We start from the raw sequence: 72089 nt of genomic DNA on the forward strand, positions 1-72089 counted from the left end.
TTTTTCTTTAGTTTTTCTACATGTAGGTAGATGTATGTGCACAGTGGAAGTGTGCCATTGCTTCAAAGGTAGTGAGAACCTGGTCAGACATTAATATTATTGTTATTACTGTTTTTATTATATTTTTAGTTTTATTATGAATATGAGCCGCTGCGGTGGCTCAGTGGCTATGGCACTCGACTGCTGACCCGAGACGTGGGTTCGATCCCGGCCGCGGCGGTCGAATTTCGATGGTGGCGAAATTCTAGAAATCGGTGTACTGTGCGATGTCAGTGCACGTCAAAGAGCCCCAGGTGGTCGAAATCTCCGGAGCCTTTCACTACGCTGTCCCTCATGTCCTCAGTTGCTTTGGAACATTAAACCTCATGAACCATAGCATTATTATTATATTTTATTATTACTATAATTCCTCTTATTAGTAGTAGCAATACAATTCACCAATGGTGTCATAGAGCAACATTTTTAGAGTTTGGTTTTCCATCTTTTCACCCCCTTTTCACCCACACAGTGGTACTATACGGCATTTCTGGTGCTCCGATTTTAAAACTGAGCATGTTCCTCAGCACCCGCTTTGTTAAGTCTCCCGTTTTTGGTTCCCTCGATCAAAGACCAGATATGGCGAGGCTAGACGCTATGTAAAGTTTTCAATGACTTGCCGGATGAATTTTTTTGCTACTTTTATAAATGTGCTAAAAAATCTACTTCATTTGATTTGAATACTGCACGCTTGTATTTCATTTACGTGTGTGTCTGTACATTCTGTTCACCTGTCAGGAACATGTGAACTTTTTGTCGTTAAATTGTTTGATGTATTCTGAGTGCAAAAAAATTTGTTGCCGCTCCAACTTGCCGGGCCAAGTTCCACAAGCCGCTACTGGCGTATAAGAGCCATGATGAATATTGTAATTACCTGCGGCGGCAATGAAAATATTACATTTTTTTGCAGTTTCATACCGTAGGACAATCCTCGCCATTCGAAATATGGGGCTTTGTAGTATACTGCGTAGTTTTGCTCAAAAAAATGGCACGCCACAGCAAAACCCTTATAAACACGTTTTATTGACAGTCTACAGATCTACAGACTTCTTATAGACTCTAGTGCTTTCCTATAGATATTTCTTTTTGTATATTAATAGTCTACAGACTGTGTAAGACAAAATTCTATTAAAGTGTATGGCCATACATCTATAGATTATCTATAGACTGTCTATAGGGTTTGTATTGCCTACAGACTGCTCTCTAAGGTTTGTCAATAGAGACTCTATAGACTTTATAGACCGAAGTCTATGGACAGTCTGTAGACTGTCTAAAGAAGTTTTTGTTAGGGAAGCGTGCTTTCATTACGGGAGGGTGAGAAATTGCACGTTTTGACAGCCAAAATGGGGGGGAGGCGAGAGAGGGCTAGACGCTGGAGAAGCCCTGTGTAAGAGCATCACCCAGAGGTCACGTTCAGGGGCACACAAGAAGTGAATATTGTTTTCTTATTTCGCCTAGTAGGTGCGGCGGGGCGTCTCGACGCGCGAAGGCAGTCTGCTCAGGCCTCCGCTGAGGTAGTTGTGTGGCCGCACACCCGTGATGAGGATCTGGCGCCGCGCCAGCCCCACGAAGATGTGCTCGAGCGTGATGTCGCAGACCGAGAACTCCGGCAGCTCCTGGTTGCTCTTGAAGGCGACCATCTTGGTGAAGAGCTCACTCCAGCTCGTGTACGTTTTGCCCACGCGGAAACTCATCATCCCCTGGGGGAAAAAATTGCCGAACGTTCATCATCATCATCACCAGCAGCAGCAGCCTGACCACGCCCACTGCAGGAGAATGGCTTCTTTCTTACGCCTTTCCAATTAACGGTGCTCTTTGCCAGCTGCCACCACCGTATACCCCCCCCACCTAAATTTCTGCCGCCACTGCTACGCTTGCCTTCTCTTGGACTACAATCTGTTACTCTTAAGGCCCAGCGGTTACCTTGGTTTTGCATTACATGCACTGCCCAAGCCAATTTCTTCCTCTTTATTTCGACTAGGACGTTAACCCTTCAGGTAATGCGAATTTCATTCAGGGACCCAGTAGGCATCGAAACTCTCTTGGACGTCCTGTGGACGTTCAGAATGTCTCTAGGGCGTTTGCAGGACGTCCAGGGAAGGTTCAGTGCTTATTGGGGAGCGCTGGGGTAGTGCGGAATGGTGGGGCCAGTCGGAGTGCTAGTAACTCTGGGTATGATGGCACACGGTCGCTTATCCATTCATACATATTCACGGACCCATCTACATGAAACAGGATAAAGTCATCAGTAACTACATGGTGTTTGGACCAATCAGTGACTGGAACTCTAGCCCAATTGCGTGTCGTGTTGTCACGATGCCATGCGTGACTTCGCTCCATTCTCACCAATCATACTAACTTTTACACGAAGCCATGCGTAACCTAACTCGAATGTGGCCAATCAGCCACACTGTACCAAGACTGCATGGGTGACTTCACACTGTTGCGACGAAGCAGCGTGACGCTTTGCACCTGCTGCGTTATACGCCGACACCGACGTAGCATAAAATTCACCTAACGATTATGGTCCTCGGTAATGCGTTAGCGCAGCGCAGCTGTTATGTGTGAAATGAAATCACTACTTTGCGCAGGGACGGTATTTTCCCGCATAACCATTTTAAGTTATTAATGGTCATTCTTATGTCAGTGCCAACGTTCTTGCTTTTTTCGGATATCGACGTTTAAATCACCGATAAGTAGCATGGAGAGAACACGGCCCCTTATGCAGCCTTGATGATGACGTACCAAATCTGAGAAGTAATAAGAGGCACCTGAGAGATCACGTGAGCGTTGACGTCAGGTTCCTCAGAACTAATGAGAAGCGTCGAAGAGGCCACTGAGTGATGATGTGAAAGGTGTATAATCACGTGATCGGCCCGTGATCACGAAATGCGAGTGACAATGATGTCTTACTCAAACGACGCCGCTCACGCCTTGAGTGAGCCATCAGCAGCTGCGCTGCGGTACGAGAAACGTGGTGTTAACAGCTGTCGCTGTAAAATTCGGCGGACTTTTACCCTCGAGGTAATACGAATTTCAGTGACATCTGGGGTTTTGCGAAAGGCATGATATCAGTCCGAGTGTCTGTTAACTATGTGTATGGGTGTGGGATGCGTGCTGGGCTTATGTCGCTATGTACACGTAGAAGCAGTATTAAAGGGAACGTGGGAGCCCGCGGCGATGCGGGCCGATCTAGTACCAGTGGCTGTTATAAGAACTTCAGGTAAGCCCCTTCGCAGGCAGGACAATGCGTGCGTGCAGTGTTTAGGGCAGTAAGAATTTTAAAAAGTATCTCTGATTTCAAAAGCGGAACGCCCACTGAGAGAGTCATGGCTGTCACGGATAACGGCGGTAGTTGTGGAGTGGGAGGGGGGCGGGGGGCGACTACAGCAACGATGATAATGCCGAATGAGGCACAGACAGCTATTGCTGTAATAGTTCGCAACAGATCACCGCGCGAGCTGCCCAGGTCAGGCTTCCTTTCGCATACGTAGGCCCTTTGTTTTCGGGTTGAGGCCAATTTTCTCAACCAGAACTTATTGGATAAACGTTGGGCCCGATTTTTATTTAAAAAACACTTTCCCGAGCATGTAGTTTCAGTATGCAATTAATCGCTCTAACTGGCATTATAGAAGTTTGTGTATAACTATTAACTTGTGTACAATTCAGTATGCTTGCCTTATTAAACTGCTGGCGGTTATGAACATGTACTCTTGTTCCTGTTTTTTGAAAACACCATTTGTACCTGAATTTCAAGTCGAAAAGAACAGACAAACTTCACTTCTGAATCATGAAAAAAAGCTAAAAAGAGAAGGTATATGAATAATATGCTTTCTGTTTAAAAGTTAATTGCGACCACGAGATATTGTGCTAGGCCGCCGCACAGTGGAGTGCTATACTGTCTTCCTTGGGAGGAGGGCTACAGCATAGCGAAGATGCGCGAAGAAGATTCTTGCCACCAAGATGTTTGGAGAGCAGGTTTGCTCTATGACCGAAATGCAAAGCCCAGGAGTGAATCCTGCGGCCTGCCCAATTTTGAACAAGACCGTATATTCAATAGCGCTCCCTCGACCGACCTGAAAACTATTCTTCGCCATCGAAAGACGTGCCGAGATAAATATGGTGTACGGAGCGCAGGCAGGGCCCAGCAACAAACCCCGTGTCCTGGAAACATTTGAAAAATATACGACACGATCAATAAAGTAGCACTAAGAAGGATATGATAGCCTGCATACGCTTCCTTCCCTCGACAAAGTTGGAGGCCTACGTGCGTTTAATTGGGCACCATTTCGGACCCAATTCTCGCTTGCATAGGCACACAGGTCATTTACTGCTCGCAGGTTGTGTGGTATAGATATAGGTAATTACAAGACATTCGGGTGAACTGGTTGCTTAGGCTGCGCGGTCAGTGTGCAGTAGCTTTGCACCTCAACTCTTTCCCGTTATAAGAGCAGGTGTTGAATGGTGTCTCTGCCACAGCCAGGTATTGAATATGGTTACGGCCTCCGATCTCTGTGGATTGATCACAGGATAGCAAGCTTGAGCTTTGCGGAATCAAATTTTTCTCGGATAGAAATTTATCCCATCGAAGCCTGGATGTAGAAGCCTGATTCTCGTAGGAAGGATAGAGGCAAAGCCTGTCGGAGATCTGAAGGCGAACCACGCAGGTGTCGAGGGAGTCATTCTCGAAGGCGAAGCAGAAACACTCGGAGAGAAGTTCTGAACAGCGTAAAAGGCAATAGTAGGAAGTGCGGCAGCAAGGCACCAGAAATATCGACAGGTTGGCTGTCGCGTATCCTCTCAAGTAAATACCATGAAATGAAGATCCAGCGCATTTCCATTCCGTGAACGATACAGTGCGTCAACTGCAGGTCTTGTCTCGTGGCTGGTGTGAAAGCTTTTTAAGCGCAAAGCTTCACTATACGCTAGGTAAAGCAGTCGTCGCGTAGGCCGGAGAATGACCTTGAACGACCTTCAGCCCAACCACCTTAGCCGTGTATGACAATATGTGGCACAGTTGTGATGTCGAGCCCCTGAAATTGACCCATGACCTTTATTTGACCTCTGACCTTTGACACTGGGGGACGTTTGGGTCACGTTTGACCTTAAGAACATCCAATGGGGTGATGTGAATCCACGTGATGACATCCGACGGGGGTGTCGTAAGACCATGTGATACACGTCACAGCCACGCGGTGGTGTGGGTATAATAGAACGGCTGTCGCGAGCGTGTAGAGGAGATGCCATGGATGAGCCTCAAACGCTTAGCAAGCGTGCTTGCTTTTTGCTGAATTCCAGGAATTCCAGGGTTGGCCAAGTTAAGCCACTGCCAATTTTTTTAACTGGCGATCTTTGCTTCACAGCTCCTCATAATGCAATCTATATACAGGGTAACACTCACCGCGAGCGGAAATAGTAAATTATTTGCAGGGTGCGGTAACTGCTTGTTCAAACAAAGAAAAGTAAAGTACAATTGGCTTGTATTGAGTGGCTTAAACAGCGATTTTCGCTCCCATCTCTGAAAGCAACCCAAAAGCCAACACACCCCAGGAGAAAATGACAAACGGTTTACGTGGCGTAAATATTGAAAAAAAAAATGACTGAAGATGTTCAATTAAAAATGGAATATGTTATCTTACGCGTTCAAAAGCAGTGCTATAATGCATTGCGCCGCACAGAATCGGGGAGATTTTGATTCTTCCTGTAAACAAAAGTGACATGAAATGGCTGATAGGATACTGTACTATACAACGTTACTACATAACACCCATTATCAACTGGAACTGTTCACGTCATAATTGTTCATTACGCTGCTGATGTATACTGTACCGGCCAGTGTTTCTCTGCCTTTTGTTTTCGTGCATTGTTTCTAGATTACCTGAGGGTATTGTACGTGCCAGGCCGTCGTCTTGCTGTTTTCTCCATATGAAAGGAGTCGGGACTTTGTCGAGCTGTTTCACGCCAGTCCCGCACTTCTGCTTTCAAGAGGAAACAACAGCTGCTTGATTAGTATAAGCGCACTTAGCGAGGAGAACCTCGCTATAACGAAACGCTTTGTAATGAAATAATGGATATAACGAAGGAATGACGATTCCCCTTGGAAGGTCGGTCAACACGAGCGATAACGAGGCTACGGCTATAGCGAATAATCACCAGGCCCCCTATAACTTCATTATAAGGTTCAACTCCATAGTTATGAAGCCAGAAGGAAAGAAGGGAGAAGAATATATCACAATGGGTGGAGGTACGCGGGGTGCACCTTGTAATTGTAACCGAAGCTGCACTGGTGGAACTCCTCCTGCATCATGTCTACGAGGATGCGCTGGAACTGGTAGTCGAAGCGCCTCTCCGGCGGCAGGCGCAGAGTGACGATGTAGCTGCGGCCGTACTTCTGGTTCATCTGGAGCGCGTCGCCCAGCGCCTCGATCTTCCCGGCTTCCATGACGGCCACGCGATCGCACAGAACTTCGCAGTGGGACATGCTGCACATACAAGCGACGCGACGGTTCCAGGTGCGTTCCGGCACATCGCCTCTTTTCAAATGGGACGGATTCACAAGGGTTCGTCGTGGTCAGTGTAGAGTCATATTGTGGCCCTTGCAGTCAGGCCCTGCCTGTTGTATTTCCCGTACTCAATGCCCTTATCTGTGCTCTCGTTTAGCAGACAAGGTTGAACCACCGCGGTGTTTAGGACTCACGGCGTTCGTCCACTGAGGCTAAGGCTGGAAAATGGAATCCTGACCTCGGCGGCTAGATTTTGATGGAGGCACAATTCGAGAACAGGAATATACAGGTTCAAAAACGGCAAGGCGGTCAAGATTAATCCGGAGCCCTCCAATAGCCATGTAGGCCCTCGGGACAATAATCCCGTGGGCCTACATGCAATAAAAGACGGTAAAAAGGGAATGAAGTGTACAGAGTCGATCACACTTGTCTAGAGCGCTCGGGCAGTGTGCAGCAGAGCAAATGAAGTGAAATCTTTTCGCACCTGCTTTGCTAGCGGTAAAGCGCTGGTGCCTGTGAGGTTCACGTGTCTATTCTGCTGCTCTCCAGCGCAATCATTATCAGTGAAAGTCAATACCTGCTTTAGAATTCTGCTTTATTTTCCCCGGATGGAACCTATCGAGCACTCTAGACAAGTGTGATCGACTCTGTACTCTATAGCACTCCCTTTTATAAAAGGAAGTATTGTACAGGTCAGCTTACTCCTTTTTAATCGAATATAGACGTATTAATGTTTAGAGTGCACATATCCTATCATACCGTGCCGTAAATCTCCCGTGAAGGAAACTTTGCGGTGGTAACCATGCGTCGACGGACGCGGGCCTTACCGGTGCGAGGTCATGATGATGGACATGGCCTGCGCTCCCTTGAGCACCTGCACCATGCGGATGATCTCGTTGCGGTAGAGCGGCTCGACGTCCGAGTACGGCTCGTCCAACAGCACAACGGGCGGCACGCCCATCACCGCCGCTACTATGAGCAGCATCTTCATTTCGCCGTGGCTGCAGCACCATAGTTTTCAAGCGTTGAAGCCTTTGAGGCGAAGTGTGTGACATATGAAATTACAGAATCCTTATGTCGGCCCTGTATATACAGGGTGCTTCAACTAAGACTACACAATTCTCAACGATAGGCTTTTGAGTTATAACAGTGCTTTTTTCGGCATAGCATTGTCAACGGTGTAGTACATCAGCATACAACTAAGACGTGCTAACTAGTAGGTGGTTAATATTGAATAGTTAACTTTTAACTATTACTGTTAGGCTTATTAATTATTGAGAGGCGTGTATCCCACTGTAAGTAATATCCATATCAGATTTTAAAAATTCCAAGACGCGGTTATTCTCGGCGCTGTGGCCCAACAAATCATGGCTACATCGCGCCAAAATGCATGAGCTTTCGTGAAGCTTGCAGGCAAAGCAACCTCTCCAGTGCACATAACTCGTCGAAATAGTCCAGATTTGTTGGACCACGGCGCCGGTCGAGGGTAACTTGCGCTTTCGAAATTCTAAAATCTGATATCCATATTACTCACGGTGGGCTACACGCCTCATAATTAAGAAGCCTAACGGTAATAGTTAAAATGTTAACTATTTAATATTAGTAAAACAGCAGCTAGTTAGCACGTCCTAGCTGTATTCTGATGCACCACACTGCTGACTATGCTTTGCCGAGAAAAGCACTCTTCTGCCGCAAAAAGCCTCTTTTTGAAAATTGTGCAAAGTCTTAGGTGAAGCACCTTGTATATCCAAACGTCTGCTGTCACTCGACTTCCGCGTTAACCCATTTGTTTACATGGTCGGCAGTTTCAGTTGCATCGCTAGCTTCATGCCTCTTTCTCTGAGTCTAGAATATGAATTCTCTATCGTAAGTTATTTGCGAGACATCAGTCACAAGTGTGGTTATATTTTACATGACCTTGTCTGGCGGTAGAGAACGAAACGAGTGGAATGTGCAGCATACTTTGTAGCCGTGCAAAGACATGCAACCTACTACACTAGAAAACGCCTTCCAGAAAACCCGCAGAGAAAAAAACAGGCACTATTAGGATAGGCCGAAAACATTTAAAAGATCTCTAATCCAAAAGGTCTCGAATAATTTATCTACGAAAACAGTTTTATTGAGGTGTCAAACCGTGGGCATAAACAGCGACTGCACAGCTGATAAGATCAAAGTTTCAAGGTACAGAGCTGCAGCCAGAGGCTAGAAAAGTATTATATAATCTCATGAATAAGCAGCCTTAGTAACCACCCGAGGCCCACTGTACAGTCTTCGAACCACTTTGAAGAACTGCAGACAGTACTGCGGTCACCTCGGCCATTGCTCGGCCATACTTGCAATGTCCTATACCCTGATACTGTAACAACTGACAAAGTCGCGAAAACTTGCCTCTGCCTGCATCATGAGTCCGGGCTTGTAAGCACTGGATTCAAGGTCACGAATTATGCTAAAGATACGCTAGGGTTGCCGAGAAAGTCCATTGTTCATCATTTTCATCATCCTTCATCGTTTTCTTTCTGGAATAGCTTCCCAGTGGAATTTAAAAACACAAGTCCGATATATATGGATACAAAAAGGACCTGAAAAGTCTAATTGTTGATAACAATTATTAAGCTGGTTTGCAAACCTTACAATTAACTGCACAGGGTAAGAATAGCGCTTTTGTGAACTGTGCATTACATGTTCCAATCGCAACTTTACCGATTACTTTTTTCTTGATTGTTTCTTGTTTTGTATTGCATAACTTCTTTAACTATATACTACTTGTATAGGCCTATGATTGTTTGCACATACCTTCTCTTTATTAACTGTACCGCCGCCTATAGCAATAAATGAACAAATCTTCATTGTGTTTTATTATCGTTTCTGTGTATCATTATTTACTACAGTTTCACTTGATATAGGAGGTGCCAATACAGTCGATCACTACGGGACCTCCTTCTGTATAAATTTGTCGATGTTATTTCTTTTCTGTACCAACAAATTAATTTTAATTCTGATTGTCAAGACGACCCAAAGGGGCACTTTTGTGGTGTTGCGCGAAGCCAACAAAGGAGCCGCTGCCATTATAGGACTACTGTTCTCATATATATATATATATATTTTGCCACTGCATGGTAAAGGCTGCAAAAGCGCGAGTGACTCCTACACCTATCGAGTGACATCGTTACTTCAAGATCAAGAGAGATGCATCACATACAGGGCTTTGTATGCGGAATATACTGGGCGTCTATTAGAAATATCATTGACGAGTTTGCGCGGCGCACCTGCATTTATTAATCATCTGGTCTTCTTTGAGCCTCCCGACGAGGGACAGTGCGCCCAGCACAGCCTGGCGTCTCCACAAGACACCGCGCAGCCTGGCCATCAGATCCAGCAACTCGCCCACCGTGAGTGCCGGCATGTTCGCCTCGCTGATGCCGTCCGGGGCGTAGCCGATGCACTGCTGCCAGGCGCGCAGGTCCACGCCCAGGGAGAGGGCCGCCGTGTGGGCTCCACCTCCCGTGGGCACCTGGAGCCCCACCAGCACCTCCAGGAGCGTGCTCTTGCCCGAGTTGTTGATGCCCACCAGGCCGAGGCACTCGCCGCGATTGAGCAGGATGCTCACGCCATCCAGGACCTTGGCCTAAGAGCGCAGTGCACGGGCGTTGCCACAAGTGACGCTGAATACGATAGCGCTGGATGCAGTGGCGGTTACGAGGAGGAATAGTGAAATTGAAAAGTCCAAGAATTCTTATCAGCGCTGTACAGTGGTTGCTACAAAGACCATGCAAGTTGCCGTCTACTGCGCGGAACGCAACGTGAGACAATCCAGGCATTCAGAAACGCATGCTGACATTGTTAGCACGTGCCCCATGGCAACAAAAATGCGCACGAAATGCTGTGGCAATTTTTTGTATAAGTTTTTTCCGGTTATATTTAAGCCTGATGCTCTGACTTAATCTGAAGCTGTTTTGTCTTTGTTGCCTACCCTCCATCCGCCGCAGTGGCTCAGTGGTTAGGGCGCTCGGCTACTGATCCGGAGTTCCCGGCTTCGAACCCGACCGCGACGGCTGCGTTTTTATGGAGGCAAAACGCTAAGGCGCCCGTGTTCCGTGCGATGTCAGTGCACGTTAAAGATCCCCAGGTGTTCGAAATTATTCCGGAGCCCTCCACTACAGCACCTCTTTCTTCCTTCTTTCACTCCCTCCTTTATCCGTTCCCTTACGGCGCGGTTCAGGTGTCCAACGATATGAGACAGATATTGCGCCGTTTCTTTTCCCCCAAAACCAATCATTGTTATTGTTATTATTATTATTATTATTGCCTAGCCTCCTCTTGTCAAGTAGATACCAGTGAACTCTCGCCACCAGCATTGTGCGCTCACCGGGGTGATAAAGCCTACGGCCTTCTGCATGTTGCGGATAACCATGGCAACGTCCTTGAAAGCCTTGGTTCGGCAGACCTGGTTGACTAGGTTCCCTTCCCTCTCGACTTCGGGGTCCATGCTGACCGCGACGAGCCGGGGGCCCCTCTGCTGCTCGGGTGCCTCGTCGGACTCCTCGCCACCATGAAAGCGGCGGGCCAAGTACCTGCCCGCCGACCAACACGGGTTAGGCAGCCACAACTTTTCCATGCCCACGTTGGTTATCCATCGAAATCACGTATTATGCGACAGCACAAGATCCCCATGTCCCCTGTCCACTGCCGGTGTCACACTTTGCCACCTGCCTGCAAGGTTGGCAAGTGGGTGAAAGGGAGAGAGGGAAATCCCCCTCCTCACTTGTATGGTGTGTGTTGTCGTGCATGGCAGCTCACAACTAGGTTCTTGCACGTGCTATTGCAATCTCACAGCTAATCGTAATTAGGCATTCTGAATTTGTTTTTTAGACGCAGAACGACAGCACAGGAAAAAAAAACTTTGCAGTACAGAGCGCTAACAACTCGGGTTTTTATTGACAGACCATTTGATTTTATACAGCAGCTCTTATCAACAAAGGGAAAGAAAAGAAATCGCACAAAAGACACATCAAATTAACTGAGATCCCTCGAGGTGGTTTGCATAGTTCCAATGCTGTTGCTGCGCAAGATATTTGAGTTCTTTTTTTAAAAAATAAAACTGAGAGATTGCTGACATACGTGTTGCCAGCTTTTTTAATCTGACCAGCTTCTGTTACCCCTCTGCCTAGTTGCGTCTTGGACCTGCGCAACACTGCGGTGTTGCTCAGGTGCCAGAGCAGAGCGCAGCACTGCGGCGTTGCGCTCTATTCTGTCAGGTTCGTTTTTTCCTGTGCTGTCTTTCTGCGCTTCAAAAAAAAAAAAACAAGTCCAGTAATGCGCCAACAAGCCTGTAAAAACGTCCTCGTAATTAAGCATCCTGCAAGTGTTTCTTGCATCGTCCAAGGACATGTGTCCTAATGTTTCAGCTGTTATGCTGTGTGTGAGGCACTTTACAGGGCTCCACTAGTTTGTGGAGTTTAGTGCTGTGAGAATACTTAGGGAATTGGTTCAGATGAAACTGTTTTCTATTCCCTTGTTATCAATCCAAGAAATTGATGTGCACTGCCGTATTCTTATTTTGTTCCAATTAATTTTATTACCGCCATTTTGCTGCAAAATGACGTGCACCAAGAAAACTGAACACTGACTGTAGTAGAAAGTCGACGCCGACTAAACAGGAGGTTTCTACAAAATGACGTGCACCAAGAAAACTGAACACTGACTGTAGTAGAAAGTCGACGCCGACTAAACAGGAGGTTTCTACACCAATAAAACGGGTTAATTATTCATTGTTTGGTGGCATACGGAGTGTGCTGAACAGGCTTAAGAATTTTTTTTGTCAGGAATTCAATGATATATAAAGCAGCGTTACATTTCACGAAAGTTATTACTGACAGTGAAGCTGTTAGGGGAAAAGACGGAGAATGTTTTTTCAGCACCAGTTACAGTAGTGTAAATAATTTTTCAGGACTCTAGGACTTCGCGTACTGCTATGGCGTGCTATATACTTTCGAATGAACTGTGCTCTTATGATTTCAAAAACAAATAAAATTAGACTTACGCACTCCGCGTCCAGTGCGGTTCTGAGCAAGGCTGTAGTAGTTACGAGTTTGTCAAAGCATCAAACTCAGTTGTCGGCTTCCTGCGCATCGTTTCTTGCGTACCATTAGTGGCTGCGCGCTCAGGTGCGTATAGTAAAAAGCCTTATAAAACCGTCGCCTAGCCAGAATTATATCCGCATACTGCACCTTTGTTGTATTACGTTATCATTAGAGGGCTCTGTGCAGCGGAAAGGGCGAGCTTTCAGTGGCAGGTGTACCAGGCGGCAACCTGCCCACCAGGCTACGAACGAGCTTAGCTACTACTTATACGAGCTTAGTATACCACCACGGATATAATGAACCTTAGTATCCCACCTCGGATAAACCGAACTTTCGTGTCTGTACCTCGGATGTAATGAACTTAGTGTGTTGACATCGGATACAGCGAAACTAAATGTACCACCTCGGATATAATGAACTTTAATGTGTCAACATATAGGATATAACGAAAGTTGGCTGCTAATGCATTGAAACGATCCACTGCGGATCACCCGTCTGTGTGGATCGCCTCAGAATATTTTATTTCTGCATGAAGCTGCCGATATGATCGTTCACAATCATTTGTAAGTTTTCTATTAGACGCCGCAATCCGATACCACATAGATTAACTTTCCATGCTTACTGTCTGAGAGCTATTTGTATATTTCCAGAGGTCTCCAAATAGCAAGTTCCTGCGCGGCCGTCGAGTTATTAAGCCTATTTTGTCACGTGCCGTTCAAAAAGAGTTCCATAAGAGAAAACACGTCTAAAACCTTAAGAACTATCTTGCTCGCAAGGGTTGGCCATCCAGTTTGAGGGCTCCTTGCTTTTAACATAAGCTCGTCTCAACTATCCGACGTCCGGTGCTCACCAACGCAAGTTGTAGAAGGCCTGCGCATCCGCCAGCGAGAGTATGGCCAGGTAGAGCGTGCCCTGGATGACCATGCTTACGGCCTCGTAGAAGCCGGTCTCGTGGAACGGCTGCAGCGGGTACAGAAGGCGGGCTGTCTTGTTTTCAGCTTTTGCTGCGATGTACACGGGCATCATTATGGTCGCTAATAGGACATCATGCGGGAGCGCTATCGATACTGCTTCAGGCTACTGCGCCTGTAGATGTGGCGTTGTAACGTGCACAATGTACGCCGCTGCATGGTTAGCAAAACAGGATGTATGACTATGTTTCTCATTACTGCGTTCCTCAGCACCTCTTTTTGCATCAAGCGTGGCTAAATTCTAAAAGTGAGTTCGCAGTTCAAACAGAGGCGTCGAGTAGTCACGTGATCTTTTTTTAAATTTTTTTTGAGTAGTCACGTGATCTTCGAATGATAAGCTGACTTGGACGGCTGCATCCTCGCGTTGACGCCATGGAGCAGGGTCACGTGTCCTGCGCTGGTCACGAACATCCACGGATACAGCGGATATGATCTTCTAACAGACCCGCTGTAAAGAGTTCTGTGCAAAACGAAAATACACTCCGCATTTTTTTAAACAAAATGTGACGCCCTCTAGAGAGTGGCGAAAATCCGTCTGCTACTGGTTCAAAAGAAACGAACGAGGGATATGCAGGCGCAGACTGGTTACTCGGGAAGCCAGCTGCGTCTGAGTGACAAGTGTGTGACTGACAGCTACCGCCATCTGTCGCATGCGCCTGTCACTAACATGAACTACGCATGCGCAGTAAGAGCAGGCGGTTTCATTTTCAAGCAGTAAAGCTGAGAAGAGGCGCGCATATGCGCAGAGCGGCCTTGTGAACAAAGGAGGAATAGGGCGTGGGATGTTGGTAACCAGTACTGCCATATATATATATATATATATATATATATATATATATATATATAAATAAACGTATTTGGTTGCTTGAGGTAAAATGCAAAGTTGAGAAACGCTTCATTTATCTATAGATTTATTTTGAGCCGAACAAGTCATGAGAAAGGAAAGGCTGTGTCCGAAACGTCGACTCAAAATAAATCGATGGTTAACTGAAGCGTTTCTCAACTTTGCACATATATAACGAAAAGCGTTCAGCTTAAGTTAGGGACAAGACAGCGAGCCATGGAAAGGAAAATGATAGGTGTAACGTTAGGAGACCAGAAGCGGGCCGAGTGGGTGAGGGAACAAACGCGTGTTAATGACATCTTAGTCGAAATCAAGAGGAAGTAATGGGCTTGGGCAGGACATGTAATGCGAAGGCAAGATAACCGCTGGTCCTTGAGGGCAACGGAGTGGACTCCAAGAGAAGGCAAGCGTAGCAGGGGGCGGCAGAAAGTTAGGCGGGCGGAGATGAGATTAGGAAGTTTGCGGGCATAGGGTGGGCGCAGCTGGCAAAGGACAGGGTTAATTGGAGAGAAATGGGAGAGGCCTTTGCCCTGCAGTGGGTGTAGTCAGGCTGATGATGATGATGATATAAAGGTATTACCAAGTATTTACACTGCACTGGCTGCAGATCGTTGTAGTAGGCGAAAAATTAAAGCGCGTGCAATTTGCAGCCATGTACACTAACACGTTCGACATCTGGCTTTCGATATGATAAAGCTGCGAATGAATTAATCCCGAGTGAACATAGGAGCAACTCGGCTAATCTCCCGTTAGTTCAGAGGAGCGTCGCTCAAGCTGCAGCCAATGGGAGGGTGAACTTGGCCAAACCTAGCACAGCAACAGCACATGCAGAAAAAAAAATATTGCCGCGACTGGGTTTCAAGCCCGCAGCGACGCGAACAGATCACTTTACTGGCCACTGCAATAGGAAAGGTGGGGGACAAAAACTAGAAGCACAAATACTGGGTGTGTTCAGTATAGGAGAACCCGTTGGTCGCCATCATAATCCGGCCCCCCTCAACCAACGATATGTGGTTGAGGAGACTGCGGCTATGAAGGGTTGCCTCCCTGCGCTCATAATGTCGCATCGGGATTGCTGTCCAAGTCTGGGTTTTCTTGACAATCCCAAACTGCATGAAAGTGTGTGCCAACTGCTCCACAGAACAGGCAGGACGAATCGTATGTGTCTATCAAGTAGGGATTGGGCAGAGAATTAGTTTGTTGTCGCCTAATTATGCGCTGTTGAAATTTGCTAAGGGTTTTGTGAAAAAAAGGATATTTCCTACTTATGATCGTATAGTAGTCCGTAATTTCTTCGTAGCTTAGTAAGGGTGAGGGGTTGTTAGGCACTACGCTATCGCCGCAGCCAGTCGCACCTCGCGGCATACTGCAACACTCTTCTTCTTCTTCTCCTCAAGTAATATGGCACATACCCACGTGGGGGGGATTGGACAAGGTATAGAGTAGAATGCCAATGAAGCATTTGCGCGGGGAAGGAAACTTCAGAAGACTGAATCAAGATAAAAAAATTGGAAAAATAAAATGAAATCAAGAGGTATGAGTCATCCGGAATAGAATCAATGTAACCTTTTTTGGACATGCGAAAGAATTTTGTATATAGCTAACAAGATAATCGATTTGTTGCACTTATGTAATCGTGAAGTTAGCCGCATACACTGCTTAACGGGAATCCCTTGGCACTCGCACCGAACGATAGAAGAACTGTAAGAGACAGAGGCAGTCCTAGTCTCGAAAGAGGAACCTCCAGATATTGCTTTCTCTGAACCGCGAACCGCCGGCAAGAGAGGAGAAAATGATCGATCGATTCAACTTGCCCACATGATACAAAAAGGTTTGTCGCAGCGAACCCGCACCTGCATAAATACAAGTTTAAGTGAGGGATTCTACATCGCAGGAGCGTCATGGACACTTCACAAAGCCTTGACTTACACCACCGGATATTCCATGGGTACTTTAGGTGTTGAAAGTCCACGGTATTGAGCAACGGATCACTCAAAGTGGCTGAAATATGTTGGAACCGCTGGAAACGTGAAGCTGCTAACAGAATGAGGTGAGGGACGGGATATATTACAGGTGCGCTGAGAGCTGACCTTGCCAATAAATCAGCCACCTCGTTAAAATAGACGCCTGAATGCCCAGGTACCCAGACCAAACGGATCTCGCGCACTGTGCTCGGAACAAAAAACCTAAGTGAACGAGTCAAGAAAGATTTTTCCGAATTTTGGAGAGAGACAATAACTGAAAGGCAGTCTGTGAGAATAAGAACCCGTGCGACTTGTCTGGGAATTTTGAGAAGAGCCAAACCAATGGCCAAAAACTCTGCGAAGAATATAGGAGTATAATCAGGGATACGAACGGAGTAGCTCCAAGCTAGATCCTGCGAATATATGCCAATCGCCGCCTTCTCACGGCTGCCGGAGGCATCAGTGGAGAGAACAGTATGATGTGGAAAATTCTGTAGGTGTTCAGAAAGAAGACCATTTAGGGTATGTGCGGGCATATGCTTCGCATGGGACGAGAAAATAAAGTCGTAATAGAAGACGGGATCAGCCTGCGTGTCAGCAACTCGTTGCAAGGAGATCAGATCAACCTGAAGCGGAGCTAACAGATTCTGCGTGAACCTAACTTGCGGAAGCTGATAACGTGGCCAGTGATTAGTCAAAAAAAGGTGTGGTTGGGATACAAAAATTGGAATACTAACACCTGGGGCCGGGTCAAAAGACTTGAGGAAAGTACGCACTGTTAGAAGTTGGAAGCGGGAATAGAGGTTGGGGATACGGGCTTCCAGATAAAGGACAGCGTTGGAAGCTGATTTTGGGAGCCCGAGGCATAGCCGTAGGGCACGCCTTTCCAGTAAGGCTAATGGCTGCAGCTTGTAGTTCGCGCTACCAGAGAACAAAGAGCAACCAAATTCCAGAATCGGTCTCATATAAGCCTTATAGAGCAACAGTAGCGTGTCACGACGCATGCCAAACTTTTTATTTCCAACTCGGGTCAAACGACCCAGTGCACGTTCCCCTTTAATAACATTATTCTTAATATGGTGTCGCCAGTCCAAATTTTGGTCATAAGTAACACCTAGGTATTTAACCGACTCCACCTGCGGAATTGGAGTGGAGCGGTAGGCTAGCGAGATGTACATAGGAGAGTCGGGTGGAAATACCAGCACGCCACATTTGCTGACATTAAGTGATAAATTGATGTGGTCCAACCAGACTTCAACAGCATTCAGATATGCCTGCAAATACCCGTAGAGCACATGAATATCCTTTGCTGATGCGAAAAAAGCTATATCATCTGCGTATACATAAACTGTAACGTTAGGATGAATGGGGATGTCCCGAACTAATATGTTGAAAAGCAGCGGAGAAAGAACAGAGCCTTGCGGCACACCTCTTGATTGACCATAGGTATTAGAACAAAAAGATCCGTCTGTACAGAAGAAAAATCTATCTTTTAGAAATTCACAAATCCAGGCGTAGAGGTAATGCGGTGGTTGTAGTTGAGCAAGCTTGTTAATGAGGACTGTGTGCTCCACGCTGTCATAGGCCTTCGCAACGTCAAGCGTCACCAAGGCCGAAACTTCTCTCTGGCACATTGAGAGTCGTATTCGGCTCTCGAGATCCACATGCGCGGACCATATGGAACAACCGCGACGAAAGCCAATCTGTGCGGGGCTGAGGCCGTTAATATAATGAACATGCTTTGTGAGGCGACTGTGTACTACTCTTTCTATTAGCTTTACTAAATTTGAGGTTAAAGCAATCGGCCGAATATTGTCTAATTGAAATCCATTGTCTGCATTTTTTAAAAGTAAAATTATTTTCGCAATTTTCCAACTGTGAGAAATCCAAGAGGTTTCCAATCACGCATTTACAATATCTAGAAGGTGAGTTGGAAAGTCGTGCGCTAAAATCTTTAACATGCCCACAGTAATCCCGTCAGATCCTGGAGCAGCAGAGTGCATCGAGGAAACAATTTGCAGGAGCTCCGACACGTCGACCTCAGGATAGTCCGAGCTGGGGGTGAGAGTGTGCAAAGGTTCTGCTTTCTGTACCTGGAAACGTAAGGCCAGCCCCTGCGCGATGCGTTCAAGGTTTAGCTTAGCCTCCTGCGGAGACATTACCATTGACCTTATGCGATTGGAGGCCGGAGAGCTGTTATTCTGCGCCATGAATCTCGCGCTGCGCACTGCTCATCGTCGTCTTCTTCAACTTCCTACCAGTTCCCACTGGTCTAAACTCATGCTTTTGCACATCTACTCTGTTTAACTACGTTAAAACCCTACCACGTTTTTGAAATCTTGGCACAATTTACCTAAAACACCCTGTAAGTACACTGCATACGTGCACTCCAGAAAAGTCGTTGAAACTCTATCGTCGAAAAGCGCCAGGACATTCTTAGATAGCGCATTAACAGTGATTTCTAGCTTTGAGCATTGGTTCCCCGTTGGTTTTCGCTCTGTTGGCCAACACGCTGCATGATGACCACATTCAGATGTCCCTCACCTTCGCAGCAGCGCGATATGCGCTCGTCGAGAGCGAAATGGGGCTCCTGGCACGCCTCTTCGAGCAGTTCCCCTCCGGTGAGACAGATGGCGTTCCACCTGAACAGCAGGATGACCTTGATGACGCCTCGCACGAGGGAGTACGTGGGGAACCAGCGGAACACGAAGCCCCAGAGGACGAGTCCTGGTGAGCTCGTTGTCGACGGGTCCTCCTGCACAAGCACCTGAAGGATCTCCACGCCTATGGATCCCACCATGCCTGTGGGAAAGAACGGATAATGTGGCCGCGTGGAGGAGGACTGTCTGCTTGACACGTGCGTGGCATCCCACATTGTGAATATAATAATGACACCGGAAAATCAACGTCTATTCGCGCATGCAGAGAGGACTAAATTAAGCGGACGCTGAGGACCAGTGCGTAAAAAGCGATTACTTGACATTTTGTCACGGTTGACATTTGTTCGGCAGCGAAAGACGACTTGGTTGCTGATAAGATTAGAGTTAAAAATTAAACACTGTTTTCCTGCCACTCGATTCCAACTCGTGACGTCATCAATGAAGAGAACTATGTGATGAGAAGTGTTAAGTCTCAGAGATCGTCGGTTCAAAAAAAATGGGCGTAGACGTAACCGCAATTCAAGAAAACAGCGTGTCGTAGCGATGCGTGTATTTCATTTTAGACTCTTTTCTAGCCTATTCAAGCTTTTTTGGTAATACTAACTTTCGTCATTAGAACGCGGCATTCAGTCTGCATCAGACAAGTTTAGTTTGTCTTGTGCCACTTCAATGAAACGACTTATTTTGCACACACACCACCTCAACTAACATACCCACTGCACTCTGCTGCTAGGTCAATCACACCTAGCATCAATCACGCCTAGGTCAACCACACCTAGGTCAATCACACCTAGCAATCACACACCTTTCAGTCTTATCCGCTGTTGCCCATCGCTTGTAGTTCGTAACTTTTTTTTGTCGCTGCCACCTGATGATGACAGCGGCAAACGGTGTAAACTGGTGGTAAACTGGCGCTGGGATCACTGACGGATATAATGGTCTTCCATTTTAGTCAGCATTGCAGGTGCCACGATTCCTGTTATCAGTCCAGCGGCATAATCTTCTCATTACGTCTCTTATTGGGTACGACGCCTTTAAAACACCAGACGGTTTACACATGAATGATTATAAATCCAAACCGTAAAACATATTCAAAATCCGCTTACATCACGCCGCATTCATTTCCTGGAAACATTCAGGAATTTTCTATATCTGGTACATATATCTTCTTTTTATTACCCCTATCTGCCATTGGAACTGCGGTCGTTGGTATCCTTGAAATGAGTAGTATTGCGTGAAAGCGGTCTATATGGCATCGATGGCGCCATGTTTTCCAAGTCAAATGAAATGCGCCAGTGATCCCCACAAATGGGACTACCCGCACAGTCCTCAAACCAGAGCGTAAAAATAATTCTTCATCGAAATTCCTTGCTTTGGAACACATAAAAGCCACTGTGTTACAGAATAGCGAGCAAGGGGCTTCCTTGATATTCTACACACAACTTCATGCTTAGGTTCGGTGCAGCTTGGCGTACCTACAGCTGCTTTTTATTACTAAGTTCTTCGCGAAAACTCACCTGCGAGAAACAGACCCAGAGCCAAGAAGGAGAAAGCCCAGGTAGGGTCCCGGAAGAGTCCCGAGAACAGGTACGTAAGCGGCATACTCGAAAACGCGTTGGCCACGAACAGAGCCAGGATGGCCACTGCGTACGGTCAACAAATTGAACGCTCCCCCTACAGTTACTGTTTGTGGGCTTATGCAACAGTTCGAAGCTACAGAGCACGAACCACATTTCATTACCGCCAGAATTAGATACTGCATCCGGCTTTGAGAATGATAGCAAGCAGCGAAGACAGCGTGTAAACTTGAGATCCGAGGAGAGACACGTCTATAAGTACAACATGGACATTGCATCACAGCCAAACCGCCCTTCGAGAATTTTCCTTCGTGTTGTGCCCATATAACACTCGCACAATGGTCCGTTATTTAGAGCACACTGTTTGTGAGGCAAGTGGTTAGGCAACGCATCTTAAGCGCCCGTTCATGGATTGAGCGGCGTTCCACACCGTCGGCGTAACCGGGCGCCGAGGATAAAAACGCAAACATGAGCGTGACTGAAGAAAAAGGAACGCCGACCAAAAGGTTGTTGTTTAAAACGAAGATGTTTCGGCTTCCATACGGAAGCCTTGATCACTCTCAAGGCTTCTGTATGGAAGCCGAAACGTCTTCGTTTTAAACAACAACCTTTTGGTCGGCTTTCCTTTTTCTTCAGTCATGAATCTTCTACCCGACCAGACGAGTTTTCGTCAGACTTTAGATTTCATTTAAACATGAGCGTGCCACGCGGGCGCATAGTGATCCGCCGCTTGCTCGCAGGTGGCGCTAGAGTCGCATGCGCTGTAGCGTGCCGAAAGCCGGCGCGGCGCTAAATAATTTAAACCTCAACTCGATGGACGCTTCCGAGGCGTACACGCGAAGCGCCTACGCGCACGAACGTAAGGAAAACCGGTCTGCGCATGCGCGAGCAGGGCGCAGATATCTGACAAGTCAGATATTTGCGCCCCGGCGCGTGCCCGCGGGCATGCGCGCCGGAAGGGGCTCGCCGGTTTTTGACCGACGTGCACCAATGAGAGCGCAGCTCTCCCAACATCCGGTACGGACTTTTTCGTGCCGTTTCTTGGAGGCTTGGAGAAGTAACCCTTGTATTCCATGACGCGTAACTTTGTGCGTGTTGTGATGCTTATTCAACGCTCTGAACTCTCAATTTCGTTCGCGAGCGGCGGCGCCGGGTCGGAGAGAAGAAACTGGAAACCTCACTTCTCGCCTGACCAATTCGTGGCGAAGCGAGCCTCCGCTGTATAGCGCGGAAGGTCGAGAGAGCGTTTGTAATGGTACAATATGTGTGTGAGCGTGCCTGCTTTGGCGACGAATAGACGCAGCGCGCCCTGTATATGAAGGACGTTAAGCGTCATTGGTCAGCTCGTGCCATAGTTCTAGCTTTGAAGAAGCGTGCGCAAAATCATAACATCTGAAGAGCGGTGTTCAAATTTCGCATTTCGCGGCGCCTACCGTACCATGGGCCAGTGGCGACACCCAAAAGATGGCGTCCACATGCAACCAAGAAGGTGGCTGTTAAATTAATGATCGGTCGCTCGAGGTCGCTCGGGAAGAGCAACCTGGGCCGCACAAATTCCACCGGTGGCAGCACCTGTCATCCCAGGGCAGTGGTGCACTTAAGCGACGCACCACGACGTCTGGAGTGGTATGAGTACTCCCAGGGATTTATGAATGTTAATACAGAAAGACCAATAAAAAAAGACCAAGACCCACTAGTCGCGACGGCGACTGCGTAGAGACATGCAGAGGTAAAACTGCCAGCTTCGTGGAATCGGGTTACATCACGCCGCAGCGCGCGGCGACTGCGTTCACTAAGTGAGCGGGTGGGATTACATCTTCTCACACTTAACTAGTCTTAAGTGTCTCTGCCGACTTTTGTTTTCAGAATCACCTTTAATGACATGCCTCGTCCAATGTAATCACACTATCGCCGGTTTTTAACTGACATACTTGCGATGTATTCAAACTTCGTGATATTGCGATGTTTACTGATGTTACGCGTGATTAGCAGGAGAATATCGTGTGGCCTCTTTCTAGAGTCCATAGAGAAGATAAAGCAAGAAAGAAGGTTATGAAGTCAGCGCTACAGGCGTATGCTCTAAAAGATCAGTCCGAAGAAGGCAGCCAATGCTGATCTTCTGTCAGTTTTCAAATGATGGACATTGTTCACTTTAGAAGTCAGGATAAAGCAGATTACAACGAGTTGTTAGATTGCATGATCTTTTATAGCAATTGGAAAGCAAAAGTACACTCCCCTAAAAACAAACAAACAAAAACAAACAAACAAGCAAAGCGGGATTAAAATATGGAGTTCCGGAGCTTATATGGATTCACGGGCTAACACTCGTTCCCTGCGCACAATGTACCGGGTGTGGACTGTATTGCGGAAGTCACCTTAAGTCTAGCAATGACCTAGGCCACCCATGGAGCTGAGGTATACGTACAGTGGTAGCCGACCGTGATCTGCATGTGGCTGAGGAATATTATGAACGTGAGCAGGAAGCTGTTGCACAGCGCCATGATCATGTCGAAGAGAAAGTGGCCCATCCAGTAGAGGCAGCCCGACATGCCGGTCATGAGCTGCATGTGCTTCAGCCCGCTGCTCCACTCCACCATGGGGGCGAACACGTGGCTCGCCGCGTACGAACTCAACGCCAGGGACACGAAGAACGAGTAGAGCAGGCGCGTGATCAGGTTACGCGTCGTGAACAGCTCCATCTCGTGGCCAAGGCGGTTGTGACCTGCACGCCACGGGCACTGAACTTGTCTCACCATAGGCAAACTGTGTACTGTGGGTGGGCCACGGGTTGGCAACATGTTAAACCCCTAACGGGTGCATTTTTTGTAGGAAATGGCACCAAAATAGTCATTTAGTGCCCGTGCTGCCATCTGTCGGCAAAGCAAAAAAATGCTTTGGACGAGCCCCACTTGCCTTCTACTGGAAGAAGAGCGACAGAAAACACATGACAGGCTGGACTCGTCATGAGCAAGAAACGACAGTCGTCTTATGGCGATCCTGACTCGTCCAAGTCTTCTAGGCGTTTAATGCAGCCAATGTGGTGATTCTTTTTAGTTTTTTTTCGATTTGAATTTCTCCTCTGTGGCACCAGCGTGTGTGTCTGTTTAAGTGTCGTTGTAGTTGGTCCACAGCAGCCACCTGTATCTTTCTTCAACTAATCTGGCGATATTAATCTAGGGCCATGCTACAAGCAGCAGAAGAAAAACGATGCCACGAGCACTTGCGTTCGTGCGATAAAAATTAAAGCAAATTTAATAGTTTAGTTTATGGGGGTTTAACGTCCCAAAGCGACTCAGACCACGAGGGACACCGTAGTAAAGGGCTCCGGAAATTTCGACCGCCTGGGCGTTCTTTACCGTGCACTGATATCACACAGTACACGGGCCTCTAGAACTTCGCCTCCATCGAAATTCGACCGCCGTGGCCTGGATCGAATCCGCGTCTTTCGGGTCAGCAGCCGAGCACTATGACCATTGAGCCACCGCGGAGGCAAAGCAAATATAATGACAAAAGATGTTCTAAGGAGACTAAAACATCTTCCTAGATAACAGGTGAAAAGCACCTGGCTAAAGTTATCAATATCAGTAGGAAATATCTTCTAAAAAGACGCCATTCGATTTCGTGCTCACAAGGAGACGGCGTACGCCCACTTACCAGGTTCAAGCATGAGCTTTCCATAATTCCTCTCGAACTCCATCTTATGTATGCGGTTCTTGTCGACGAAAGGGGAGTTCACCAGAGTGATGAGGGATCCCTTCTGGCCCGTGAGGTTCCTCAACAGCGCCGTGTGAAGCATGTTCAAGGATAGCATGGCACTGTACGGGCACTGGCCGTTGAACCAGGCGTAAGCTCTGCACAACATAAAGAATACGTGCATTATTCTTCGAATCGGGAGAAGTTCAGGGGATGCTATAGGCACATGTGACTCTGCCTAAACTTATGTGCCACGTGGGATAATAAAGCTGGATTTGAAATCCCAAGTGTCATGGCTGAAATCCTGCGAGAACTGGAAGCAACTGGTTTGAAATACTGGATGAGGTCTACTGCAGTGAAAAGAGGGCGGCAAACTACGCAGAGGATGGCGTATACAACCGCAGCTGAACTCTCTGCCGTTTGATGTGTATCTACACCCTTTTATTTCTCTTTACTTTGCCTCACCTCTTCCAAGCACTGTTACTGCACAATCTAATTTCTGTCGCATGCTGCCTCCGTATTCGTTTGCTTTTCGAAACTGCCCATTTTTGTGCTCTTTCTAACGAAACACGCCAAGCACTCTCGGTTCTTGAAAGCAAACTGCGCCATGAAAGAAAGCGAAGGGCAAACACAAAGAAAAAAGGAAGAAAAAGAAAGCGAAAGAAGGAAAGAAAGGAGAAAAAAGGTAGAAAGGAAGCTTTACACGCAGTGAACAAAGAATTCATTTTGTATTTCATCCCGCTAAGCAATATTTGTGGCACGAAATCATCTCAGCCTTGAGGCTGGTTCACATGCAAGAGACTGAGCGATTGAGCGGCGCGTCGCATCGAAAATTGCCAACTTGTTGGAACCTCGACGCTCATCGCCGCGACGACTCAAAACAGGTTTTTGTGCCGCTGCGGCAGGATTCGCTAGCGTTTTTACTTGTGTGTGAAAAAGGCTAAAAGGACGCCTCCTCTGCCCTTTACTCTTTCTTTGGGGAGGACGCCACAAAGGCTCCGTGCTGCAGCTTGTGGGGGCTGCGCCTCCTGAGCCACCCGATCGAGTGCACGGCCGCTGCTGCCCCTTTGCTCATTGGAGACCTGCCGTGTGATGCGATCGGAATGCGGGCGGCGCGCTTCTTGGCTTCTTGCACTACTCCGAACGGGGAGCTCTTCTGAGCACCGATGTCAATCACCGATCCTTTCCGTCCTCCCTGCTTCGGCCTGGCGTGCCCTTGTGGGGACCTGCCCTGCAGCCCCCTGAGTTTGCTTTCCCGCGAGGCACCGTGCAGCAGCAGTCGTACCCCGAGGATGAGCGCGTTCCCTTGCCAGTTACATTAACTGGCAAGAGAGGGCGCCAGCGTCGCTGCGGGGGAGACTGCTGAAGCCTGCCCGCGGGAGATGGGCTCTCTTGGGCCGGGATAATCAGCCGGGGCGGACGCGTCGCTCGGCGGCTCCGCTCTTCGCCGGCGGGGCGAAGAAGCAACGGGGAGACAGGCTCCCGTACTCGTCCCGTCCGGCCTGCGGAGTTTATATCCCTTGCCCTAGCGCGGGCGAACATTCGCTCGGAACCTTGCTGGTGAGTCGGACGCCCTCGATTCATTAGCGTACCTTGTTGCTAGCTGGCGTTATTGTTTCTGTAGCAATAAATGCCTGTTTGTGTCAGCCAATGTGTCGTTCCTTTGTTCCCCCAGAGCAAGGCCCGCCGTGGTCGGCGTGCGCTCGGTAGCGTACGCGATCACGGGGTGGGGTCCGGGCGGCTTTGAACCGTGTCAGCCGCGGTAGAGTGGGGAGAAAGTACTTATCTCCCCAATTCAACCCCACATCTGGCAGCCCAACGTGGGGCCTGCTCTTGGAACATTGGACGACTGTCGGTTCGGTTCGAGGAACGCTCTTTGTCCGGACTTGACAAGTGCTAGGCCTAGAGTGAATTTTGATCGCTAGGACCTGCGGCATGCTTTCTTGAGTGCGAGGTGTATTGCGCTGCAGCATGTTTGAACTTTTCGACATGCTCAGCACATTTTTTTTTCCCTGGAGTTTCTTCGTGAGAATGACTTGGTCCGCATCGAGGGAGTTCGAGGCCTAGCGCCCGCGGAGTCGCCGAGCCCGAAGCGAGTGAGTACGGAAGCCGCGTGGGTGGTCCGAGTTTCTGTATATATTTTCTCTACTATCTCTTTTTCGACTCTGGGAGTCGCGGCTCCGGGAGCCGGGTGGCCTGGGGCCACGGGTGCCGCTACGAGCTCGCTGGTATTGCAGCTCGGCACCGGGCGCTCCGACACCGTCCGATACGGTGGGCGCCGACCGCTCAGAAGCTGCTTTGTGCAGTGAGCGGGGTAGGACCACCCCACAAAGCTGATGTCTCCTCGCGGCTGCGCGCACAAAACCCGTTTTCGGGTCTGTGTTGTGCTCACGGTCGTTGTCGGAGTGGTCGTTAGGCCTGAGGCTTTTCAGAGCTGCCTGCACCACGTTAAAAGAGACATGACCACCGGACCGTGACGTTGAGAGGGGGCGCACTTTGCTTCCCGTCCGTTTTTTTGTAACCTCGCACGAACTGAGCAGTCTCGTTCAACTCAAGAAAGGGCTTTGTTCACTCGAACTTTGCGTTTGCACAGCCGCCGACACGTTTTGCTAGCAAGTTAGGCATTGTGCCACGAGGCCCTTGCGGATGCCGTTTCCCCTCCCGTGACCTACGTTAAAGGCACGCCGAGAGCGTTTCGACAATTTTGCAGATCCGGTGGAGCCACCCAGGCTTGCTGACCGGTGCACATCGTCTCGCTGCCACCTGCTGCGATGGAGCGGCCTGTATCCTGTTCGCCGCATCCATCCGGGGCAGCTGTGGCGAGACCAGTCAGCAGTCACCTCCGGCTGCTGCTGCCCTGGCGACTACTGCAGGATCCTGGCTGCAGTTTTCCCACCGGCCTTCGATTCGCGGGCCTGCGGACACGGTAGTCCGCGGGCCATACGAGTCATCCCAGCGGAGACCGTCACGCCGCCTTCGGAATACCGCGGAAGTCTGCGTGGACGCTGTCGGCGTGACCTCCGCTGCAAGACGTGCCTCAAAGACATGAAGACCAGGAGACTCCTCCATAGCATGTACTTTCAGGCGCGTGGGTCTATTTAAGGTTGGGGGGATGTGGGGACCTGCCCTGCAGCCCCCTGAGTTTGCTTTCCCGCGAGGCACCGTGCAGCAGCAGTCGTACCCCGAGGATGAGCGCGTTCCCTTGCCAGTTACATTAACTGGCAAGAGAGGGCGCCAGCGTCGCTGCGGGGGAGACTGCTGAAGCCTGCCCGCGGGAGATGGGCTCTCTTGGGCCGGGATAATCACCCTGATCGGACGCGTCGCTCGGGGCTCCGCTCTTCGCGGACGGGGCGAAGAAGCGACGGGGAGACAGGCTCCCGTACTCGTCCCGTCCGGCCTGCGGAGTTTATATCCCTTGCCCTAGCGCGGGCGAACATTCGCTCGGAACCTTGCTGGTGAGTCGGACGTCCTTGATTCATTAGCGTACCTTGTTGCTAGCTGGCGTTATTGTTTCTGTAGCAATAAATGCCTGTTTGTGTCAGCCAATGTGTCGTTCCTTTGTTCCCCCCAGAGCAAGGCCCGCCGTGGTCGGCGTGCGCTCGGTAGCGTACGCGATCACGGGGTGGGGTCCGGGCGGCTTTGAACCGTGTCAGCCGCGATTGAGTGGGGAGAAAGTACTTATCTCCCCATGTCAACCCCACACCCTTTGGGTGACGTTTGCAGCGTTGTAACGGTGAGAGGTCGGGACCGCGAAATGGAGGGGTAGACCACCACCCCCTCGGGCAGCAGAAAGGCGTGTAGTTTTCTCACCCGGTGCCCTGCCCTTTGCCGGAGGATCAAGAACGCGGGTACCTAGTATTTATGCTCGAATACAAGCCCGAACGCAGTCTGTCGCCGGCAGGAGTGGCGCTGACGCTCCAGGTGGGTAGGGCCCGATTTGGCTCGTATTCCATCACCACCGGCCAGTCCCGGTGGCGACACACGAGGGGCCATCGACGTGCAACCTGTGTCTTCTGGGTGAGCTCATACTCCATTTTCCCTTGAGTCGCGAGCGAGGAAAGGTTGGCTGTGCGGCTCCCGATCGCCCTTGGCTCTGCCGTGGTATTCGTGTGTAGCCCTCCCTCTGCACGTGCGGCCCCGCGTGCCTGCTTTCGGGTGCTGCGGCTGGGCTATGGCGTTCTAAGGTCTGGGTATTCGTGTAGTGTTCTGTAATGCAGCTTACTGCGTAAAAAACACTTGTGCTCTTAGTAAACTGCGCCTTCTTTCCTTCGGAGCGAAAGCGTCTGCGCGCGGTGAACGCTAGCTGTGCCCTCAGCTTGCTTTGACCAGAACCCGCATGATATGTGCGAAATGCTCTCTAACACGCCATCATTAGTAACCCCGCAAGCTGGACAATGGGAACATAGATAAACCAACGTTTTCTGCTTTGGACCTAAGTTGGTTTATGCTACCGATGATAGTATGTCCCAGTCCACAACAGTTCTATAACCAGAGCTGATAATACTGCCCTTCTGCTCCGGAATTCAGAGGCTGGCGCTTAACCGCTAATTCTTCGCGAAGCAGCGCCTTGCAAGACGTTCATTATTACAAGTGGTGGAGGTGCCGACGATCCCCTCGCCCTGGAGCTTCGCAACCTCGCATTGCCTGCCACCTCTGCAATGCCCGAGATCATCACCCAAACTGCATCACCGCTTCCGTCGGCTGTCTTCTGTTCAGTGCAGTACTCGCTCAGCGCAAGCCTGGTTCTGACGAATACGTTGTCGTTTACTCCAGCCGGACACTCACAAAAGCTGAAGCCAACTATTCTGTCACCGAGGAGTGTTCAGTCACCCTTTGGGCGATCGACAAATTTCACCCCTACTTGTACGGGCGCCCTTTTGACGTTGTCACCGATCACCACGCCCTCTGCTGGTCGTCGATCCTCTTTGAAAGATACCTCTGGTCGGCTGGCGCCCTGGGTTCTGTTACTCCAAGAGTACGACATTCTCGTTGTCTATCGTTCCGGCCGTAAGCATGCCGATGCTGATGCCCTCTCAAGTTCCCCTGTGTCATCTGAGGCAGTGCCTTGTATATCCGCACTGAATTCTTTGACGTTTGAGTCCGCTGACATGTCTTCCGAGCAACGCCGAGACCCATGGATCGCTTGCCTCTTTGATTTCTTATCTGGCCAACCGTCTCGACCTCTTTCCCGTGCTCTCCGTCGTCAGTCCCACCATTTCGCCATCAGAGACAAGCTTCTTTACAGCCGGAACTACCTTTCGGATGGTCGCAAGTGGCTGCTTGTCACTTGGACCCATCTGCGCTCCTTCATTTGCTCTTCATACCACGATGATACCCAGTGTGGCCATGGCGGTTTCTTGAAGACCTTCACCCGTCTACGACATCGGTACTACTGGCGTGAGATGTACCGTTATGTTCGCCAGTTCGTTCAGCCCTGCATCGCATGCCAGCGCCGAAAAAACCCACCTCGACGATCCACCGCTCCTATGCAGCCGCTGCCTTGCACAGCGCAGCCCTTCGAGCGTGTTGGCATTGACCTCTACGCCCCTCTTCCCAGCACATCAACCACGAATCGCTGGATCATCGTTACTATCGATCACCTTACACGTTACGCCGAAACGTTGCATTTACCAACTGCTACAGCCCACGACATTGCATCCTTCATCCGCCATTGCATCATTCTTCGCCATGGTGCTCCCAAAGAGTTGCTCAGTGATAGAGGTCCGGCCTTCCTCTCTGAAGTTGTAGAAGCTCTCCTTCAGGAATGCGACATCGTTCACCGCACCACCTCCTCCTACCATCCGAGCAGCTGTGATCACTCTGCACTTCCTTACGCTTACCTTGCTGACTCTTTGGTCTGGCTCTGGGTACCCTCCTCAAGTCCCGGCCTTTCCTCCAAACTTATTAGCAAGTACTAGGGACCCTACCGCATTCTTAAGCTGACATCCCCCGTCAATTACCTCATCGAACCCCTTAGGCCGGCCCCTGATCATCGTTGCCGAGGCCGTGAAATTGTCCACACGGCCCGCCTCAAACCATACTACGACACCGCTGTCGTCACATCGCCCTGGGCCGCCAGGATGACGCCTTTTCGCCCGGGGGAAATTGTAAGACTGTCCTTCGGCTCCGGAATCTTCAGATGCTGGCGCTTAACCAAGAAGACAACGACAAGCGCTGAACGCTCCGACCCTCGTGCGTACTTTGGTCTGACCGCTGCCTCTGGTCTGTACCTGGACTGTACCGCTAGTTCTTCGCGACGCAACGCCTTGCAAGACGTTCCTTATTACATTCATATATTATTATGACTGTGGCCCGCACTGGGGCAGATGCGATCGTGAGCACTGCGTTCTACGACAATTTCGGCGACTCGACTCCTGGTATAGATAGAGTAAAAATAATCAATAATCTGTAAATACTAGTGCGCCTGATGGCACCAATGACGGTTAGGTAAGGCGCCCTTTGTCCCGACGCGCCGCTATGTGGCGTCGTACCTCTGGTCTCCGAAGACGCTCACGCCGTACTGGTACTCGAAGATGTAGTTGTGGATGTTCTGCTGTGCCCAAAAGAGCAGCTCGCGCTCCACGAATGTGCTAGTAGGCGAGAAGACCTTCACCGAACGCTCGGACATCACCGGCAGCAGCACGGTGTTAGCGAACTTCTTGCTGCAGAGATCCACCCCACATTATGCGCAGACACGGGTCTTCGCCCTCTTCAATGCACGCAAAATTATATTCTCCAGTTAAATGGAGCGCACTGTATAGTAATGTGCTAGATATATAACATGGTATCAATAGCGATCAGCCGGAATAAGACGTTTAGAGAACTGTTAAATATGCAGTGAGCTTACTGGGAACTGCCACACATCGATGATCACATATGGACGACTGCGGAAAGTGTTTGTAAAATACCTATACAAGCGCTGTGTTCACAGTTATGAAGTAAAGCTTGTTAGTTGACGAAGCCACTGTGCATAGCATATTCAATCGGAGTGCAAAGCCGAATTCGAAATTTATGGCCTGAGACTGCACTATAGTCGGGTAAAACTCAAGGCTGTTCAAAGGAAGCCCTACAGCAAATGGCGTCGACCAAGTTTCATGACTCTGCGATTAATCCAATTAAGCCATGGTTAAAACCTTTTCATCTACTTCCCCGTAAGATGTCATGCCTGAGATGTCATGGGAACCGGTAGACGCTATTGCCTGGAAGCACCCTATGAGGGGCATCGGCCGCTTCATTCTTGAGTTGTGTCTGACTATAGCGTGCCATGAGCCGTCGTGTTAGGAATACCCGGTCAGGGCTCCGTTCGTTCATGGTTTTGCAACGCAGCTCAACACGCAGAACATCCACGAAGGGCCCGAACGCTGCACATGCGTACAATAAAAGCCACCACTGACCTCGCGTTGTCCGCCTCGATGAATCCGTAGGAGACGTCGAAGAGTTCCTTCGGGGTGTACGTGAAGCTCGAGGCAGCCGGCAAGGCGCTAGACAGGAGGTGCATCTCGCACAGGACCAGCAGCACCATGGACGCCACGATGATGCCCACGGACAGAGGCTTGGTCCACCAGACGCGGATCCAGAACAAGAGGCGCTTGTGCAGAAGCGCCAGCAGCACGGTAAACACGCCGGCGTTCGCCGACCGAGCAGTGCAGAGCTGCTTCACGGCTTCCAGCTCTGCGAAACGCCGTACTTGCGTTGAGGGAAACCTCAGCATATTAACATTTTCAAAAATTTTTGAAAACAGCTGAAGCACTGAAATTGGCCGGTAATTTCCAAGATCATTCACCGTGCCGCCTTTGTAAAGAACAATCACCCTCGCTGCTTTCATTTTCTCTGGAAAAATGCCCGTTGTTAAAGTAAGATTTGCTATATGACAGAGCACATTACATATTTAGTCATAAATTGCTTTTATTGCTGCTGCTCTGATACCATCATAACCAGAGGAGCAGTTGTTCTTTTAAACTATATATTAGGCTGCAGATTTCTGCAGGGGTAGTTGGAGACAAAAACATGGTATCTGTTAGCCTATGCTCTAAGTATTTCTCAAAATGTCCGGAGTCAGCCCCATGCCCCATCAAAATTTCCAAAAGTTAAAAAGTGTTCGTTCATTACATTGGCAAGAGCTTCACCTCTTATGCCCTCCCCCCCTATTTCCATTTCAACCGGGATTTATTTTTGTGATTTTTGCAGAAGTTCCTTTACAGTATGCCAGGTTTTCTGCGGATCATAGTAAATTTCTGAAATTTCTGCCCTTGGTTAACATTGCTACAGTAAAAGCGCAGCTCTATTATTTTTTGCGACTATTGTGTACTAGATTAGGGTCAATTTCGCAAAGACAGTACACATGGGAGACCATGTGTTCATTTTTTTTCCCTGTGTTACAGGCTGAACCGAGGTGTAGTGATTTGTGCACGCCATCTTGGAATAAAACAAAAGGTGGTCACTAAAATCACTTAGCACGACACCTGGGTCCTGTTCGTCGCAATTAGTCAAGCATGAATCAATTAGGGTCTCACTCGACCCCAAATAGCACGTGTAGGCGCATTAACAATGTTAGAGAAACCATGTAAAGAAATGATGTCGAGAAAGTCACTTGTTGCCGCTGATCGTTCCAACACATGTTATGGTAAAATCGGCCATAATTACAATTGGTTCCTTATCGGTATGCTATCAAGAAAAAAACAAAATTCTTGCACAAGGGGCCGATAACCAACACCGAACACAGAACCGCTTCTATTGATAAAAAGCGCAGACTTGAAAAACTGTACTTATATGAAAGATTATTTTTACCCTACAGTGCAACTCCACCGCCTTTATTATTTTTCCTAGACATTGTTCCGCACCTGTATCCTTCGAAGTGGACGATGTCCGCAGTTTGTGCATACCATGTTTCACTGAATGGCAATATGTCAAAACTGCGGTTTAAAGAAGATAAAAAAAAGAAATGTTGATCTCCTCATCCTTATTCTTTAAGCTACGCACGTTTGCGGAATAAAAGAAAAATGTGGACCGGGCTTTTGCGGCCGGCCCGTTTTAGAACATCGAAAGAACTAGAATCTTGGTAAACACGGTCTCGCGTTACGAATGGCATTCCTCGCACCAAGCAGTGCAGTCATCCCCATTTTACTAAGGAAATTTTCATCTCGGATGCGAATGGCGTTCTGACCAGCAGCCTTTCGCACAAGGACATGCCCGTTTTTCTGCCACACGAACTCATAGCCTTTTTCTTTACCTTTTTCACGTGCCAGCCACAGTAGCCGCTTCTTCGTGGGTGTGAGATTATCCAGGAAGCTTATCTCTGGGGCGTGAGTTTGCAGGCGTGAGCGACACTTCATCCACGTTTCTTTCAGATCTCTTGAAACAAATCGGACAAGTACCCTAGATTCTTTCCCTTTTTGTTGCGGAAGACGATGCAGAGCTTCAATATCACTGTTCGCCAACTGCGGAAGCTGGAGCTTGCTGGCCAGACCGTTCATCTTGTCAAGCAGGTTTTCATTTGCCTCCACCTTGAAGCCATGAACTTCCATATTCTGCCTTCGACTATACTGCTGTAGCTCATTGAGCTGTTGTTTAAGTTCTGTTGTGTCTAGTGCATTTCCCTGCTCAATAGCTTAAACTTTCTTCTGCAAAACCGCAACGCCGGTGGCCTGCTTGTCAAGCATACTTAGGATCGTATCATACTTGTCGGACATCATTTGTACTGCTTCCTCCATGCCATTCACTCTATCAACTAGCTGTGCAAGGGCGTCGACCTTCGCCACAAGAGGAAGCAGTGAAGCGAACTTTTAATTTAACTCAGTAAGCCTGAGCTCGACATTAGATCCTTGCGTTTGTTCGGACACATTTCCTTGCCGCTTCTGAGCTGACTCACAGGTTGGGCAACTCTAGGTAGACATTAGTGCTTCTCATTTGCTTTTGAGATGCCTCGCCGTTATACCAGGACATTTCCCGAGGTGGTACGGGTAATCACAGGAGACGCAAGTAAAAAATACACTGTCATCAGGTACCGGGTTGTGACATGCCATACAACCCATCACAGAGCAAAACTTGGAACCGCAGCAGCAGCAGTGGGCGTAAAGACGTTACTAGCTATACAGATGAAGTGAAACGCCACCAACCTGCGAAGGATAGTGGACGCAGTTTAAGCGTGTTGTCCAGTGTCGACCACTGCTGCTGCGTGAAGGGCTCAGCGTGAAGAGTGGCCGGGAGTTGGTTCACATGGTTATTACAGCTTTCTCTAGATATATAGCATTGTCATGATGATGATCCTACGCAAGGTAGGGTCAAAGACCCATTTCTAAGGATTTAAACCGTCAGAAGCCGAGCACCAGGCAACGGGAAAACTTATATTGCCGGTAGGTAGATGGCGACACTGGGGATCGAGACCAGCACTTCCCGCTTGGCAAGGCGGATGCGCAGACCACTTGGCCACTGCTGTGGTAATTGTCATGATACCGAGCAAACCATTTGAAGTGATATAAAACCGAACATGCACCTTGTCTCGAAGTCAGTAAGGCGCCCGGTGAGGTTAACGGAACGAGAGAGATTAAGAGCTTTCAGCTGTTGCGGCTTCATACGAAGTTACAAAATTTACGGCGAGTGAGTGTCGGGCTCGTGGGAGCTGCTACCTTTATTGTACCACACTGCTGCTACGCGGGCAGCACCGCAAAATGCGGGAAGCTCAGGCAATGCATTGGTATTCCGTCTACAGCACATGACATCAATTTAATCAGAACGGTGCTCAAGTAAATGACAACTAATTGAAGCCACTATAGCGTAGCCGGCAAGAAATCTTCACCAGTTTTTATAAAGCCATCTTCTCTCCCATGGGCGTGAGCACTTAGACGGGCTGAAATTTCGTTTAGACTGCCTTCAGGACATCGCCTTAAAATTTTGATAATTTTTTAAAACCTAGCCCAGACTTTTTAAAAATAATGTTTCGTCGTAGGAAAAAAAATGCGCGAAATATTAGAAACATCCAGATTACCGCATAAAATGTGCTTCGTTTGAAAGCGGAAGTCAGAGCTTTCTTTAACTCTGTAATGCCCGAATAAAGAAAACATGGCAGAAAAGTAATAAAATTCCAGTATTTTGTAAACACAAAAAATACTCGTACATTGCTGACGAAAAATATAATTGCTGCTCAATTAAGTTTATCCATCTATGATCATTTCTTAGTGTCAAGAAGCACAGAAATGCCCAAAAATTACCGCACGCACACGCCATACAGATAACAAAATTCAATACCGTTCTTCAGCTGCCAAGGCAGCAGTAGCAGCCTGGAACATTGTGGGGTCTGTGCAGCTAGGTTTAGTTTTCATGCGAACTTATTTTTCAGCAGGCTTCTTGTATCTCTCATGGCTGGCACTGCGGCCTTGCTTTTCTAAATATGTTGGAAAATACTTTTTACTCAGTTGTGTGTGAAACTGATACACGTTCTCGAGAACACGGAAGCCTTGGCTTTTGTGGCTCATACGTGCTGCCGGTAGTGCGCGATAGTCTTTGCCTTACAAGCGAGAACTTGCGCACCAGAGATCCCGGTAAGCCACATCGCTTAAGCGCAGCTGTAGTACTAGAATGCAGTTATATTCTATATAAGGTACTGAACGTTTTCCCCTCTTCTTCAATTCTTTACGTTTACTACAACGAATCTTGCACCATGCAAGCCGACATTTCCGTCTTCCATTAGAGCATTTCTCCCCTGACGAGCGAATTCTTTGGCGCAGATTTTCACTAAAGTATGGACATTGAGACATCTCTATTCTTGAACAAGCAACAAGGTCCCAGCTACATCTTTGTTAAATTACTTTCAGGTAGCTCGGGGATATTTCTGTCGACGTAGCACTCAGGTCAAAATGAAAGACGAATACAGATAAAGTCAGCACGGATACGGACGAACGGCATTTTACTACTATCTCTAAAGAGAAAGGCACATAATAGTTTTTTTTCTTGCCAGTACTAGCCAATGGAGTAGGAACTGACATAAAAAAAGGCATGAAATAAACTGGAGACAGCGAAGCGAGCTATGCACAAAGGGAATAATAATTAAGGGAAACGGTTAGAGCCAGGAAGAGAGCAGGATGAGTCAGGAATCAAAGGTCAGTTATAATCTAGCCGATATCGAGAATAGGAAACGGAAATGGACCGGGTATATAATGTGAAGACTAGATAACCAGCCGGTTGCCCCCTTTGGATAACTGAGTAAGTTGCAAGAGAAGGCCAAGGTAACAGGCCTGGCAAACCGTCACGTGAGGAGATGAGATAAGGAAGGGGGAAGGGGTGGGGGGTGGGGTAGGGTGAGGTGAGCGCAGTATTGGCACAGGACCGAGTTTGAGCTCACTGGAATAATCATTCGTCCTGCAGTCCTGTAGTCGGTGTAGCTAGACTGCTGATGGCGATGAGGATTACAGATACGCCGAAAGAAACTGTGCTTCTGACGAGGAAAATATTCAACCACTGCCTAACCTTGTCTCTACACTCAGTATATTTGCACCAAATTTTTTACTGGACAAGGGTATTATGCAATTAATAGCATGGAAGAATAAGCTTTGTGCCGAGGCTGAATCAACAATACATGGATGCTAAACCTTTGCACCGGAATTGAATTGGATTTCATTTCGGAACATTTATACAAAGCATGTTTGAAACAACATCTGGATCCCTAGCTAAAAGTTTATTGGGATCCGTGCAAATCATATCTATAATGAAACTAAGTGCAGGCAACAGAACACACTATTTACATTATACATGATGAAGGCTCTTGCATTCAATGAGCATGTAATCGACGCTTGACGGTCCTCCCAGGGCTGATAAAGATATGGAGTCTGCGATAGATATGCTACGTGTGTTCTTCCCTGTGTGGCGTCTATTTATTGGTTATAGTTCTCTTGGATCCTGTATACGACATATTAATGCAGGAAACAAACTGATTTCACGACCTGGTAAGCGCGGCTTTTTAAATCCTATAGACCAATTCACCTCGCTAATCTGATAATTTTTCAGTCTCGACCTTCAGAGCGCGTTACGGAAGTAAAATTCTTAGCCGTACAATCCCATGAAAATCTCCGCTGGCCACCACGTATTCAGCGCATTAAGCGCACCATAGCACAATGCACTGGAATGCTGAACAGGCTTCGACCATTTCTGCCGCTCCGGCTAAGGCGCCAGCTTTATTTCAGTGCAGTTCATTCCAGGTTGAACTATTGTTCACTTATCTGGGGAGTCACTGGGAAAACTAATTTTGAAAGCCTTTCTTTATTGCAAAATAAATCTATTCGCTTTACTGAAAATTTTTCAAGATATTACTCCCCATCTTCCTACTTCAGCAAGAACCGAATGCTGCCTATACAAACATTATATTATGAGCGTCTGTCGCAGGTGGCATTCTTGAAACTCATAGCCAATCGGCAACAATTTTTTATTAATACACGACCGATCAAACACGATCTGTGTTTACACACACAAATATACAGAAACGAAGAAACAGAACAAACTATGGTATGCCGTCTTTGAACTGGCAAATCTCAAACCTTTTGATCTCCCATCCCGAGTTAATTGATATTATGGAGAAATCTTCTCTCTTTGCTTTTCGTAAGCGGGCGAAAAGTTACTTTCTGGAAAATTCTCTATAATTGTTTTTCTGCTTACATCTTTCTATTGATCGCACATTTGTTTTATTTTATACGTACAGAGTTAGTTTCTATACATATGTTCGATCTGTGTCTGCTCTTGCACTGCTCTGTTATGTGATTTTTCTTTGTTTTTTCTAGGCGTACAATTAGTTTCTATAGATATGTTTGATCTGTCTTCTCTTGCGTTGTCCTTTTCTGTGATTTTTAGACTTGTTTTCTGAATAATAAGAATAGAATCAATGTTTATATAAGGAAGTTTTGTTGTACAAACATTTACATTGTGATCATTATATTGTTTATGTATGTGCATATAAGTGCTCCTTGCTGTTGTGTTCGAGTTGTCCTTAGGGCCCAGTCAGGCGGATTGATTTTCGCCTTTTGCCCTCTGCACCAAGACACTGTGTTGTCTGAATTTTCTGAATACAAAATAATAATAATAAAACAGACAAATGATTGCTGTGAGTAAATCACGCTGCCTTAATTCGGCATCGGTGCTTTTTTTGTCCTATGTTCTGTTGGCACCAGGATAAGAAATTTGTGTGTGCGGGTGGGGGGTCTCTCTTCGCCGCAGTGAAGTTACCGTGCTGCAGTTAGCTTCCTTTTTGTCGGGGGAGGGGGGCGGGTGCGATTTTGAAAGTGCCTGCAAGCATTACGCACCACCAACTGGCTGAGTTATAAGCGTGGGCGATATATTTGAAAAGAAATTCAATAACCGAAAAAAGAAAGAAATAATTGGCTCCGCGGTTACGGAAATGTAACGCGAAATTCAGCGGGCATCTTCTGCACAACTGGAATGCAGTGAGGTTGGAAATCTGAAATGCCTTTTGCAACGTAGACAATGATAATACCTTGAAATAATTACAACAGTAACTGTGACAATGGCTAGCCGGAATACCCGGGTGTTTTGTGTGGTTGCAAAATACAAAAGCGCTGGCGGCTAGTGTGTTCATAAAAAAATTGGCTGCGGTTTAACTACCCCTGAACCTGATTAGAGAGCGAAGGCTGCGGTGTATCGGGCAAGTAGACGCGGCTTGGCGCCTCTAACGTTGAGTGCATTCCGCACACTGGATAGGCAACGCGGCCACTCCGTCACCCTGGCAGTTGGCAGTTAAATTAATGCTTGATGGCGGTCGCCCAATGAACGCTGCGGCCTATTCTACCTCTCTCTACCGGCGAATCGGAAGGTCAAAGTTCAAGCGGTGCGACACCATGCTAGACCATATATGTAAGGCCTGCAGCCACACTTGACCACTGGCTCACTTGAAGCTCAACCGGCAGCGCGCAGCGAAATTGGCTTTACCTAGCGTAGTGAAGCTTTCGCTTCAATTTCGCTGTATTAAGCGGCTGCTGGTACTAATCACGGTGTCGTATCGCCATTTAATTAGGACGCCTCGCACCTTGCTTCTCTTTGGCCGCGTCCACTTCCTGTTGTGCCGGGCTTGCAGCGCGTGTGTCACCAGCCCCGACTTTAGGCTTGGGCTCCTGTCCACTGACCATGCTGGAAGAAGGCGAAAAAATGTCACTCCTTGCCTCAGGGTGCGACGAGCGATCAGTGCTATATTCAGCGACAACCTTTCTGGCAATGACGCGAAAGCCACGGGGCTGAAGCACGCCCCCTCTCCTTGCGCAACGGAGTATCATCAGTATCATCAGCCTGACTACACCAACTGCAGGGCAAAGGGGTCTTCCATGTCTCTCTAATTAACCCTCTCCTTTTCCAGCTGCGGCCACCCTATTCCTGCGAACTTCTTAAACTCATCCGCCCACCAAACCTTCTGCCGCCCCCTGCTACGCTTGCCTTCTCTTGGAATCCACTCCGTTACCACTAAGGACCAGCGGAGTATAGCTTGCTGTTATTTGTTTTCTCTTAGAACATAATATGCTGTCAGTGTGCGTTATTTTAGGCGTATGTTTGACACAACTGCGAACCTGATTTTTACAACAAATCTGCTAGGCACGTCTAGTTGCAATAAGCTACCATAGATGGCGCCAGCTGTACCAGTGACGAAGTCAATATACCGTTGAAAAAGCAACGCAGCATGCTGCCAGGCGCACCGTCTTGCGGTATTACTGCAAAACTGTGAAAACTTTTGCAGGTCAACCAGTTAATCAATTTTAGCAGCCATCATGCCCGGACAAGATTCACCCTCCCATCCTAGCACTATTCCCACTTCAGACCCTCCTCCCCCTCCCCGAGCCTTCCTCCTCGGAGGGTTGACCCTTTTTAAATCCCGCCAATGATGAACGCTTTGCCCAAACGAAGACAAGACCTTTTGTCGAAACGCTGGAGAGCACACAGAGGTTTTCCCTCCCTTTTTCCTGGTGTAGCATGCCAGGCCGGCAACCAGGCAGACCTGTCCTGTTCCATTAAGTCTCTCCTGCTCCTCCTCCTCCTCCTCATCCTCCTCCCTTGTTCACGTTGTGACGTTCAAAGAGTGATTAGTCGCACCTGAGACGTTTTAGTGTAGTAATGTTAAGGTCACAGAAACAAACAAAGGGGCCGAAATTCTCACGAGGCCAATTTAAGAAGGTTGCTGATGGAGGCTAGCCTAACGTTTTATCACCCATTATAACACCATTTCATTTTCTCTTATAGCGTAATCGAAGCATTCGTTTCACGGTCCAATTGTACCGCGCTGCCTGAAAATTTATCAAATACACAATTCTGTGGAAAAATAACTAATTCGAAAAATTAAACGGCGGTTATACACCCCGATAATGCGGATGATCAGCTCTATAGATTGTCCACATCGTGGTTTTGCAATAGTTGCATTTTCTTTGGATGCTGCTGCGACACCTGAGTGTGTGATAATAATAATTGGTTTTGGGGAAAGGAAATGCGCAGCATCTGTCTCATATATCGTTGGACACCTGAACCGCGCCGTAAGGGAAGGGATAAAGGAGGGAGTGAAAGAAGAAAGGAAGAAAGAGGTGCCGTAGTGGAGGGCTCCGGGATAATTTCGACCACCTGGGGATATTTAACGTGCACTGACATCGCACAGCACACGGGCGCCTTAGCGTTTTTCCTCCATAAAAAGCAGCCGCCGCGGTCGGGTTCGAACCCGGGAACTCCGGATCAGTAGTCGAGCGCCCTAACCACTGAGCCACCGCGGCGGGTTTTGCAATAGTCGCATTTTCTTTGAATGCTGCTGCGACACGTGAGTGTGTGACGATTGCGTTTTTGTATTCCTAGGGTTACACGAGCGCTTTACGATGTGAAAATTGTGCTGGCACAGAATTGCGCATTTTGCCTTGCAGCGTGTTTGAGGGCAGAGACTCATGAACGTTCGTTCTCTGTTCGACCCGCCGCACGTTTATGGCTCTGGACTCCAGCACATATAAGCGCATAAGAGGGTTCTCAATTGGGCTAGTCGGTTGTAATCACACATGTTAGTAGCGCATAAGGGGGGCTGTCACCCTTCATACGTTTCTCCAGAGTGGGCAGCGAGCGCCCACCTCCCCTCCCCCAGTCTCCAACACCTTGCACTCGAGGAGATGAGATTTCTGACAAACGCTTCAATTGTAGGGTGTTATTAATGTAAAGCACAGTGAGGCTGAGCTAGTTTACTTTTGTAGCCAGTCGACGTTGATTGTTTGACCCTTCTTCATGAGCATGATTACCAGAATTGAAACAGACTGCGCACAAACTTTTTTAATGAAGTTGATTGTTCCTGTGTGTACACCTCATAATGCTGCCAGTTTTATCCAAAATTTATATGCATTAACAGATACACGTCTAAACAGCAAAATTAGAAACATTAAACAAAAAATATAAAACTTTATGTCTATAAACTTCAAATAAATAAGTAGCAAGAGAAACTCGAAGTCCTGCCCCCACTCAAAAAAAATGTTTAGGAGTGCCTGCGCAACGCGACTGATGTGTCACATCGCCGCGCTCTGGCAGTGCAACTGCCGCGGCTACTACTGCGCAGGAGCGCAAGATGCCACCTCATGGTGTCGCCCCTCGCTTCGCGCTAACTTTTTCATCAGATAAGATGAAGCGAAAGCAAAGGGCGGCGCATATACATTGAATGGTCACCTCTTAAAAATATTTTTTTAGATTTCTATATACATATCCCACAGACTATTCCATACACAAAACATCCTACCGACAGTATAGAAGCAATCCACAGACTTATGGCCGTGCACTTTCAGTCTTCTTTTTTATATGAAGTCTACGGACTAGGAATAGACAAGGAATCTATAGAAAGGCAGTAGAGTCTATCAGAAGGCTATAGAAAGTATATAGAGTGTTTTCATAAGGGAAGATGCACGGCGACGACGACTACGACGCGGAGGCCGGGAACCATGGCTTTGAACAGCTAGCGCTGTAATAGGCGAAATCCCGCACGCACCTTATGTACACGTCCTCCATCGTGCAGGAGGTGAGACTCATGAATGCGATGCCCAGCACGATGCGCCTCTTCTCCAGGTAGTGCAGCATCCTGGCCATGCGGGGCGCGTACTGCACGGTTCAACACGCAGCGATGAGCCAACGCAAAACAGGAAGGGCATATGTTACTTCACCTATACGTCACACCGATGAAAACAAATTCATGGGCGATCAATGCGACTGATGCGTAGAGAATGCGTTAGCATGGTGGCTCAGGTTTCGTGAGCGCTTCCTGTTGATGAACTGAATTTGTCATTCACACTAGTGACTTTTTGAAGAGACCCTGAAGTGATTTTGATGGGCATATTCTAGTGCAACACATCTGTAGAGGTGGTTTTTGTGGATATTCGAGTCAAATTTAAAAGCTCTGCGCTGACCCTGTAATTTATAAATAAATTTTAGAAATCTCTGCTCGCAGTAGCTCGCAACCGATTGGGGCGACACACCTCACCGCGCGTCCCCTACCCCGATGACGTCAGAGGGCAGAACAGCCATCTTTCAAGCTCACACTGTCTGCCCACTGACGTCATCGGGGGAAGGGACGCGCGGTGAGGTGTGTCGCCGCAATCGGTTGCGAGCTACTGCGATCATCCGTCCATCAGCCCACCCACCCATCCGTCTCGCCCCTTCCACTTTGTATGTCCAAGTGCTCGTGTGGTTCAGTTTCTGAAGGCAGGTAAATAGTGATGCAGGCGGTTGCCAGAGCTCAGCGCGAGAGGCACGGATGAAATTTAATGACGACGACGATATCCAAAAAGCACAACGCGATAAGCGGAAGAATGCAGCGAAGGGCAAATGGGCTGAAGCAGCGGCCAGCGAAGAGGTTCTGTTCGCACAGCCGTGGGATAGAATCCCGCTCGAGGCCATAAGTGTAGTAAGTTTTGTCTGCTTTGTCGGAGGCTTGTCACATACAGACGGCCACTGCCGGGTTTTCATTCACATAAGCATTGTAACACTAACATATCAATCCCTTACAAAACTTACTTTACAGACTCTATAGACTGTCCATAGACTTCTGTATAAAGTCTATAGACTCTCTGTAGGCAAATCCTAGAGAAGAGTCTATAGGCGATACAAATCTTATAGACAGTCTATAGACAATCTATATTTATGGCCGTACACGTTTCGGAGGCTTGTCACATACAGACGACGGCCGCCGGGTTTTCATTCACATATGCATTGTTACACTAACATACCAATCCCTTACAAAAATTTCTTTAGACAGTCTATAGACTGTCCACAGACTTGTGTCTAATGTCTATAGACTCTCTGTAGACAAATCCTAGAGAACAGTCTATAGGCAATACAAATCCTACAGACAGTCTATTGGCAATCTATATATTTATGGCCATACACTTTCAATAGACTTTTGTCTATAGACTATGATTTTGAATAAAGGCGAGCGCTTGTTTCGTCTGTCTTATTCCTGTGCTATCTGTTTTGCGCATCACCTTTATTCAAAATCATGCACCAACTAGCCCCCCAGGGTATAATACTATAGACTATGAATGGACAAAAATATCTATAGGACGGCAATAGAGACTAAGAGAACTCTATAGACTGTATACAGACCATTTCTATGAGGGATAAACGATCACGTTAATTCTAGCTGCGAACACTGCGTGACGTCTATACTTTCCGCGCGTGCTGTGTGTGCGATGCCAAGCTGCTTCTTTGCAGTGTCTGCGCCGTCTTTTCCATAAGCTACTCAGTAAAGCAACTAACGGCGCACTTGGCTTAGAAGAGCCTGGGACAAGAATATGGCCAAAGTAATGAAGCCAAGTCGAGCCAAATTACCTGGAGGGAGTCGCTCAGGTTGAACACCATCTCCAGTTTGGTCACCCGCTTGGGCTCCACTGCTCCCATGTGGTACTGGACGACTTTTTTGACGTCGCGCTCCCTGCGATATCAAAGTGCGGAAAACATTATTAAGACGAAAGCCTTTAATGCCTCATACTGTCGTCCGTCCGTTAACAGAGGGTGTCACTCGTGTTAATTCCGGAACTAAAAAGATAAGAGAAAACCAATGGTTGCTTCAGACAGAGGAGGAAAAAATGAACCTATAAGCCACGTTTGATGTCTGCAGAGTAATTAGTTAATTAATTATAGTAAAAAAATGTCCAAATAGCGTCGAAATAGCGTGGACATCGATATAGCCACGGGAACGGTGTGACGTCACTTCTACCAGAAGTTGTCATGGCATAGTGAAAATTGGCATTGAATGGTCGGGAAAACGTCGAATTTGTGCAAATTAGATGAAAAAATATGTAATTAAGCGTAATTAATACTTAAGATCCCCGAAAGATGTATAGTTTGGGTATCGATAGAGCCACGAGAATGGCGTGACGTCACATCCACCGGAAGTCGTCACGGCATAGTGATATTTGTCACAGAATGGTCGGCTTTCGCCTCTCAAGACGTTAGTTGCCAAAGTGTCTCGTAATTTTTAGATTAAGGAGTCATCTTTTGCAGCTACATAATGATTCAGTGGCAGGTGGAGTGTATCCTGATGAACTCAAGTTACAAATGTAATGCCTATTTTCAGAGAGCGTGAGCAATCCCCGCTATCCAACCACAGGCCGATATATACATTAAGTGTAATTAGTAAAGCGTTTGCAGAAGTGCTTTCCGTAAAGATACCGAAATATTTAAGAACGACAACCACTGTCCCACAAAGCATGCCTTCAGACTCCCCAGATCCATGTATGTATCACTTCTTGTTCTTAGGCAACTGGTAAATACAGCTTTACTTAAATAGCGTTAGTAGTACGCATACATATGAAAAGCTTTTAGCATCGTTGACCACATAATACTACTAGAGAAAATAGAACCCTCATCTTTAGGGCGCAATCATTATGACGCAATCATGTATTGCAATTCAGGACGGAAGAAACGCGTGAAGAACTTCGTTTCAACGCCATAAATTACCGCACTCGGCGTGCCGCACGGTTCCATGTTCGGGCCCCTCTCTTTTTCGTTGTATGTCAGTAATCAGTCATTAGTTCTGAGCTGATGTGAACCTACATGCACCCACGAGACTAAGTCATATTGCACAGGGGATACATTATAGGAATTTCGCACGGAATAATTAAGAAGCTTAGGAATGTTTCGCAGTGGTTTGGGCAAAATTGCCTTACTGTTAACACGTGGAAAGCGAAGTGGACCTTGTTTCGATCAAGAAGAATGTAAGTTGTGACCACTTAGCAATAACCCTGAATGGCACGCGTTTGCACAGCCTCCCAGTGCAAGTATCTCGAGCGTTGTTCGAATCTGACGTGCACGCGAAAAAAAGCAAATTAATAATAGTTGCTCCAAATTAGCTTACGGCTGCGATGTTTCAGTATATGCGCATAGATTTTGCGCAAACTATATTTTTCATTTCTTCACATGCAGTAGTGCAATCGCCTAAAGACAAGGGACCGTGCTTACAAAACGTATTTGGATCAATTATTCGCCCACAGAAACGTGCCATTCGTATCAGGACTTTCTCAATATACCCCAGCCTTGTTAATCACTTTTCTGACAAGTCCGCATATTACCCATATTAACGGCATGCGCACAGAAGACGGTTTAAGTAGCAGACACATACCAAGTAAAGATCATATTCCCATTAAACTGATTATATTACCAATGACAAAAAGCACTCATTAATAATCATTATAACCACCCATTATGTTGCAACACTTACGTTCAAATGCTTGTGCAATATTGCAGCACCCGTAAACTAATATGACGTAAAGCCTATGCATAATTTCCTGGCAGCTTTATAACTTGTTCGCCTTCACTCCGTAGAAATGTGCAGACATGTTGAGATCTTATTTTAAAATTTTCTTAGCCCATTGCACTTTAGGTAGAATAACAAGCTATAAAGAACTGTGCGCCTTTTATTGCTGTTCTTATTGTCCTTAGTAACTGTTCGCTTCATTTTATAAAAAATGTTTATCTATAAGGAGCAACTGTGATGTAAAAAATTTGCTTGCTTTAACGACTATTCATAAAACTCCTATGCCGAGTACTGGGGTCCTTCCTTCATAAAAATGCAATGTAAACCCTTGGAGTAATAATAAAACATTTGATTCTGATTTTTCATTTTGTTGATTTGTAGCCTGTCACATATTTGCACTGCTAAAAATCAAGTGTCTGTGCCCGCTTTATGTCCAGTTGTTCTGAGGTCTGCAGTTTATACCATGATTTATTTAGTTTTGGGAATTCTTCATTGACCACAAAGGCTTTGTACCCAACCAACGTCTGTCAGTTTTGCAAAATAAAAAGTAAGAAAAGTAGAAGTCCTGTGCTCAGAGTCCTTTGGGTGTTGGGGGCTCAGCCCAAGCCAGGCAAAGCGGGCAGTTAGTACATTGTTTCTCGAGTGACTTATTCAGAGGCAGATCATTGGGCCGTCATACAGCTGGCTGGCAGACAGATGGCTAGGTGTCTAGGTGAACTGATCATTGGATATGGGCATAGACGGACGAATGAGTTCTTCGTTCCTCTCTCCGTCAACGTGTTAGGAATGAAGTCACTTGACCAATCAGGTGATGTAATACGCTTGTATGATAGGCCATTCAACACGAAGCTATTACCTAATGGGCATTGAACCTCTACTGGACGTCCGCAGAACGTCTCAAATGTCCCCAGGACATCCAAGGGAGTACATCCAATGGGACATACATCCAAGTACATCAAAGGAGGACATCCAATGGGCGCTTGGATGTCCCAGGACATCCAAATGCCAATTGGGTAGGTGACAATGGGCATTGAAGCTCCCTTAGATGCCCTGGGGATGTGTGGGACGTCCTGTGAACGTCCACAGAACGTCCAATGTAGATTCAGTGCCCGTTGGGTAGGTAATCAATGAAGATCAGTCAGCGCAGGCGCACCGCACCTGAAGTTAGCCAGCTTGGTGAAGCGCAGGAAGAACCCGGAGTCGAACTTGGTCTTGAGCCAGGTGGGTGATCCGGCGCACACCAGGCGGCCGTCTCGCATGACGATGAGTCGGTCGGCGAGCACCTCGGCCTCCTCGATACTCTGCGTGGTGACGAGGACGCTGCTGCGGCGGCTCATTCGTGCCAGCACCTCCCACACCTCGTGACGGCATTTGGGGTCCATCAGCCTGGTCGGCTCGTCGAAGATCAGCAGGGCAGTCTGCGGCGGGCACAGGCAGGAGTCAGCCTCGGGCGTCGCGATTGCCTCCGCAGTTCCCGATGCTGGGCACGGACAGCGATCCGAGCGCAGCCAGGGGCAGGAAACTCAAGCTAGTTTCGGTTCGAAATAATTCAGCACACTCTGGTGACTGAAGGAGAACTAATGGAAAAAAGTGAATAATTCCTGTGCGTGTAAACAGCGCCAGAGATGGCAGAGGTGCCCGGATTATCTGAGGCCCCGAAAACAAAAATGCTCTGTTTCCGCAGGCAGTGGTTTGAATGCCACTGAGACACGAATTTTTTTTTCTGCTGGATACCGTTGCCATGTCAACAATACGACGCTCTAGTTGGTTTCTTTCCGGCCGCTATGGGGAGGAATCGGCGCTGACGTCTAGATTAGCTGTACAATGGTGTCCATAGAAGTTGCCTAACCCTGGCGTAGCGTGGATGTTAGCATGGCTAACCGGGAACGTACAGGGCGTGGTCCTCTGACTATACCCGCCACAGCTTTGACTATAGTGCGAAGTTAAGAAATGCTGCTACTACGTTGCGAATTGCTATGATACCTACAACCTTCATAAAAGAACTAGTGGGAGAATTCAGCGTGAAATTTAACGCGGAACGCTGCGGAAACCTTCCACTTACTCTTGATGGTAAAGTAATTGGGAGGATGAATAGCAGCGATTGACGGAGGACCTCATAAAGGAAGGTGTAAGTCATATTCCAGGACGACAACACTAAAGTAAAATTAATCAGCCCGGCCGCGTTGGTAGTGACAGTTGACAGTATATGGTGATGGCTTTACGGTAAACTAAAGGCAGGTGTCCACTGAAAGGTACTAAACGCAGTTATCCGTCGGCATGTTGGCATGTAGGTAGCATGTATTACTTGTCTCTGTTGACGTCAGTCATGTAACGTTGCAGTGCAACTTAAATCTCCCGGAAAATGGAGGCACTTATCGCGCGATTCTGAACAAAGTGGGCGCAGAAGAGAAATGCACCTGCTGAGCGCCGCACGTGGCGATGGCCACACACAGAACACGCTGCAGGCGATGCGACAGCTGAGACACTAGGCTGTCCTTGTGCTGTTCGATATTCATCGTCCGAAGGACCACGCTGGTCAGCTGCTCAGCGTCGCTCCAATCCGCTTGGCGAAGCTGCATGTGCACAGGAAGAAAACTGCTGATGCACAGATCAAATTGCGACCATTTATATGTTATCTTCTCGTGTGCGGTTCAAGACTTTCTTTTCATGTCAAACATGCTAAAGGACAAAAATTTTGAGTATGGGAAAATCGTGCGATACTGTTATGGAAATATTGAAGGTAATGGTCCAGTCTTATGATGTGTATCAACATCTTTCTTTTAGAAAGTTTCCATTGATCGCATAGAGCTGTTAAGACTGCCATTGAAAACCAATGGGGGACGCTTTTGACGATAACAAAAACGCTAAAAGAAAAAAAATTCTAAACTGCCGTCGGGTGATCTACGAATATATTGATTGTTAAAGTGATATCTTCCATTCTATGAAAAAACTGCGGTTATAAACGGTTTCCTGTTTAAGAATGCGTTTGTCCAGAATTGTTGGGCATGTCCCGCACTACAAAAATGCTCAAGCATTTTTCAGCCTCTCAGCCAGACTGTGACGCCATCTTTCGTCTCTCATGTACTTAAACAAAGAATGAACTTAACTTGAACTTCTGTTGAGCTCATTTTTGAAATTTGCGACAATATGGCGGCACAGAGTCTCGATCCGCCGAAGGGAAACAAGACACCACTCACGGCCGAAAAGAACAGCAGGTGTTCCTCGACGGTGAGGTCATCGAAGAGTTCGCCCTCATCCGGGCAGACGCTGAAGTAGTCCCACGTGCGGCCAGACATTCCGGTGGCGTCGTAGTTGCACACGTACGCTTCGCCGCTTGTCGGCAGCTGCATACCTGTCCAGGTGAAGGCGGGGCAAATACGGTAGTAATGGTTTTTGAAGGCGCTGTGCGGAGCTACAGGACGCCTGGTGATTTCAGCACGTCATGAATTAGACCAGGATGACCGGAAAGCAGGCTTCTAAGCAACGGGATACACATTTATTCCTTTAAAAATGGTCCACTGATTTTTTCATTTTTCGACTTGTTCTCAGGTTGGAACTCTTGAATTTTGGCTGTTTCCTGACGGTAGTTTTCTCCGCGCCTTTGCTGCCAACTTCAAACGCGAGGTGCGCAAAAAAATCCGTGAGCTGAAAACAAGTTTAGAACACATAAACCAAGACGTTGAGGACTTCCGAAAAGAGCGTGCTAACTTGAAGAAAGAAAACGCTGCTCTCAGAGCAATTAATGATGAAATTACAGATGGTCATCGACAACTGAAAAAAATTGCAACTGAAAACTTGCTGCGAATCACTGCACAGGAACAGTACTCTAGGAGGAATACCTTTGAAATTAAAGGGATTCCCCAAAAATAAAATGAAAACCTAATTGATGTCCTCGCCAAGGTTGGCTATGTAGTCAGAGAGCCAATAACAGAAAAGGATGTTCAAGTGTGCCATCGGGTTCCTACACGGAAGACCACCACCGACAGAAATGAATCCAGTGAAGGTGACAATAAAAGGCAGCAGGGAAAAACTGGACTTGGCTCAAACATTGTGGTGGGATTCAATAATCGTGCGAAGCATGATGCCGTTCTTGGAAAAGCAAAAAAGATGAAGTTTCAATCAGATGAACTGGGCTTCTCTGAGCATCTGTGCCCGAAGCTGAAAAAACTGCTAGGCATGACTATCGGTAGGAAACGTGACATTAAATGGCGTTTTGCGTGGGTTAAGAACGGCAGTGTACGCACGTCAATCTGAAACCTCTCATGTGATAAGAATTCACTGTGAAGCTGATATGGACAAGATTCCAATGTGGTCCCCACCCCTTAAGCTCACAGAAACTTATCTCTTCTTTTTTTTTCTTGTTTTATGGCTGCACCTAAAGATATCGTTAGCCCTCTCGACAGTAGCAGTCTCGGCGTCCTGCACTGCAATGCCCAATGTGCGCGAAACAAAACAGATGAACTCACTGTGTTCCTTAGCGAATTCTGTTACAGTTTTCATTTTATTATGATCACTGAAACATGGTGCACATGTGAGGATGATGTGTTGAGTCTGCCTGGATAAAGAAGTTTTTATTTAAATAGGAGAAACCGACGTGGCGATGGTGTGCTGCAGTTGGTATCGGAAAATTTTTCGTGTTCTTTGCAACCAGCATTTTCAGAATTTAATGACGACTATGAAGCTATAACGCTACAGTGTAAAAGCAAACTATTTGGGGTCCTTTACCGCTCCCCTCAAGGAAACATGAACCATTTTTTCGGCCATTTCGAAAAGTTACCTTAATTTTGCAACTGTTAATAAGATGCATTTGATTCTAGGCGGTGACTGCAACATTAACTTATTAGAAACACAGTGCCGGCACGTGATTTTCAGATACTTCATGATTCCTATTTTTGTCAGTGTTATATCTGTATCTACACGAATCAGTCATCACTCCGAAAGAATTTTAGACTTACTTGTGACAAATAACATTCATGACTGTGTAATGTCGGGGAGAATTGTAACAAGCTTAAGCGATCATTTCCCTATCTACGTGTTCTGCAAAGCAGGCGACTTTCTTAAGAGGAGAAAACTGTTCGGAGACATATACTCTGCGAGAAATAAATCTGGAGACCCTAGAAATATTCAGAAACGAAATTTTACTCATATGTAGGTACTGATCGGGAGTTCCCGGGTTCGAACCCGACCGCGGCGGCTGCGTTTTTATGGAGGAAAAAACGCCAAGGCGCCCGTGTGCTGTGCGATGTCAGTGCACGTTAAAGATACCCAGGTGGTCGAAATTATTCCGGAGCCCTCCACTACGGCACCTATTCTTCCTTTCTTCTTTCACTCCCTCCTTTATCCCTTCCCTAAGGGCGCGGTTCAGGTGTCCAACGATATACGAGACAGATACTGCGCCATTTCCTTTCCCCAAAAACCAATTATTATTATTATTAATATGTTGGCACCCAGTGTTTGAATGCACATGTGCTGAAAAAGCCTATGAAACATCCATGGCACTTTTCACAATAATGCTACTATTCCTGCCTTAAACTTAAAGTGGTTAAGAAGTGTAAAAAAACTGCGTAAGCCGTGGATGACAGATGAATCTCTTGGAATGATAAAGAGGAAAGAAAAATTGTACGAGACGTTCATAAAAACAGAGAACCTGGATGACCTTGCAGCTTTAAAAAAATACAGCAATTTAACAAACTTTTTACGTAAAATAAAAGACACTTACTTTGTAAATCTTTTTTCCTGTACAAAAAGTGATGCCTTATGGCGCGAACTCGGCGAACTCTTGAACGCAGACACTCGCCACAATGGTGAATTTCGTTTAACAGTAATTAATGAACTACTGGAGGGCGAAGAACTGGCAGAAAAGTTTAATGAACACTTTTCAACTCTCTCCTCATGTTCGCACGCGGTTGACAGGAATGGAGCTAAAACATTTTTAGGCCCACATACTTCTAAAACTGCATTTTTTTGAGCCACGCACTAATGAAGAAATATATTCTATTTTCATGTCTGTAAAGAATAACAAGGCCAGAGAAACTGATGATTTAGAAATCAAACCAGTAAAATATGTCCTCGACCTTTTAGTACCCCAACTTTTTTTATCTTTAATGCTTGCTTGCAAGCAGGTACTTTCTCAGAAAGCATGCAGTGTGCCAGAGTAAGTATTATAAATAAATTTGGTGACAAAAACAATTATCAAACTATCGGCCAATCTACGTGCTACCCATTTTTTCCAAAGGATTAGAAAAGGTTACATGCGAGAGAATAATGTCTTTCTGTGACAAGCATATGATTCTCTCGGAGCAGCAATTTGGATTTCGTAAAGTTCGATCTACGGAGTTGGCCCTCTTAACGCAGAAAGAATTATTACTTAAGGGTTTTGAGCAAAAATATACATACTTTGGGTATTTTTATCGATTCCTCAAAAGTGTTCGATCGAATCGACCATACAATCCTGTCTACCAAATTAGAACATTACGGTTTCCGCAGCATTCCTGGTGCAGTTCTTAAATCATATCTTAATCATCGCAAGCAGAGAGTTGTAAGAAATGAATGGCATTCTACTGTACTAAATATTACTGCAGGGGTACCACAGGGCAGCGTATTAGGACAGATACTATATAACATCTATATAAAATATTAGCAGACGGCATATTACATTATCTATGCAGATGACACGAGTCTTTTCTTCCAGTCGAATGACGTTAATGATCTCAAGGCTTCCGCGAATACAACACTAATTAAACTTCTTGAGTGGACTAGAGCAAACTGTTTAAAAATCAATGCTAGCAAAACAAAAGCTCCGATTTTTGCGCCTGTGCAAAAAAAAATATTACAGTTGAATCCCGGTACAACGTATGCCGCTTCAACGAAATTTTCGCCACAACGAAGTATTTTTCATTCCCCGCGAAATCCCCATAGGAGTTAATGTATTAAAATTCCCTCGAGAACGAATTACTTTGTGAGCACGCATTCGCTTCTACGAATTTTTCGCAACTTTCACCGCGGTCAGTGGCCCGCCTTTCTTCAAACGTTGGGTGCTGTACGAGATTATTCCCTGCTAAAGCAGTGGCTTGGAGCAGCTAAATAATGCACGGAATGTATGTTTATTACATTTTCATGTATTCTTTATTAAAAAATTTGGCTGTGAGTCGTTTATTTGTCATAGGGAAGTAGCGAGGGGGCTTGTTGGCGCCGTGCGAAAGCCGCCGGCCGTACGAGGGCCAAAGACGAATCCAAATCCAGTCGCCAGCCTCTCCTCCCCGCCTTCTCTGCAGCCCTTGCCACCATTTCATCGTGTGTCGGTGTGTGTTGATCGTCGATCTCTCGCTGCAGTCTGATCTCGTCGATCGCCTCTGCCATGTCGCCGCCAACGAAGAAGCGAAAGTTTATTTCGCTAAAAGAAAGGGATAGAATTATCGCCGAAGCGGAAAGCTGAAAGAAGGCAATTATTGCCGCAGATTTTGGCATCGCGCCGAGTTCGCTCTCGACGATTTTGAAGAATAAGGACAGCATTAAGAAGACACTTTCATCGGGCACTTCAGCGCCGCACAAGAAAGTGACGCAACCAACGTATGAAGAGCTCGACAAGGCTGTCTATGCTTGGTTCGTCGATACACGAGCAACAAACATGCCCCTGAGCGGCAAAATTGTACAGCAGAAGGCCCTAAATTATGCTTATGTCGTTACTGCCTATGTCGTTACTGCCAAGGCTTCGATTGGGTTCCAAATGCGGATTGCAGTGAATCAGTTTTCATCTCTGCAATGGCTGTAGTGCGATTTTAATTTTTATAAGGTGAACTTTTGAATAAATATTCTATTATACTCTGTTTGGTGTATTCATTGGCACTTGCTGCAGCTGTTGCAAGGAAACTGTCGTCTCACACAGGAAAAAAAAAATTATGACAGGAGCCAGAGCTTTTCTACCCCACCAACCGCGGAATCTCGAATCGCGAAACTTTGCTATCTCACGTGGCCACTTCGTAGAGGTTACCAGATGGCATACCGCCAATTATGGGCAGGACAGCCAGCTTCCGGTGGTGTCCTATAACTCTGTGTGTAATTTCTTTTTGGTTCTTTTTAATCCATCAGGCCCCTTTTACTACGCCTACAGCTGGTGGGCATGCTCAATCTATGGACTAAGTACCAAACCTACACCGGGATAAGAAGAAGCGTAAAACGCAATCACACTGCAGCAAGAAGATGACATGATGATAGTTGAGTTACAAATGAGAAACAGTGAGGCCATGGTGGAGAGAGGTAAATATATACTCACCGCAAAGACTCAATGCGCAAAAATTGTGAAACGAGTAGTGCTACATCGGAATGACGTCACGCCAGATTACGGCGTGACTCACACTTACGGCATCTGTTATCGCCGCGGTCCTCCTCACACTCCTTCTCTAATCGTTTCACACAACGCCTATATTAACACGCTTCAAAGCAATAAACGTGGTCTTGGCCCAGCCACCGCTGTGTATGGTGCGGATTCTTCAGTGGCGACGAGAATGGGATAACAACGGGCCGCCCTCTTAGTACGCCGCAGCCTTCGCCACCGTGGGAGGATATGCCAGCCCGCCGCAGTTTAAGGAGACGAGCGACAAGTGGCCAGCTTACCAAGTTCGACTGGAGGCTTTCTTTGAAGGCAATGGCATCACGGACGACAAGAAGCGGGCCCTGTTGGTTGCAGCGCTGACTACCCACACCGTGGATTTACTTAGTGGTCGATGAGCGCCAGACAAGGTGAACGAACTTTCTTACGCCCAAGTGGTAGCATTGTTGCAGCAGCACTTTTCGTTGCAACTATGCGAAATATCACAGTCGTACAAGTTCTTTACGCGCGAACAGCTGCCAGGCGAACCTGCCAAAGATTCCATAATTGCCATTCGTCAAATTGCGGACACATGCAATTTTGGCGCAACGTTCGATCGAATGCTGCGAGATAGCATCGTTTGTGGGCGCAGTAGTGCGTCGACTGTTGCTGGCGAAGCCGCAGCTGACGAGGAGTGAAGCAGATTAAATCGTGCTATCAGCTGAAATGGCAGAAGCGAGCGCGCAGCAGATAAGCAGCCACGCCCCTGAAGGAAGCCCATATGCGATGGGAGGATAGGCGTATCGCCCAAGAAACCGGCCACGGATTATTTCGTGCAACCGCTGCGGAGCGAAAGGGCACGATTCAGAGGATTGCCGGTTCCGTTCGGCAATATGCTTCAAGTGCCAACAGCGGGCCTGTTTCTCTCTCTCGAGAGAGAGTTCATTGAGGGGCCACCAGGTCTGTCGCGTCAGGTAAGTACCCTATCGTCTCAGGACAAGAGCACATCTGTGCGCACGGACGGTATATTGGCATTGGAAACAGCGGACAGTCATTTAAGCCACGTCGGCATCACGCAACCGATTGTACGCGGGGGGGGGGGGGCGTTCCAGTGGACATGCAAGTCGATACAGGGTCACCAGTGTCGGTCATCACATGGCCCACCTATGAGCAAAACAAGACAGTGTGGCCCAAGCTGCTTGAATCGCCATTGAAACTGACTTGCTTCCTGGGAAGGCTTCCCGTTCGCGGACAATTCAAGCTCAAGGTTTCGTGCTGAAACCGATGGATGGACAGATCCCTCACATTCCTCGGTTGCTCCGGAGCCCTCCAAGATGGCACCTCTCTTCTTTCACTACCTCCTTTATCCCTTCCATTACGGCGCGGCTCAGGTGTGTGCCGATATATGAGACAGATACTACGCCATTTCCTTTCCCTAAAAATCAATTATTATTAATTATTATTCTTGCAGTATAACGAAAATGACAGTTTACAGGAAAGAGAAGACGCCATAGTTCTGTGCGCCCCGCCGTGGTGGCTCAGTGGTTAAGGCGCTCGACTACTGATCCAGAGTTCCCGGGTTCGATCCTGACCGCGGCGGCTGCGTTTTTATGGAGGAAAAACGCTAAGGCGCCCGTGCGCTGTGCGATGTCAGTGCACGTTAAAGATCCCCAGGTGGTTGAAATTATTCCGGAGCCCTACACTACGGCACCTCTTCTTCCTTTCTTATTTCACTCCCTCCTTTATCCCTTCCCTTACGGCGCGGTTCAGGTGTCCAACGATATATGAGACAGATACTGCGCCATTTCCTTTCCCCCAAAACCAATTATTATTATTATTATTATTGTTCTGTGCGATTAAAGATCCACAGGTGGTCTGAATTATTGCGGAGCCCTCCACTACAGCAACTCTCTCTTAGCAGGGGCTAAGAATGACCTCTGTTTGTAGACGTCTGAGTGATCTGGCTTGCACCCTGTCCAGGTCTGGGTGAAGTGTGGGATAGTGCATCCTAGCTCCCCCGCCGCGGTGGCTCAGTCGTTAGGGCGCTCGACTACTGATCTGGAGTTCCCTGGTTCGAACCCGACCGCGGCGGCTGCGTTTTTATGGAGGAAAAACGCTAAGGCGCCCGTGTGCTTCGTGATGTCAGTGCACGTTAAAGATCCCCAGGTGGTCGGAATTATTCCGGAGCCCTCCACTACGGCACCTATTCTTCCTTTCTGCTTTCACTCCTTCGTTTATCCCTTCCCTTACGGCGCGGTTCAGGTGTCCAAAGATATTTTAGACAGATACTGCGCCATTTCCTTTCCCCAAAAAACCAATTATTATTATTATTCAGGAAAAACAAGACGCCAGTGTTCTGTGCGATTAAAGATCCACAGGTGGTCTAAATTATTGCGGAGCCCTCCACTACAGCAACTCTCTATTTCTTCATTACTACCGCTTTCCTCCTTTCTCTTGCGGTGCGGTTGGGATGTGCACCGAGATTAGACAACTCCTCAACCGTTTCCTTTCCTGAAACAACCTATTTTTCATAGGCCAATTTTCATTGGACAGCGCATGGCTGTTTTTTTATTGCTGCGCGTCGTCAACAGGGTAAAGCAAAATGAAGAGTAACAATATCTCCGCTTCGCTTAAATCTCAAATTCTATTTTGACATTGATTAAAGTATCGATGAAACGCCGCCAGTACACAATCCGCGATGAAAGCAAGCAAGATTTCCACTTGGAGGCGGAATTTGTTGAGCAGAGGCCACTTACTGGACCACTGATTTTTTGTGCGCTGGATACATTAGCTAGCGGTACCTAATTAATAAGCACCGGCTCCATTTGCGCTCGACGAACTCTGCTGAACTCGAACATGGGCTTAACCACTTTGTTTTGTAACTGATTGTATCGCCCAAAAATATTATGTTCTACCATGTACACTTGTTTTTGCACATTGATTGCGGGTGTGGCGGTCAAACTTCTCTATTTTTATTTAATAAGCTTATGTAGCTACAGCTAGCCAGCCCGTCTTCATATACTTCATTCTTTAAAATCACCTTGCAAATATGACACGATAGTTAGTTTTAAGGTGTCTGTGCGGTCGCTTGGTGATTTCTTGGCGCACCAGTACGCAGATATCGGCAGCTTTTCACGTGACATCACATCATGCTGTAATACACATCTTCGCCCCTAATCCATGTCTTTAATTAGTGGCCGTTAAAACTAAGTTTTCCTTTAGTATCATTTGCGCACACTTCTGCGTGACGTTCATGTAAAAATCCTCTGTTTATCTTCCTGAACGAACATTCTCATTGGTGAAGAAGTAGAGGGCGCGGCTCCCGACAGAAGGGTCTCCAGTTCACTTGAGCTTGACAACGTTTTGAAGCGATAGCTTTACTAGCCTAGCGACGCCGATTTCGCTGCGTCCGCACGAATGACTTTGAACAAGAGGAGCGGAGCTGCGTAAGTAACCACGTGACGCACCACGTGACTCGCAGCAGCTGAAGTCGCGCTCTCTGCCGTCGTCGCGGCGGCTGCGCGCTGCCTATCCAGTGTCTCGCTATGGACGAACCAAGTCAGTCGGAGCCGACACACTCGAGAGTGGGCACTCGCAGACGTCGGTCACGCAGGCGTCGGTCAGAGTCTGATCACGCGATCGACATGGCCAACTGTGCAAGGTATTTAGCAATCGATAGGGAGCGTAAACGCGCTAAACGGCCAGCCGAAAGCAGCGAAGGGCGGGAGCGTCGCCTGGCTAGACGACGAGCGAAAGATGCCGAATGAAGACAGCGACTAGCCTTGGAAGCAGCCGCGGGGGAGACTGGCGAGCCGCTGGAAGGGAGTTCTCGCAGTGCGGAACCCGCAACGACCCTGGTGATATGTCTGTCTGTCACACTGTGTAACGGCCTCAAGAACCTTATAAAGTGACCTCACATGTAATCCTTGCCTTCGCTTACATAGCTACCGTTAGGTGAGCTAAGCCGCAGCCGTTTTTTTTTCTGATAATAATATTAATTGGTTTTTTGGGGAAAAGAAATGGCGCAGTATCTGTCTCATATCTCGTATATAGTTGGACACCTGAACCGCGCCGTAAGGGAAGGGATGAAGGAGGGAGTGAAAGAAGAAAGAGAAATAGGCGCCGTAGTGGAGGGCTCCGGCATAATTTCAACCATCTGGGGATCTTTAACGTGCTCTGACATCGCACAGCACACGGGCACCTTAGCGTTTTTCCTCCATAAAAACGCAGCCGCCGCGGTCGGGTTCGAACCTGGGAAGTCCGGATCAGTAGTCGAGCGCCCTAACTACTGAGCCACCGCGGCGGGTTTTTTTTTTCTGCAGCGAACTGATTTTCCTACATCCCTACATTATTCCACGATTCTGAATCTTCCAGTGGCGCCGATGCCGGGTTTTCTTCCGAACGGGACCATTACCGGTTTTCCTTCAATGGGTAATGCGTTGTTATTCAGCCCCTTGATGTGTTCTAAAATCAAGGATTGATATCGGTCATATTTGATGACAGTTGACAGGCGTAAATGTATTTCGTTTATTTTCTTAATGCTGCTTACTAGTACTAACAACGTTCCCAGTCCACTCTTATGAGATAACTTACGCTGACTCTATAAAACCCAATTAGACGGCTGTACCTCTCGCTTGCCGTGCACATCTCATTAGCACCATGAAGTAGGTAAAGTGCATGTAAGTACACTCCAAGTTGACACCGAACACAGATCATTGGGCGCGATCTTGCTCTACGTTCCCTTCGCCTACAAACCACAGTTAAGGAGGCAACCCCGTGGAACCCTCACCTCGTAAATGGCAGGGAGGCCACATGACAACGCTCGACTCAATGCTTCAGGACGTCACCGATGAGGACAACCTCGACGTCGCCGCCTGCCTACACTCCACTCTAAGCACCAATTCGCCAATATGAGAATAAGAAAGGGAGTATGCACCATAGGAAACTATGCGCAGGTAAAAAACACATGTGGGCGTTAAGAGACAAGGATCGAGGGCAATGTCATATGCAATATGGGTAAGATCGTTAATGTAGCCGAAGAGTTTTACTCAAATCTATACAGTAACCAATGTAATCACAACGTGAATGATAGATAAATTAGCGCACAGCAATGCAGCATTCCGGCAGTAGAGAAAGCATTGGGAGCAATGCTAAGGAGAAAAGCAGCAGGTAAGGATCAGGCCTACAGCAGATCTGTTGAAAGATGGAGGGGAGATTCTGCTAGAAAAACTAGCCACCCTGTACGCGCAGTGTCTTATGATCTCGACCGTACCAGAAGCCTGGAAGAACGCCAACATTATATTAATTCATAAAAAAGGAGACGCCAAGGACTTGAAAAATTACAGACCGATCAGCTTACTGTCCGTTGCCTACAAGGTATTTACTAATGTAATCACTAATATAGTCAGGGCAAATTCGACTTTAATCAACCAAATGATCAGGCAGGCTTTCGTAAAAGATATTTCACAATTGATCATATTCACACTATCAATCAGATGATAGAAAAGTGCCCTAGAATATTGCCAACCCCTATATAAAGCCTTCATTGATTATGAGAAAGCATGTGACTCAGTGGAAGCCTCAGCAGTCATAGAGGCGTTGCGGATTCAGGGTGTAGATGAGCCTTATTGCAAAATACTGGAAGATATATATATATATATATATATATATATATATATATATATATAGGAGCTGTACAACTGCCGTAGTCCTCCATAAAGTCAGCAATAAAATTCCATTAAGGAAAGCGTCAGGCAAGAAGACACGATCTCGCCAATGCTATTCACCCCCTGTTTACAGGAGGTAATCCGAGGCCTGAATTGCTAACAGTGGAAATAAGAGTTCCTGGAGAATACCTAAATAATCTGCGATTGGCTGATGAGATTATCTTGCTGAGTCACACAGGAGATGAACTGCAAATCATGATCAACGAGTTGGACAGAGCAGAACGGTGGGTCTAAAATTAACATGCAGAAAACCAAACTAATGTTCAGCAGCCTAGCAAGGGAACAGCAGATCACAATCGGCAGCGAGGTGCAGGAAGTGGTAAAGGAATCTCCTTACGGCAGGTAGCAGCGGCTGATTCGGATCATAAGAGGGAAATAACTAGAAAGGTAAAAATGGGGTGCAGCGCATATGGCAGGTTCTCTCAGATCTTGAAGACCAGGTTACCAAGATCCCTCAATAAAAAAGTGTGCAACAGTTGTATCTTACCGGTCTTCTCCTACGGCGCAGAAACGTGGGGGCTAATGACGTCGTTCAGCTTTAGTTAAGGACGACGTAGCGAGCCATGCAAATCAATATGATAGGTGTAACGTTAAGAGAACGGAAGCGGGCAGAGTGGGTGAAGGAGCAAACTGGGATAAATGACATTCTAGACAAAGTCAGGAGGAAGAAATGGGCTTGGGCAGGGCATGTAATGCGAAGGAAAGATAACCGCTGGTCCTTTAGGGTAACGAAGTGGATTCTAACAAAAGGCAAGCGTAGCAGGGCGAGAACGTTAGGTGGCCGGATGAGATTAGGAAGTTTGCAGCCATAGGGTGATCCGGATCATAAGAGGGAAATAACTAGAAAGGTAAAAATGGGGTGCAGCGCATATGGCAGGTTCTCTCAGATCTTGAAGACCAGGTTACCAAGATCCCTCAATAAAAAAGTGTGCAACAGTTGTATCTTACCGGTCTTCTCCTACGGAGCAGAAACGTGGGGGCTAATGACGTGGTTCAGCTTTAGTTAAGGACGACGTAGCGAGCCATGCAAATCAATATGATAGGTGTAACGTTAAGAGAACGGAAGCGGGCAGAGTGGGTGAAGGAGCAAACTGGGATAAATGACATTCTAGACAAAGTCAGGAGGAAGAAATGGGCTTGGGCAGGGCATGTAATGCGAAGGAAAGATAACCGCTGGTCCTTTAGGGTAACGAAGTGGATTCCAACAAAAGGCAAGCGTAGCAGGGCGAGAACGTTAGGTGGCCGGATGAGATTAGGAAGTTTGCAGCCATAGGGTGGGCGCAGCTGGCAGAGGAGAGGGTTAATTGAACAGACATGGGAGAGACTTTTGCCCTGCAGTGGGCGTAGTCTAGATGATGACGAAGCTTCCCTCTAAAGCACTCCTTTTTTATAAAGGGAGTGCGCTAGCGGACACGCGACTACATTTCACAACGTTGTTTATGTCGTGCACCACGCAGAACCCCGATGTCATGCCTGGTTGCACACTCAAGACGAGTAGGGCACCAACCGTTCACATTAATCTTAGTCGGCGCCTCGCAAAATACAAGCCAGCTGACCGAGTCTGAGTTTGGACATCCATTTGTCACCGTGGACTCACTGAAAACGTTTTCGCCGCTACTGCTGGCCGTAAAAGATGATTCGCCTGCTATGTCAGCGGGACCCTGAAGTTGTTCTTGATGGTGTTACAAGATCCGTGCTACGCCGAACCCGAAGAGAAGTATTGCGGGTCGTGGGTAAAAAGCCACGTTATGAGCGTCAATATAGCCATGCGTTCGTGCTCCTGCACTTTATTTCAAGGCGAAAGCTTTATATGTGCCTTTACTTCAAAGCTAGTAGTTGTCGGTGTCGGAGCGCAAAAAATGGTAGAGCCATGGAGATGACAAGAACTGGAGAGAGAAAGAAACAGAACCAACTTTATTTTCCACAGGGGCTGGGAATTAGGGCAGGTGGGTCCTGCGCGGCCCCCAGGTGGGGGCGATAAACTGTGCCCATGAAATGAGTGTAAGTGGCGTGGTCTTATCTGGCTGGGTAAGGAGTCGGGCTCAGCATTCCGCAGAGGGAGCTAGCAGGAGTGCCCGTGGGGAAGGTTATTTTCGCATGTCCAGATGTGTGCGCCTGAGCGGCGGAGGATCTGTGGTTGCAACTTGGGCATGTGCTGTAGCATTCCCCATTGGTGATTATTGATCTTCTGGAGTGCCGAAGAATTGAGTGCGTCGGCAATCTTCGGAGCAGGGCGGCTTGTGCTCTGTCGAGGTCGGGTTGGAGAGGCGGCAAAGGGCGTCACGTCTTTTTATGAACATGGGTGATGGCGGCAAAAGTCGGGGGGGGGGCTTCAGCGAGGATGTCTGGATCCTTGAGGCCAGCCGCCGGAATTGTTAATCCTCAGGCAAGTCGACCGGCCCCTTCGTTACCAGCTTTTTATACCTCAGTGGTGTAGGCAGGGGCTCAATATTTTTCAATCTTTTTACGTTGCCCCAACCTAATATACGCCTCTTCGTTACCAGATTTGCCCTCGTGGGCGGGTACCCAGATTAGGTTATTTTCTGGTCGTGAGTGCAACTGCGCAGGATTCATGCAGCGGGAATGCAGATGCAGCCTGCCGAGTAGTTTAGGATTTCTCGTATTGAGTCGCTGAGGGCTGTGCGCATACGGCATTCAGCGATAGCCAGCGCTATCGCTGTGTCGTCTGCTGCGGCGGCGCAGATAAGGGTAGATCGCGGCGTGGTTGCACGGACCACGTAGGTTGCAATTTGCCTTGTCGCGTAAATGTGCGTAGTGTGTTCGTCGGCACGATAGAAATCATCCAGTATTCGGGCTTTGTGGCAAAGGCGCGCGTGGTGTCTACGAGGCCGCCGCTTCTCCGGTAGCGGTTTGACAAAAAGGCGGCTGTATAATACACCTGACTAGAAGAGGAAAGGGAAGCGACTGGAGCAGCTTCGGAGCGAGGAAGCATTACCGGAGAGGGCGTCGCAGTCGAAATAGGACTTCAGATGGCGGAAGGCGGCGCAGCGTCGGAGGCAGCAGGTACCAGCATCTGACCACTTGCTGCATGACTTTGTCGTGTGATTTTGCTGTATGACTTGCTGTGTGACTCTGTTGCTTATTTTTCAATTTCCGGTATATTTCATCACATATATTTTGCTTAAGAACTGCTGTTTATTCAACTTTTACATTTTTGTTTTAATTACCGCACAGCTTATGATAGACAGTTCGTGCGGACAACTTCCGTCTACAACTTTCGTCCACGCCGATCTTGAGCCAAGAAAGGCTTTCATTTCGCCTTAAAATCTTTTCAGGGACGTTATGCCACGCGACTATCCGCGCCTTGCCGCAGCTGAGCACGTTGAGCCGACGGCACTCGCTCCCCTCGCAACTATGTAATCACGTGACGCTGCGTTGCGGAGCCGACGGCCCTCTCGCAACTGACAGAAATCGCGTGACGCGCCATTCGCTATAAAAAACGTGTGGCGCGTGTTTACCTTTATGTCATTACCTTAACTGAGCTTTCGCCCGTCTTGCTAGGTTCAGCCGGGTTGAACCGCAGCTAACTTTTTGGAGCGAAAAGCTCCACATCTCGAATGCAAAGCTGAAGGTCAGATGACGCAGTATTTGAGCACTGGCTCGCCGCACGTGTGGCTGAGACGTCATAACACGTGACTTGTCGCACTGGTACCGTTCGTTCCGCAGCTGCGCTGACCGCGGTTCAGACCGCTCGCTCTCACATGTTGCGTCACGTGACTAACCACACAATTCGCTTTTCATGATTAAAGTCCAGAGCTCACAGCCTAAACACCCCCAAACCACATGTGTGAGAGCCCGTAAGACTAGCACTTTCATTTATAATCTTCCTTCAGTCGCATCAACAACAAACACCGCAGAAGGTGAGGTGGCTTCCTGGCTTACGGGAACGGGATCTATAGGAACTCTCACCAATCTGGCGAGGGCACCTTGTCACCGGGTGTATTAGTTTCTAAACCGTCGTCGTCGTTCTGGAGGACGCGGTTGTTGCGAAGAGATATTGTCTTTCAATTTTTCTTCTATCTCTTTCAGCTCTATTACTGACAGCACGTGGCAGCGATTGTTGCTCAGCTTGAGCCAGTGGGCCGTCCGATGCACTTTCCTTTCCATTCTTCAGCCGCAATACAGGAGCTAGGCTAGACACCGCGAGAGCCCCCAGCTCCCAGCCCCTTAATGCCAGGAAACTACCGCCATGTGGGAAAGGCTTCTTGTTCCGGGGGCATCTTGCTATACCGCCTTCGTCGCTTCAGATGACGCGGTTGTTGCGACACCCGTCGTTTCTTTTAATCTTTCCTCTCACATCTCAGCAAAACTTGGGATAGTTGGACAGCCATGATCTCGGTAGAACCAGCGCCAACCAGTCGTCCTCCTTCTTTCTTGTCCGTTCTTCTTTTTTGCGCTGGTTCTTCTGAGGTCTCACAGCTCTTCCCTCGACACTTGCTTGACCCACCTATGGGAGGCCAACCATAGCATCCTAGAGCGATGGAATGGGCAAAAGCTCAACCGGACCCTCAATAAGTGGCTAGCCGCACTGCAAACAAAATTTACTGAGCACTCTGAGGAGCTCTGCCGATCCAACTCTGGACAGATTTGCGGTAGTGTGGCTGGCAATCTGTCCTCTAAACACAGTTCGCAACTCCTCCATTGCTTAATTGACCCCACGCAATCCAAAACAGCCACACAACACCACGTCACATACCTTATACACAGGATCGACCTTTCTCCCGACGCTCTCCTCGACATACTTAGGAACACATACAACTCCCGGTACGTCAAACCCGCTGCTCCTCTATGCAGGAACCACGAATGCCAATCTCGACGCGGAGATTACGGAAGCAGAAGTAAGAGCGGCCCTCCTGACTCTCCGCTCTAACTCAACTTCAGGAGTTGACCGTATCTCCAATAGCATGCTCCGCAGTTTGGACGATAAATCGATTGCCCAGCTAACGGAATTCGTCAACACATGCTGGCACGAGGGCACCCTGCCGCAATCCTGGCGTCACGCCAAAATCTTATTCATTCCCAACCCCCACAAACCCCTTACACCTGAAAATCTTCGTTCCATCTCACTAATATCGTGTCTGGACAAGCTTTTGGAGCATGTCGCACTTGCCCGACTCACCCAACACAGGACGGAGCAAGACCTCTACCCGCACGGCATGGTGGGCTTCCGTCCCCACCTGTCGGCGCAGGACACTGTGCTCCAGCTCATACAGGATATTTTCGACTTTCTCATACGAGGCCACACAAAAGCTGTCCTCGCCTTGGATCTCTTCATGGCATTTGATCACCTAGAACATCAAGCAATCACGGCGGCGCTCTCCCGCTTGAACATAGGTAAACGTATGTACAGGTATATGCAAACATTCCTTACTAGCCGCACGGCCGACATTCACTTCGGTCCCCACACATCCCGCCCATATACTATTAGCGGGGTTGGCACCCCTCAGGGATCTGTCCTCTCCCCTTTTCTCTTCAATGTCACTCTCAACCCCCTTGCCCGCAAACTACAAACCATGCCTAACCTTTGGCATACACTCCATGCTGATTATATCACGTTATGCACCACCCATGGCAGTGATAGAGACAGAGAACACTCTGCAGTCGGCAGCTGCCCTCACCCAAATAAATGCTCGGAATATAGGTCTCTCATGCTCTCCGGAGAAGTTGGCGCTCCTCGTACTCCGTCCCACTCCCCGAAACTGCCCTACAGCCCCCATAACCGCGACACTGGAAAACCGGCACACCCCGGTACACTTTCTGGGTACTATGCCCTGCATCCAGAACAACGGGAAAAACTCTCTCACAATCAACAAACTAAAGCAGACTGCGGTGTCGATATCTCACCTAATCCGCCGAGTTCCGGGACGCCATCGTTGCATGAAGGAGCATGACCTATGTCGTCTCATTCATGCCTTCGTCCTCAGCAGCTTTCTCTTCACGCTCACCTACATGAAACTCCAGGGCAAAAATATCCACCATTTATGCCATGATCCGAACAGCATTTAAGACAGTGCGACACTTACCGCTAACCATCTCAACCGAAAAACTCCTCCAGGTAGGCCTACACAACACGACAGGTGAGCTTATCGAGGCCTACCGACAGACAGAATAAATACGTCTTGAGAAAACCACCACCGGCAGACACATCCCACACACCCTCGGTACCAGGATACCAGCCACGGATCCCACATGGCTCCACATCCGACACCACATTCACCGCGAACTATTTATTAAACCTCTTCCCAAAAACATGCACCCCACCTTCCACGAACGCTGCCGCAGAGCTCGTGCACTGGCGCTCCAAATACCCTACGGTACGGAACCGGATGCCGTGTGGGTGGATGCCGCATGCACAAGCGAGGACGCGGTTGTAGCCATCACGAACCCCTCCCTACAATCGATTGCCACCCCTCACATATCCCCCACTGCCACTTCGGAGGAGGCTGAAGAGGAAGTCAGTGCCCTAGCCATCACGCGCACGGAGGCCCGGTATATACTGGCAGACTCTAAAACTGCCATTCTAAATTTTGCTCTCGGGTGATTTCACGTCCATGCATTTCGCATACTGAACCCCCTGGCCGCAGACCCGCTCCGCCACATGGAGTTCATATGGGTGCATGCCCAGTCCGGGAATCCTGGAAACGAGGCTCCCAACGCTTTAGCCCGACGTTCTCTCAACCGGGCACCGGCGCCCTCCGATCTTGGGTTGTCACAGGAGCGCATGCAGTCATTCGGTGAACTGACGCAGGCCTGCAAAGCCGAGCGTTGGCTCTACTCCCACCCAATCCCTTCCCCCATAATTATCACGAGACATTTTGGAGTCTGCTCCAAACACACACCTAACCCTCCCCTTATATACGCTCGCTCTACCACCAAGTCCACACGAAATCCTCCTGTACCCTCCGCCACCATTCCAAAGCCACTCTCGATTATATCCTTTTCCTCTGCCCGGCGCATCCTTCCCCCGCGGGGCCTGGAGCACCTCAGCACTTGGGAGGCCTGAGCGACCGAACGGCGCTCCGACGACCCGGCCAAGCAAGCCATTGCCACAAGCCGGGCGCGCAAGCGTCATGAGCCTGCGGGACATGAACGTTTGTGTGCAGTGAGGCCATGCGGGGGCCCCAAAACCTGCGTGTCCTAAACTCTCCTGTTTTTAATAAAGTTTCCACCACCACCCCGCATCTTTTTTACATCTTCCACTGTCTGCACGTGGCAGCGATTGTGGCTCAGCTTGAGCCACTGGGCAGGCCCGTGCACTTTGCTTTTCATTCTTCCAGAAGTCACAAAAACAGCCTAGACACAGCGGCGGGGATGAGGGGGGGTACAACTTTGTTGGCACGAAATGAGAGGAATTAGCCACGGCTGGGGCGAGTCCAGGGTGGCTCCAGTCGGGGGAGACCTGTTGAGCTCGCGTGATGAGGGCCAACTGCGTTGTTTTTCTTGAACTGGCGAAGAGCTTGTCCTGCTCCCATTCCTCTGCCGAGGGTGCTGGCAAGAGTGTTGTCGCGGTGAGTTTGCTAGCGCATTCACATATTATATGGTCTTGCGGGGCGTGCGTCCCGTCACCGTAGTGCGGGCATGCAGGATCGTATTAACCGTTTCTCATTATATAATCGCTAGGGACTAGGAATTGCCGTTGTTTGTATGCGTCTTAGTGTCGTGACTTCCACCCAGTCCAGGTCGGGGTGAGGGGCGGGATACGTGCATCGTAGCTCGCAACAAAAGCTAGTAATCTGCGCGTACGAGCGAGGCGCCTCGGCGGGGAGGTCCGTTAACGAGGTCTCCTATCTCACGGTTCGTTAGAAGTCGGGCTACACGGTCTTCCCCTTGTTTCTAGAGCTACCCGCGCGAGCCGGAACCCATAAGAAATTGATGTAGTGATCAAGAGTTCGGCTGTGCACAAATCGCATTGCGAGCACATTTACCGAATTTTTCGCGAAATTCTCCTTTTTTGAGATGAGAGAAAAAGAGGCTCTGAATTTTCTGCCAACCATTTTAACACAATAGGCTCCAGGTACTTCTCTATTACATCTAAGGCTCTCTGAATTGTCCTTTCAATCTGTCCATCGCTACACCAGCTCACCCAAAGCGTCAAATTTTCTGCATATATGGTGTCAAAATGATTTATGATTCCGTCCAGCTGCCCTGGATGCCCAATCTCCGCTACATTAAACAAGGTCGGAGAGAGAATGGACCCTTGCGGCGTCCTTCTATTGCCCAATCTAATGTTTGCTAGTTACTGTCCGTCCAGGCTGATGGTGGCAGTCCCATTTCAGAGGAAGTCCCTTACGTAGTTATATGTCTTGACTCTACATTTTAGCGCGCTAACGTTCTCAAGTATGGCCACGTGTTTGACACTATCAAAAGCTTTGGAGACGTCCAGTACCACAATGACCCTATTATCAACAGTCCATCAATTACCTGCTCCTTCACGTGTAGCATGACATCTTATGCCGGCAGGTTTGATCTGAAGCCTATCAAAGTATTAGGATAAACATTGTGATCTTCCATGAATATATTCAATCTAATTTGAATAACGTGCTCCATCAATTTTCCAACGCAAATTGTGATCGAAATGAGTCTAAGATGCTCAAATTGGAGCTTCTCTGGCTTCGGAATGAAGAGCAGGTTTGCAGCTTTCCATGCTTGCGGTATCTCTTCCTTGTCCCAGCATTCTTGGATATAGGTTGTAAGATTCGAAAAGGGACTGCCGTCCATATTACTGAGCATATTGTTGATGATTTTGTCCGGCACGGTAGCTGTTTTGGTTTTTATGTGGTTGAGTTCAGCCCTCACTTCCTCGACAGTGATTGGACTGTCGAATTCCGGGTTTTCCGAGCCCGCGTATTCAGGGAGACTCTCAGCTCCAGAACGGGAAAAGAAACAGTCTTCCTTGCAAGGGCTGCGATATTGCTTGAGGAGTTAATGAAAAAGTAAAATAAGATAAAAACAAAAAGAAAAAAGAAAAACTGTCCGCCTTGCAAGGAAAGTGATAGTGCTTTACGAGTGAATGGCAATGCCATTCCGACAGTAGACAGTATTCTCGTCCTAGGGCTGTGCATAAAAGCAAATGGCATAAACAGAGAAACTATTATGAGACTTGAAGCGAGTACCAGCCACACCCACCAGTTAGTCAAGTAAATTTCTAACAAGCACGTCGGGAAGGAGGAGGCCAATCTTTTTAAGATTCGTTCAGGATTTCATAATAAGCAGAGTGCTATACGCTGCGCCCTATCTCAAACTGGCCAAAGCAGAAAAGGGCAAAATTGAAATCATAATCAGAAAAGAGATCTGAACCGCACTAGGTCTTCCTCCGAACACTTCAATGGTAAAAATACTAAGGCTAAATGTCTCCCACGCTCTCAATGAGCTCATAGAAGCTGCCACGGTGTCACATTATCAAAGGCTTTTAAAAACCAAAACTGCAAGAAAATCATGGAGCGCCTGGTGTTCGAAACCTGGCAGTGTTCAAAGCGGACAGATAACGTACCTAGAGCAACCAGGGATAGACTCAAAATTCCACGGCTGCCGAAGAACATGATTCCGGTATTTCACGAAGGCAGACGCAAACATAGGGTTGTGGCCCTACAGGGCGAATTTCGAGGTAGAACCGATGAGCTCTATCTATACGGACGCTGCCGAATACGTTCGAAAGGCAGCACACACAGCGGTAATGGTTCGTCAGAGTGGAGACCCGGCCCCGTGCTGCACCGTTAAAAACTCCAGTGCAACTCAGGCAGAAGAAATTGTCATTTCTGTAGCAATAATACAAAACGGCACAAGGGTGATAGTAACTGACTCTGAGGCAACCATTAAGATTTATGATATGGCAAATATCTCTGCTACAGCCGCCAAACATTCTGGGAGAAGGGCAAGTACCGTAAGAGCTAATCTCACTGATCTGGTTCCCGGCTCATCAGGGCCTGTGGGGGAACGAGAAGGCGCCCGCGACCACCTGAGGGCTCACATTCCGGTCGATCGCCGCGGACGCGCCGCCTTCACGTGAGGAACACCTCCCATCGGGAGACGAACACAAAACATACCATAAAGTAATCTTTCATTAAAAGCTCGGTCGTAAGACCAACCGAGCAGCAGATAAACCAGCAGCAAACCCTCAACTCTACAGTAAATGGCATCCAGAAGTCGAAGCACTACTACTTTAATGAGACGTTGCCAACGCTTCTAACGAGCAATCCAAAAAAATTTTGGAGTAGTGTCAATAAACGAGACCACTCATTTATATCTCTCGTTGACCCTCATTCAAACCCTATTTCAAGCACTGGCGTCGCTGACATGCTTAACGTGACCTTTAGTGCCGCTTTTTCATGTGCCGTATCTGACATTACTGATGTTAGAGACTATGCATGCAACATAAGCTTTCCAATGGATCCTGTCAGGTTTGGTTATGACAGAATTATTAACTTAATTAACAATTTGAAAATCTCCTCTTTTTGCGGGCCTGATAACATTAACACCAAGGTCCTCAAGGATACTAAAGTATACTCCGGAATTTTTTTATTGAAGATATGTGAGGAATCGCTTGAAACAGGAGATATACCACAGGAATGAAACCTGGCTAAAGTGATTCCACTCCACAAATATCGTGACAGGCATTCACCCTTCAATTATCGTCTCATATCATTAACTTCTATTTTCTGCAAATCATGGAGCATATATTTTCTCAGTTATCTGGTTTTCTTGAATCATTTTCGTTTTAACGGCTACACAACATAGTTTCAGGAAACAGGTTTCCTGTGAATCACAGTTATTATCTTTCAGCAAAGAAATTTATTCCATTCTTGATGAAGGTTCAGAGGCCGACGTCATCTTCTTAAATTTTGCAGGGCTTTCGATAAAGTGTCCCATAGTCTGCTGTTTTATAAGCTTTCTCATCTTCATATCGACCCGAATGTTCTAGCATGGATTCGTTGTTTTTTATCTAATCGCTCGCAGTTTGCCCACGTTAACTTTCATCAATCACCTTGAATACCGGTTACGTCTGGGGTACCACAAGGATCGATACTGGGACCTTGTGATTCCTTGTGTACATTAATGATCTGCCTAACAATATAAAATCATCTATCAAACTCTTTGCAGATGACTGCATACTATACTGTGAAATTAAAAGCACTAAAGATGTCTACTTATTGCAAGCAGATCTTAACTGTGTTACTGATGAGTGTACTAAATGGAAAATGGTTATAAACACCAGACTCTTACAGTATCAGCAATGCTTCGCTGGCCGCGGTTACCTCCTATAAATACTTCGGTGTACATTTGACATCAAATTTATCCTGGAACCAGCATATCCCCTATATTACAGGAAACTCTAACAGTATGTTCGGTTACATAAAAAGAAACTTTTCGAATGCAACCATTTCAGTCAATCTTCTTCTTTATAAAACACGGGTTCGTTCAAAGCTTGAATACGCCGCGTGGCTATGGGACCCTCAAGCTAAGTCACTTATATCTGTTTTGGAAGCTGTTCAGAACCGTGCTCCTCGTTTTATCCTCCCTGACTATGACCGCACATCAAGTGTCACACTAAAGAAAAACACTTTGACACTACCATTACTTTCATTGCGCAGAAAAATTTCACGACTCTGTCTTTTTTTAAGATCTACAATCTGAACCCTGTTTGGAAAAACGCTTTGCTCCTTCCACCCACCTATTATCGGTTTCCATTGGGCGAACAGGAGCGAGAGCAGCGAGCAGCTGGAGTAGTGCACGAGAGCAGAGGGTACGCGGGTCCTCGTCTCGCGAATGGAACATGCCCGCTGCCCCGAGAGCAGAGCAGCACGGGAGAGCGCGTGACGTCAAGTGTCATGTGACCAAACTTTTTCCCGCGCTCGCGCTGTCTGCATCCCGTCGCGCGCTCGCGGCAGTCAACAATCCGCGCCAGTTTTGTGTCTGTCGCCGTCTTTAGCTTGTGATGGGTGAAGAAGCGCAGCGGCTGTTCAT

At 47.7% G+C, this 72089-nt stretch overlaps 1 protein-coding gene and 1 pseudogene across 1 annotated transcript; one reads left to right on the forward strand and one right to left on the reverse strand.

Annotated features, from left to right (window-relative positions):
• Positions 1 to 1294: 1294 nt before the first annotated feature.
• On the reverse strand, positions 1295 to 49411 carry LOC144109485 (ATP-binding cassette sub-family A member 17-like). The gene is made up of 18 exons (XM_077642307.1): positions 49271 to 49411; positions 48491 to 48646; positions 47232 to 47491; positions 44147 to 44249; positions 42312 to 42421; positions 39354 to 39454; positions 31723 to 31999; positions 30820 to 30990; positions 24290 to 24486; positions 23061 to 23357; positions 20576 to 20701; positions 18943 to 19200; positions 13470 to 13623; positions 10906 to 11110; positions 9806 to 10164; positions 7367 to 7540; positions 6296 to 6518; positions 1295 to 1736 (listed from the first exon to the last, which is right to left on the reverse strand). The coding sequence occupies exons 1-18, from the start codon at positions 49367 to 49369 to the stop codon at positions 1491 to 1493; spliced, it is 3516 nt and encodes a 1171-aa protein (XP_077498433.1). The 5' UTR covers positions 49370 to 49411; the 3' UTR covers positions 1295 to 1490.
• Positions 49412 to 72060: 22649 nt separating this feature from the next.
• LOC144109779 (uncharacterized) overlaps positions 72061 to 72089 on the forward strand; it is a 1805-nt pseudogene continuing 1776 nt past the window's right edge.

Source organism: Amblyomma americanum, chromosome 11 (assembly GCF_052857255.1).
Source record: "Amblyomma americanum isolate KBUSLIRL-KWMA chromosome 11, ASM5285725v1, whole genome shotgun sequence".
In the NCBI taxonomy this organism is placed as follows: domain Eukaryota; kingdom Metazoa; phylum Arthropoda; class Arachnida; order Ixodida; family Ixodidae; genus Amblyomma; species Amblyomma americanum.

Excerpts from the sequence above, each read along its gene's own strand:
- LOC144109485 (XM_077642307.1), bottom strand. The coding sequence starts at position 49,369 with ATGTCTGGCCGCACGTGGGACTACTTCAGCGTCTGCCCGGATGAGGGC. Across the intron at positions 30,991-31,722 it reads ATCGAGGCGGACAACGCGAG|CAAGAAGTTCGCTAACACCG; the intron begins GTCAGTGGTGGC and ends GGATCTCTGCAG. Across the intron at positions 24,487-30,819 it reads AGCGTCTTCGGAGACCAGAG|AGCTTACGCCTGGTTCAACG; the intron begins GTACGACGCCAC and ends TATGTTGTGCAG.